The 72,089-nt window shown below is 36.8% G+C and overlaps 1 pseudogene; it reads right to left on the reverse strand.

Annotated features, from left to right (window-relative positions):
• Positions 1-31,608: 31,608 nt before the first annotated feature.
• Positions 31,609-31,971, reverse strand: LOC150021154 (small ribosomal subunit protein eS26 pseudogene; annotated as a pseudogene).
• Positions 31,972-72,089: the final 40,118 nt, after the last annotated feature.

Below are 72,089 nucleotides of genomic sequence, written 5' to 3' on the forward strand. Positions count from 1 at the left end.
TGTTTTGAACTTTACATCTGTTAGGTTGGCTATTGCCTTGTCTATTAGATTGGTTATCTCCTCACTGCTTAGTTCTATCACTAATACCTTGATCTGTTCACTCTTTTGGGCCATATTTCTGTCTTCTCATCTTGACAGGATCTTGTGTTTGCCTCTGTGTCTTAGGTAGAACTATCACACCTGTTATGTCTTAAGGGGTGGAGCCTTAGGTATTCATCAGTACAGGGCAACCAGTTTCACCATGTTGTGACACTGTGGGGGGGGGGGGTCTGAGAGAAAACAATGCTGCTTGCTCAGCACCTGCCCCTTTTCCAGGCACTTCTCCCACTTTTCATATAGTACTAGCACCTATGTAGCTGTTGCCCTGGCCATCGTTCTATAGTGGGTGGGTCTGTGGACATTCTAGGACCATGGGGGCCCTTTAAGTAAGCGGACTCTGCTGAGAGACTGGCAGTTTCTTCCTCTGCTGCAACACCCACTGGTTTTCACAGCCAGAAGCAATGAGGCTTTATTTTCCCCTGCTCTGGAATCATGAGCTGTGCAGTCTGATCTGGTGGAGGGAGCGCTCCCCAGGTGTCCCTCCCTACTTTTTAAAATATGTGACTGTGCCTAGCTGCCTGCTACAGCCACCACCGCTGCTGCCACCACCACCCTGCTTCCTCTCTGCCCCAGCTCCACCCCTCTTACCTGTCTGGCTGAGTATTTCTTCTTTATGTCTTTGTATGTTAGACTTCTGTGCACTTTGATTTTCTAGAACTTCCGGTTGTCTCTAGTTTTGAAGTAGTTGTTTTCCTTCTTAGTTGTGGAGGGAGACACAGCATGTCTATCTAAGCCTCCATCTTGGCCAGAAGTCTGTCTGTAATGAGAACTTCTTGGTAATACAGAAATAGTTACATTTGCAGGTCCATTGATGAGGTCATGGGGTATAAGTAAAATTTGGGAAAGAACCGGGTGAGCAATACTTCATAATATCATTTCATTATAACTTTTTTCATCTGCCTCAGACAATTTGTAGAGTTATTCTGATGAATAAATATGAATAGAAGATGATACATGTAATTCAGATGGCAAAGTGCTGTCTAACTGTCAAAAATTATCATAAAAGTCTGATAATACAGGGTGCAGTAGAAGACTGAAGTATGCATTAAAGAGATGAATAAAGTATAAATTCTTATAGCAACCTAATTAATTTCATTCTGACAACTATTTTGAAATTATTACAATAATGCCAGTCATGTGCTTTTTCTTTTATAAGAAAGTCTCTCGTGTACTTAATGGCTCTCCCACAAAAATGTGTTCTATGAATTGTGCAACATATTGAACTCTCACTTAGTTTATACTTTACCAAGTTTTTATTATATTCTGTCTGTTTTTTTTCTTCATCTAGAAATTAAAGAATATTTTCCACATGTTACTTATTAACAGAAACATTCTACATGTTTGGAAAATTTAGAGGCAAAATTTCTCTTAAATTTATGCTCCACTAAATATTACAAGCATTAAAGAAATCCATATGCTTTGTAAGAGAAGAATTTCTATGAAATTAGCCTACAAAGCTTAAAATGGACTAATTTAGGAAAGTATAATTGGAATCTTCTAAATATATAACAGTGTTATTGCATAGTGAAAGAATGAGGGTATACTCCAAAGATGAAGTCTACATTTTTCAGAAGGTATAAATAATTGCATTTAGGGAAAAAAAGGAAAAGAAAGACTACCTTGGCCTTAAATGGTAAAGGTAAATTGGAAACATTGAACTTTGTGGGTTGTGTGGGGAGAGACAAATAAAAATTTAAAAAGGGGGGTTTTCTAGTCTCTAATAGTATACATGGAGGTGTGGGTGGTGGGAAAGGAAGAGAATGAGTTTTCTTTAGAGCATGTTGTGTTTGTAATATCTGGGGGGAGCCAGGTCCATGTCTACTGACCTGGAGTTCTTGAGAAAAACCTTAACTAGAAAAAAAAATTTAGGGATTATTGTTTCAGAGGTGACTGAATATTGTTAAAGGTATAAATTATAAAAATCTGAAAAAACAAATATTTAGAGACTTCTATGTCAAAATGAGATATAAGATAGAAAAGGTACCTCTAAAATACAATATTAGCTTTCCAAACTAAGTTTAAGTTAGAGGGAAACAAAAAATTAAAATTTAAAAATATGTGAATAGTTTGAAACCAACAGAACACAATAATTTATTTCCACCCACATCATTACTCTGTGGACTGTGGCAGGCCAAGTTGTGAATCAGATCACACTCTCAGCATTTCATCTGGCACTTTCTTCAATATGAAATTGCCCCCAGATGCCTTGTGTCTTCAACTTCATTCAACCTTTCTTCTGTCATGCCTCCTCCCTCAAACAGGCCCACCCCCAGGATCTCAAAGCTTTCTTTGTTAGCCCCTCTCCTCCCACTTTTTTTCCATAAAAACTTTGCAATCTTACCTACTTCTTGTCTTTACTTTTCTAAGCATAAGCTATGCCATCCAGTGCATGATGTCTTCAATATAAATGAACACTACTGTGATTATTTCAGTATATTCTCTTCTTCCCCAAGTAACACATATACACTTTTATTCTAAAGGCATGATTGCAATTTTAGTCACTGTAGAGGATGAGGAAATTGACTGTGTTCAAGCTGTATGAAAAGGCACTCTGATTATTTACTGTAGGGGAACTTAAAAAATTAGTTTTTGGTTGATTATAAAAGTCACATCATGGTGTGAGGTGCATGCTGGCAAAGTTAGGCTCCTACCAAAACAAAGAAACTAGGAAATAGGGTTACATCTTCCTTAATTCCATTTCAAAGAGATGACACCCACATCTTTGGAACACACAATCCAGGGACATAAGGCTGGCTAGAGGTTTATTTAGCTTTTTAAAAATTTCACATATATTTCAATGAGGCAGAGAAAGAACTTACAAGTTTTCTGCTCTAAGAAAAGAGAAGGCTAAATCTCTGCAAGGGAAAGAAAGGAAAGAATAAACAAATGGGACTACATCAAACTAAAGAGTTTCTGCTCAGCAAAAGAAAACATCAGCAAGATGAAAAGGGAACCAACCATATGGGAAAATATATTTGCCAATGATACCTCAGACAAGTGATTGATCTCCAAAATATATAAAGAACTTATATGACTCAACACCAAGAAGACAGACAACCCAATTAAAAAATGAGCAAAGGACCTGAACAAACACTTCTCCAAAGAGGACATACCCTGTATGTCCATAGACATATGAAAAAATGCTCAACATCACTAGCCATCAGAGAGATGCAAATAAAAACCACAATGAAATATCACCTCATACCAGTCAGAATGGCCATCACCAACAAATCAACAAACAACATGTGCTGGTGAGGATCCAGAGAAAAGGGAACCCTGGTGCACTGCTGGTGAGAATGCAGACTGGTGCAGCCATGATGGAAAACACTATGGAATTTCCTCAAAAAACTGAAAATGGAACTGCCTTTTGAACCAGTAGTTCCATTGTTAGGATTATATCTGAAAAATCCTGAAACACCAATTCAAAAGAACCTATGCACCCCAATGTTCATAGCAGCACTATTTAAAATAGCCAAGTGCTGGAAACAACCTAAATGCCCATCTGTAGATGAGTGGATCAAAAAACTGTGGTACATTTATACAATGGAGTAGTATGTGGCATAAAGAAAGAAGGAATTTCTACCATTTACAACAATATGGATGGAACTAGAGAGAATTATACTTACAAAATAAGCCAGGTAACAAAAGAAAAATACCTTATGCTATCACCTATTACAGGAGACTAATGAATAACTCAAACAAATGAGCAAAATTGAGCCAGAGGTATGTAAACAAGGAATAGACTAACAGTGACAAAGTGGGAGGGGGAAGAAGATAAGAAGGTAAGAAGGGGAAGGGTCTAGTCAAAGAACATGTATAAGTGACCCATGGACATGGACAACTGGGTGGGGACTGATTGTCGGAAAAGGAGTGGGCAAGGTGCGGGGAAGCAACAGGGGAAAAAAATGGGACAACTGTAATAGAAAAACAAACAAACAAAAACTTTTAGTGGGTAAAAAAAATTAAAGAAAAATAAATTAATGAATTAGCCAGCAAACCCCACCCCCCAAAAAACCTCACATGTAGGAAAATGAACAAAAGAAAATGTAAAGTATCTAAATGCATTTTTAGTGAATATTAGAGGGATAAGTATTTTCCTTCACAGTGTATATTTTTCTTCTACCTGATCCCTCCAGAATTTGACATTCTGAAGAAGTAAGCAATGGCATAAGGTTCTTTGCATAAAACTAATAATACAAGTTGTTAATAGAAGTTTTGTTGACCAAGACTTTGACTGGAATGTCACACCTAAAGGAGACATGCTTGGGCTCTGGTTGTTAACAAAAAGCCCTGAGGAACTGGGATTGACTTTCGAAGGTAATAAAAGCCCACAAGTAAAAACACCTAGTATGTTGGTCAGTTGTGCGGTCCATGGCAATCTTTCAAGGGAAAAAACAAAGATTGCTTTCCTGAAAGATGGCCAGAATGGACCTTAAGGTACAATGGAAAACCGGAAGGACATGGAAAAGACAGGTGTTTAGAGGCAAGGTTGAATGGCAGGTATGTAGCTCAGCTCCTATGCCCCAAAGGGCAAACTGAAAGTCACCTTAAGGGTTCCTTGTGTAAGCTCCAGCAAAGCAGATGTAAAGATCATATGTGATCATTTGATGCTCTTGTTGTTTAAGCAAACAAACAGGATAAATTAAAACTGGACTTAATACCACCCCCTTAATGACAATGTGGGTAATCTTAAGGAGAAAAGTTGCAATTCAAGGAAAACCACAATGCTCAGAGGTAGACTATAAAGTAGTGCAGCTAACTCTCTTTAAAGTTTATTTTCATTTAAAGTTTGTTTTCATTTGAAAGTTAAACTATGTCTATGGCATCATCAAAGATGCTTAATTTACAGGGAAGAAGAATATCAAATGCCTTGCAACTGGATGTCTTTCCAATAAGAGAATCTTGCAGATATAGAGACCGGTTTGTGGCTTATGTTCTGTAAGTTAACATGTGTTTTCTGTTTTCATAGGGCATAAGCCTATGACCTCATTACCTAAGTGATTGTCCATACGTATAGGTCTCACTTATTCCTGTCTGCTTTGCTGCCTCCTGAGACTCAACAGTTTGGCTTAACTAAGTGGCCAGGTTGGTGAAGAATCGGGTGGTCTGTGGGCTTCACTTTAAAACTGGTTTCTGTTTTCTATTCTAAAGGCTTGGACAGAAAGGACCCAGAGGTCTAAGAGGGGGGAAACCTAAAATATTCCCCTCAACTCAAACTAAGTATAATGGGCAAAAGGGTTTTGGACAGGTGTGATGTGCATTGCACACCTTCTTCCAAAGAGCCCTTTTTTTTTTCTCCCCTAATATGGGACCTTGAAAAATTAATCCCTGGGACTTCCGGCCAAGATGGAGGCTTAGAATGACATGCCCGGTTTCCCTCTACAAGTTGAAAGGAATACAACTACCTCAAAACAAAAGATAACATGAAATTCCAGAAAATAAAACTACATGGAAGCCCAATGAATGAAGTTATAAACCAGTGGTGCTCATCTGGAAGGGTAGGAGAGGCGAAAAACTGGAATGGAAAGGTCAGGCAGTGCTGTTTGTGATAGCAGTGGGGATAGCCACAGGGGGAGTAATCCCAGCTGCAGCCAAGTCCTGGAAGCTCGCGACCCCAACGCTGAAAAAGGCAGCCCCCCCCCCCCATTGTCTTGCACGGTGAGTCCCAGAGGGCGGGGGGATGGATTCTGGAGAATAACAGCAGGAATCCGTCTTGGACCCCTGCCCCCACACAAAGCTCCACAGTGCAGTGAAAAAGGTTGTGGATCACTGCCAGTTGCCGGGTGGTGATGAGTACACGGGGCTCTGCCCCCTACAGCCTGCCCAGAAAGCAAAGCAAAACACAAATCTGTCAAAATGAAGCAAACAGTGATTGAAATCTTGGTGATGCAGCTCACCAGGCAACAGATGAGGAACTTGACAGACGAACAAATATAAAACCTTTCAGAGGCTCAGTTCAGAGCCATAGTTATAACGTGGCTTACAGAATTAACAAAAGATTTGGAACACGACAAGGAAGAAATGAAAGCCACTCATACTGAAATGAATAAAAACACATATGAGACAAGTGGCGAGGAAATAAAATCCAGAGATCAAATCAACAAACCGGAACATAGGGAAGGAACAGTCAACCAGAGCAGAAAGAGGAAACAAGAAGTTCTTAGAAAAGTGAGGAAAGGATCAGAAATCTCTGGGACAGCTATAAGAGAACAAACATACAGATTATAGGAATGCCAGAGGGCGAAGAAGAAGAGCTAGAAATCAAAAAATTATGTGAAAAAAATAATGAAGCAGAACTTCCCGAACTTGGGGAAAGAAATAGACTTACAGGTCTGGGAAACACAGAGAGTTCCAGAGAAACTGGACCCAGGGAGAACTACTTCAAGACACATTATAATCAAATTGTCAAAAAATTAAAGATAAAGGGAGAATCTTAAAAGCAGCAAGAGAGAAGAAAAGAATAACATACAAAGGGGTCCCAATTAGACTATCAGCTGATTTCTCAAGGGAGACCATGCAGGCAAGAAGGGACTGGCAAGAATTATTCAAAGTAATGAAAATCAAAAACCTACAGCCACGAATACTCTATCTAGTAAAACTATCATTCAGAATAGAAGGGCAGAGAGAGTGCTTCCAGGACAAAATGAAACTGAAGGAGTTCATTAGATCCAAACCACTAATATATGAGATGTTAAAGGGACTGGTTTAGAAGAAGGAGGATCAAAACTATAAACATTAAAATGAAAACTGCATCACAAGAGCCAACAACAGAAGCTAGAGAATCGAAACAAAGACAAACTAAGTAGGCAATGAGAGTGGAAAAAGAATTATAGGTATGGGGAACATACTGGGGGGAGATCAGCAGGGAGGGGGAAGTGGGAGAGGGGGGGAGATGGTACAGGAATTAAGAAGCATAGTAGGAGGAAATGGAGTAGACAGGGAGAGGTTGAGAAGAACTAAATGTACAACCAATGGACATGGACTATAAGGGGGGGACAACTGGAGGGAGAGGGGCCACTAGGTGGTAGGGAGCAGAGGGAGGGGAAATTGGGGCAACTATAACAGCATAATCAATAAAACCTATTTAAAAAAAAAGAAAGAAAAATTAATCCCTGCCTTTTGTCATCTAGTGGTTATGGATTGAATGATGCCTTTTAACCCTGTTGCCAAATCTGTTGCCCCCAGAATACAACAAGGATGCCAGCCTGTTAAACCAAGCATGCCATTGTCTGGGGACAGTCAACTGAACTGGAGTCTGCAAGATCCTTCCCCATGTGGGAAGGCCATCCTCCCCTCCACACCCGCACTCTTATTAGGGATTTCTGTACCCAAGGGTAGGTAAGATGACGACCGTGTCCAGCTTGAAGCAGCTAGAGGAGCACAAGACTTTCGACCATTGTCCTTTATAAGATTATAAAGGGTCTTAAGTCTGAGAGGAGGGAATTGTTATTTTTTATTGTTATAAAAAATTAATTAAATTTTTAAAAATAGAAGAATATAGGAAACGGTGAAGCCAAAGAACTTGTATGCATGACCCATGGACATGAACTAAGGGGGATGGGATTGCCTGAGGGAAGAGGAGTACTGGGCAGAGGAAAGCAAAGGGGGAAAATAATTGGAACTATTGTAACAACATAATCAATAAAATATACAAAAAAAAAATGCCTAATCACTATATTATAGACTTGAAGCTAATATAATATTTTATGTCAACTATATTAAAAATTTGAAGAAATATTTAAAAATTCCAGATGTCTTGCCAAGATTTCCTCTCTTTCTCTGTGGACTTCAGGCAATATCATTTCTTTATAACTTAACATTCTGTATCCTTTCTTTAGTAAGAACTCTCTTCCTCAGCTGTATTCTGGCTGCCCCTCCAGTGTCACTTCAGTACTTTGCTTATTTTTACCTTCACTTTTCTCACTCCCACACCACTTGGACTCTTCCACCCCATCTTTCTCTCTCATAATTGGTTTTCACATACATTGGCTATGATTCTTCACTTTTTCAAAATATAATTAAAAGTTTCTGGCAGTTGGATAACCTCATCTTCCCTTTTCCACAGCTATTACACAATTAGATTCCTCAGAACAAACCTAAGCTGATTTGCCATATGCTTGAATTGCTAAAATAATGCAATACCAAAGATAAAAAATGAACAAATTCTGCAGTATGCAAAAAGATGGAATCAACCCACAATTCTCTGGTGACATAGATCTATGTTCTTCTGAAACAATCCAAAATAAATCAAAGATCTCTGATGATCTAAATCTAATGTCAAACTCCCCAGTTTCCAGAGTCTGGGTTACTATTTATATTCTACTGTCATAAAGCCTTTTGGTATTATTCAATTTAAATTGAAAATTATAGCACTTTGTGTTTCTCAAAAAACTTTCAAATATTGGATTCATACAGTACACTGTAAACTAGGCAAAATTTTTCCTGTGGTATAGATTGAAAAACTAGAAAAATGTTAAATAATGTTCAAGGTCAGAAAGAAGTGGTAAAACTAGGACTTAAATTTAGCTCTTCTGAGATATAATCTCTTTCAACTACAAAATAGAGCTTCAGCATGCTCATTACATCCTATTTTGCTTGCAAGATTCCTACACAGTTTGAGAAACCAACTGACATTTTTTAAAAATCTCATTAGACATTCTTATAAAACTGTAACAAATTGTCCTAGCGAGCCATTTGGCAATTATTCATGTACAAATGCACCCATTGAAGAATTATTTATAACTAGAATCAAACTACATGCTGACAATGATAGAAGGTTAAGTAAATACAGTAAATATACAAGGTGGAATTATGAACAGCTATTAAAATAAAGCCCACCATGAGTTGTATTGGCATGAAAAGCTTTTATTCTATAAATGTTAATTGAATAGGAAAGGACTCAAGTGCATGTATAAATTATGATCACAACTACCACCTAGCCTCATCCATACATCTTTTCTTCTGTGTACATTTAAAGTGGTTATTTTTATTTTGTTTTCTGAAACTGTATTTTTAAATTAATACTGCTTTTATAATCAATGACATTTTACACTCAAAGAAAACTGTTTTATAAAATGTATGAAAGAACTCAGGAATAAAAGCCAAAAATATTAAAAGTTATTCTGAGTGGTTAAATTGTGGATAATTTTCTTCTTGTAGTTTTCTATATTTCTCCAAACCAACAATTTAGTAAACAATAACAAAAACATGTCTCTCCAAGAGAAGCCTCCCTGTTATCCATTCTCACACATAAACCAAATATGTTTTCATAATATCAACCTTCATTCTTTACTAATGTAGCTATTTTGGAAACATTTTAGACCAGCAATATTTTATTTCTTTTTGTTAACTCTTTCTATTTCCTGCATTTTTTCCTCCTGTTTTTTCTATTTTACTTCTCATATTTGTTTGTTCGTTTATCTGTTTTAACATTTTTACCTTGGTTATTTGCTTCCTGAGATTGCATGAACTCATAAAAGCTTTGTTTGAAGTGCTCCTTTCTAATCATGTCATGGAAGCCATTCTCTGGTCTGGTCTTCCAGGTCTCTAAACTGATAATTTCTCTTTTATGTGAGGGGCAGAGGAAACTTGTTATCTAGAATGTTGATCTATAGTATGGTAACTAGACCAGCCTCTAATTTAATAAGTTAAACCAGCTGAGTTAGACCTGAGGCTAGGGCACAGCCTCCCATGACTATGACTGCTCGACAAAGGTAACAAATGACAAGTGCTGATCAAAACCCAGTGATGAAATTTCAAAGAATATCACCAAAACTCAAATAGCTATAGCGAATAAGATTTGAGAGTCAAAGTGGTAAAAATGGGTGGAATGCTCTGTACAGCACTGAACCAACATTCTGCTGTACTACATGAGTTTAATAATTAAGAAAATAATTAAGATGGGTGATCGGAAATTAATATTTCTTCAATCTCCACAGATACCCACTTCCTTAAGATATTGGAATTCATCTGAACACACAAAGATAGCATGGCAGGGTGGTATGCGCATTTACTATTCAGCCAGATTCGATCTTGGCTCTGCTCCTTGTGCAAACTAATTAACCTTTCTTTATTTCAATATGTAAAATAAGACTAATAAAGAAACCTACCCCAGGGCATTATAATGTTACTTAAGTAACTAGTTACAATATGCTTAGAAAATGTCTATAAAAGGTAGCCATGCCTCCTGAAAATATGTCTCTTTGGTATAAGTATTACTTTCAAGCTGATTTTCTTTTTAATCCTCACCTGAGGACATTTTTTCATTGTTTTTAGAGAGAGAAGAATGGAGAGATAGAGAATGAAAGAGGGGGGAGCAGAAAGAAAGAGAAGGAAGAGAAACATAGATATGAGACAATCGATTGGTTGCCTCTCACACGCTCTCTGACTGGGGATCGAACCCGCAACATTTTGGTCTATGGGATGACCTTCCAACCAAGTGAGCCACACTGGCCAGGGCTAAGCTGATAATTTTTAAGAAACAGCAGACTCAGGTGAAGCTTTAAAAAGAGAGTTGTGCTACAACTTTCTAAGGAAAATTTCCACTTATAAAGAAAATCTCCGTTTCTAAGTGTCTCCCTTTCTGTATGAAGAGGATACTCTAAATCACCAGAAACACTTATCTATGGAGAAGTCACAGATTTAAATTGGCAAAACAGCATACACTCATTTACTATATTTTTCTATATAACTTCCCTAAACTGTGCCCTGCCCACAATATCTTTCTCTTATCTTTAGTTGGAGATGGTACTTAAGGTGGAGGCTTGGCCATTTCTGAGAGTTTTATTCGGTTTCCCTGCATATCTCCCATGTATACATGAAGTATACATGTTATGACACTTATGTCTTTCTCTTGTTAATCTATTATTACAAGATGTTTTAGCTAAGAACTTAAAGGGTAGAAATTAGTTTTCCTTCCCTACACTGAGTACATGATAAGTACTGAAGAAGTTTTGTTAAAGAAATAAATAAACCTTTAAAGAAGGTTATGCTTTGCTCCAGATTTCTTCCACTGGTTGAGAGCCTCACCCTTAGGAGGTCTGAGCCTAGCATTGAACTTATATATTTTTTAAAATAATTTATCTATTTATTTGTTTGTTTATTAATTTTTTTGTAGGGAGAGGGGAAAGGAGAAAGAGAGGGAGAGAAACATCACTGTGTGGTTGCTTCTCACTCACGTCCCCAACTGGGGACCTGATGCACAACCTAGTCATGTGTCCTGACTGGAAATTGAACCAGTGACACTTGGCTCACAGGCCAACGTTCAATCCACTGAGCCACAGCAGCCAGGGCTGGACTTATATTATTGGTGGTGTATGTTACCAAATTTGACAAGAAGGTTGTTGTGACAATCAGTTTTGTTTTAACTTGGCTAGGCTATAGTATCTGGTTTGGAGTAGAAAAATAATTTTCCTTCTACCCTTTTAGATTCTCATCTGCAGACTCTATAACAAGAGAGAGATTAACAAACAGAAGTTTATTAACACATCTACCTCATGTATAAATGGAAGACACCCAGAGAAAAATGAGTAACTCTGAGGTGACTTAGAATTCAGGTTTAAGTACCATCTTCAGCTAAAGACAAGGGAAAGAAGGGTATGGAGGAGCTAGTTATGAGTAGGTGACTAGAAAAGTATGGTAAATAAAAATAACATTTGTTATAAAAAGTTAAGTTCAGTCTTTCTCCCTTGATAAGAGTTCCTGGTAGGGATGGGGGAAGAAATGATTGGAATTGAATCACCATTGTTGAACTTCACTACTCCAGTGAGTCACCTGAATTATACTCTTTAAGGGAAAGTAACTAGGCTGACATACTTCTGTGAACTGACAGGAGATAAATTCTGAGATGTCCTAAAATAAGTTACAGCAGGCCAGAGAGTGTGAGCAAGAGACAAGGGAAGTTAAGCAGCAGCCTCTAACTGATCCCAACAAAAGACTTCTCATAAGGTTGTCACCATTGTGGTGGAGAAGACTCCTTCGTTTTTCCCCTTAAATTTGCAACAGGTGAGACAACAATAACTCAACAAAAGATTTTTGGCTCAACACACAAACACACCTAAAAGATCTGGCCTCCCGGTGCCTATGACGGTGGGCAATGTGGAATGAGTAGGGAGGCAGGCCAGGGTGAAGGGCAAGGCAAGTGGTTGTAGATGCATTTTGACACCCACTGTGGCTCCTGCAAGAACAATAGAGGTGGGGAAGTCAGGCTGCAGCCCTCACAACAGCCTGCTGTGTGAGGCAGCAGAACCAGTGTCCCTGCAGGAAAGGCACCCCTTCCCTGTCCCCATTATCGCAGAGCCTGGTAAAGAAAGCTGAGATGCCTAAACAGTACAGCAGTGCTGACAACCATGCCTGACAGGAGGGTGGAGCCCAAAAACCTTGAACTTGCCTCCCCTGCCCCACCCACCCCAGCAGAACCTATAGGGGCAATGGAGATGCTTCCAAAAACACAGTGGAGCTAGCAGTCATCATCGCTAAAAAGAATCTCTCACTGGGAGCTCACCAGAGTGATTCCCCACCTCACCCCATTTCCCCACCCCAGTGATGGCACCCCATAACTGAGATGATGCTATCACAGTGGGTACCTGGCATTTTCCTTAACCAAAGCAATGCTATACCACTGCCATCTCACAGGTGCAAACAGTGCAGGTAAGAGACAACAAAAACTTACACTATAACACCATCTACTGGGAAACAAAATAAAACACCTTATTTATCAATCTGCTAAATTGCTGAAAACAAGACAGTATCAAAACAAGAAAAGAGTTCACTACCTCAAATGTGCAGGCAAACAATCCCTCAGATACCATGAACAGCCGAGGTAACATGGGAGTGCAGAAAGAAGATGGAAAGGCTCCAGTAACCAAACTCAAAATCATGGAAGACTGTGACTCAAATGACAGACAATTTAAGATTCCAACTGAACTATACGATTTTAAAAGGAAAAATGCAAGATCAAAGTCGTAAATAAGACAGTAGCCAAACTGTCACCTCATATAAAACTGGCCACCTGAGTTAGCCTAAATCTGAAAATAATATAAAATGAAATTTAAAAAGACAAAGATATGATGCCAGCTATAAAAAGTCTGGAACAAAGTTACATTTTTGCAGGTTTTATGGAAACCCAAATAAAGTGAATTGAATGCTTTATAAAGTATGCATCACCAAAAGTTACTTTCGCAGGTATAAAATAAACCAGGTTTCTACTAATTCAAAGCATTTGCTGCTTTAGAGTTTAAAAAAAAAAAAGGAAAAAGGAAAAAGAAAAATATATACATTTGACAAAGGTAAGGTATGGTTTATTTGTTTAGTTTTACTTTTTTTGCAATTTATAAAAGCATTATGCAAGGGATCCGACATTTTAGAATGATCACTGAATAAAATGTGAAGGCTGTATTAATAGCTAGAAGTATGCAATAATAAACTAAATTCTGATTGAATAAAGTTTGGGTTTGTTTTGATGAAGAACCAAACCTTCTACTTTTGATAGGAAATAACAGCAATTTAGCATATTTTGGATGCCAAAGGTTTAGAATTACCCTGTTGATCATAAATCACCTGTTGGAATATAAGGTGTTCAGAAATTTAAATCTTTTCAGTGACCTGATTCTCCAAGTTAGAATCCTGCATCAGGGGCCTGCATTTGACTAAGTACATTCATTTCATAACTTTCTGATTCAGTATAACTAATTTGATGCTCTGATCTATTTTTGTGTCTTTATTTTTTTAGATGCAACAAGAAGTGATGGTTAATATATCTTATGGTATTTTTAACCAAAAAAAGTGATAAAATATTATGGTTATAGAGTAACTTGTGTTTGGAACCCTTCTAAAGGCTACAGTAATGTGTATTGTTCTTTCCACAGTGCCAGTAATGCCATGTGTCTCTCCCTCTGAGAGTTCCCATGTTCACCAACATTCCTTGCCTGCCAGGAAGTGAAATTCTTTACCATCTCTAAGGCTTAGGAGCCCATAAATGCTATGACAGTGATAAAGGAAATTTGTGTATCAGGACCCACAAAATGGAGCTTTCCTCTGTGGCCTGGCCCACATCACAAATCTAAACCGAAGTCAATCCATCTTCAATGCCTAAGAAACTTGTCGCACATTAAGCACAATCTTCTACCTCAGCTTTAGCTAGCTCACCTTACCCTAGCCTTACCAGCAGATTGGCTTCCTCCCAGTCAGTCATGCCCTGTTTCTGCATTTGCTGCTTCTAATTCTCTACAAGCCTTGCTCCTGACTAAAATCCCCAGAGAAAAGTGCTCTAGTGCTTGTGAGGCACTGCACTCCCCAATCCATGGATTGTGTTCCCTTGAATAAAGGACATCAAACTTGCTACTAAATCATATTATATTTGTCATTTGACAGTAAATATCAGACCAGTTGCCTGAAAGGACTTTGAGGGACTCTTTTCAAAAGCAGGACAAAGTCCTTCCCTTTTAATAACCTTATTTCACTTAATTCAGTAACTTTTACAATATTTTTATTTTTATTTTTTTACAATATTTTTATTTTAAAATTTACATTACAAAATTTTTGCCACTTTAGCCATTTTTAAATGTATGATTCAATGACATTCATTATATTCACAATGTTATGCAACCATCAGCAAGCACAACCTATTTCCAAAATTTTTCGTCATCTAAAACCAAACTGTACCCATTAAGTAAAAATTCTCCAATCCATTAACCCTCAGGCCCTGATAACTTCTACTTTCCACATTGAATTTACTTTTTAAATGTGACATTTCTGGAATTATCTTGGATACAAATTTTAGTTTATTCAATTAAATTCTGGTGGAAAAAATTTTTTTATTAAAACATGCAAACAACTACATTGCCAAGAAGAGTATTTTTAATAATATTTGACCACTTACCTAATTAATTATGAATATAAAGCAAACTGATATATATCACTGTTTTCTATATATTAACTATTTTTAAGTTTTGATGAAGACCATTAGATTATGAAATTTATTAAGATTTTCCATAAGATTTGTTTTCCCCAAAATTTTGCAAGGTTGGTTGGGACAAGACACCATTCAAAGAGGCTTTTATTATAATTTGCACAGGTGTGACCTATTAAACTGATGATTAGAAATAAGCCAAGTAAAAAGAAAAATTTTTATAACATGCCCATCAGAAAATATAACATTGACTATAATTAAATTTCCCTTATATAAGTTACACTTACTTCTAACATAACTGAATCTTTACAGTTAGGACTTGACTTCACAATCTGCTTTCACAGAATCATCTGTTTCTAGATTAAGGTTTTCTGGATGTTTTAATCAATTTCCCAAATAGAGTCTGACAGAGTCTGTTCCTGGTAATGATGCTGGCTGATACCTAAATGTGGAAGTCAAAATCAATAAGAGTTATCAGAGGAGAGTGATCATTATATAAAAACCTAAAGATAAAATGACTTTAGAATTTTAACTAGATACAATGTTTTGAAATAAAAACAGCAGGACATCAGAGTTATTACAAGGAAGATTAGCCCTTTCAGAAGAGAAATTGTGATTTCAACTTTAAAATATTTTGCAAGCATGACAAAGTCAGTATAAAAGCATAAAATGTTAATAAGTCCTCAATGAAGATGTTTTCAAACACAACTGAGACTGGACTAAAATAATTTCCTTGATTCACCTACAAAGAAGTGGGTGCCAGCCACTGGAGAATTTCCCAGTTCTATGAACAAACAAACATACACAGAACAAGAACAGACCCAAATGTCATTCACTGGTAGATTCTACTCATAGACCATAAAACAAAATTAATCCATAACTGCAAGAAGTTAAATAAACCAACACAGACTCCAGGAAAGCAAAACCTCTGTCACCACACATTAAAAGTCACCTCAGAGACCAAGGACAGACTTGGGCACCAAATGACCAAAATGTGCATTTATTGAACAACTTATTTTGCTCAATTTCATTGAGCAAATCTTTATAGTGTCTTTATAGGTCCCCCAGAAATGATAAAATAACAAGCATAAATAAATAAGTAGCAAATAAATAAGCAATAGGGAAACTCACTAGAAGTTTAGATCAATCAATAAGTGAAGTTTTTTTTTTTTTGCAATAAAGCATTACTCAAGGCAGATCAGCTTTAAAAAGAAGTAGCTTTTTAAAATAAAGAGTAAAAGCTGTAATTACCATCCAAATTTTTATATCCCAGTAACAATTTAAATTGGATAACATTTGGTTCAATGTCAATAAAAAACAGAATTTACAGTCTTTCATAAAAAAAATAATAATGATAGCATATTTCGGGATGTAGTTTTCAAATTGTATACACTGTGATCCAATTGAGGGGGGAAAAATCAAGCAAGCAAAAAAAAGAGAAAAATATACTCACACACATGCATATATAATATGTTCCATATAACATATGAAATATATATACACATACATAATAATGTGTGAATGTATTTCATTATAAAACTCTGTATGTATGCATGTAGACAGACTTCTTTTTATAATTCAGTAAAAACTTAAAAATAAAATCTGAGCTAAAAATATTTTAGATTAAGTTTGCTGCAGTAAACAGTCTTTCTTGTCATGCTAACATGAAAATATACTCTGGGCACAAAATCTTCACCTTGATTTTGGAGACAAGTACACATTTTTTCATGTTTGTTTATAATTCTTCCACTCAGCTGTCCCACAAAATAGCTCTGGCTTTGTATGGAATCCGCATTTTAAATCCAAACTAAATTAGTCTAGCTTCCTCATCACTAAAATAAAATAACTTTTTTAAGTATATTTTATTGATTATGTTGTTATAGTATTCCAATTTTTCCCCTTTGCTCCCCTCTGACCAGTACCCCCTCCCCTCCAGCAAGACCACCCCCTTTAGTTCATATCCATGGGTCATGCATATAATTTCTTTGGCTTCACCCTTTCCTATATTATTGTTAAATTCCTCCTGCCTATTTTGTAACAATCAACTATGCTTCTTAGTCTCTGCAGCATTTCCCCAATTCCCCACCCCCCCTCCCAGATGATAACCCTCCAAATGATCCCCATACTTATGGTTCTGTTCCTATTCTGGTTTGTTTAATTGGATTTTGCTTTTATTCTTTAGATTCAGTTGTTGATAGTTGTGAGTTTGTTGTCACTTTAATGTTCATAGTTTTGATCTTCTTTTTCTTTAGTAAGTCCCTTTAACATTTCATATAATAATGGCTTGGTGATAAGGAACTCTTTTAGCTTTACCTTGTCTGGGAAGCATTTCATCTGCCCTTCCATTCTAAATGACAGCTTTGCTGGATAGAGTATTCCTGGTTTCAGGTTGCCTTTCATCACATTGAATACTTCTTGCCAGTCCCTTCTTGCCGGCAAAGTTTCTTTTGAGAAATTAGCTTATAGGAACCCCTTTATAGGCAACTCTCCACTTCTCTCTTGCTGCTTTTAGGATGCTCTCTTTATATTTCACTTTGGCATTTTAATCATGATGTGTCTTGGTGTGGTTCCCTCTGGGCCCAGCTTGCCCGGAACTCTCCGTGTTTCCTGGACTTGTATGTCTATTTCCTTCACCAAATTTCAGAAATTTTCCTCCATTATTTTTTCACATAAGTTTTCAATTTCTTGCTCTTCCTCTTCTCCTTCCGGCACCCCCATGATCTGGATGTTGGCATGTTTAAAGTTGTCACAGAGATTTCCCAAACCTCTCATTTTTTTCAATTCTTATTTCCTCATTGTGTACTGGTTGACTGTTTTTTTTCTTCCTTATGTTCCAAGTCATTGATCTGAACCCTGGTTTCCTTCCCTTCACCATTGGTTTTTTGTGGATTTTCCTTCATTTCACTTAGCATAGTCTTCATTTCTTCTCTTATGCATTTGCCATACTCGAACATATCTGTCAAGCCTGTGAGCATCTTTATTACCAGTGTTTTGAATTCTGCATCTGTTAGGTTGGCTATCTCCTTGTTGCTTAGTTCTCCCACCGGAACTTTGATCCGTTTCTCCTTTTGGGGTATACTTCTCTCTCTCCTCATTTTGACAGTCTCCTGTGTTTGTTTGCCTCTGTGTCTTAGGTAGAGCTGTCGCTCCTGTTACATTGTAAGGGGCGGAGCCTTAGGGATTTATCACTACAGGGCGACCTGTTTCACCACGTTGTGGTGCTGCATGTGGGGGAGGGTTCTTAGAGGGAACAATGCCACTTGCTCAGCACTCACCCCTTTTCCAGGCACTTCTCCCACTTCTGTATGGGACTGGCACCTCTCTAGCTGTTGGCCTGGCTGTTGTTCCCAGAGTGGGTGGGTCTGTGGATGTTCTAGGACCAAGGGGGCCCATGGGGGACCAGCAGTTTTTGCCTCCACCCCAACCCCCACTGATTCGCACAGTCAAAAGAAAAGAAGGTTGATTTTTCCCGGTGTTGGAACCATGAGCTTCGTGGTCTGGTGAGGAGCTGGGAACGCTCCTCAGGTGTCCCTCCTTGGCTTTTTAAAATGTGTGACTGCACTTTCTGCCACCGCTGCTGCCACCACCACATCGCATTCTCTCCGCCCAAGCTCCACCCCTCCTACCTGTCTGGAGGAGTATTTATTCTTTATATATATGTTTGCCCGACTTTCATGCAGTTTGATTTTCTGGAACTTCTGGTTGTTTCTAGTTTTGAGGTAGTTGTATTCCTTCTTAGTTGTGGAAGGAGATGCAACATGTCTGTCTACGCCTCCATCTTGGCTGGAAGTTCTAAAATAAAATAACTTTTAATACTCACTCTTAATTGGTGCAGCCACTGTGGAAAACAGTACAGGGTTTCCTCAAAAAATTAAAAGCAGAACTGTCTTTTGACACAGCAACTCTACTTCTGGGTATATACCATACAATGTATAAAACTGGTGTCCAATAAATGGTATTTATTATCATTATAAACACAGTTATTATTATTCACATTCCCAGCATATACTCAATGCTTACTTGAAACAAATAAAATGGCAAAAAAAAAAAAATCCTGAAACACCAACTCAAAAGAATTTATGCACCCCTATGTTCATAGTAGCACTATTTACAATAGCCCAGATTTGGAAACAGCCTAAGTGGCCATCAGTAGATGAGCAGAATACTATACAAAATAATAATAATAATAATAATAATAATAATAATAATAATAATAATAAAAGGAATTCCAACCTTTCGTGACAGCATGGATGAAACTGGAGAATAGTATGTTGAGTGAAATAAGCCAGTCGGTGAAAGACAAACACCATATATCTAACTTATAAGAGGAACCTAATGAACAAAATAAACTAATGAGCAAAATGGAACCAGAAGCATAGACTCATGGAATAGACAGCTGTGAGAGGAGAGAAAAGAGGTGGGGACTGCTTAAAAGAAAGTAAAGGGATTAATTAAAGGACATACTTGAAGGATCCATGGACATGGACAATATTGTGGGTATTGACTGTGGAAGTGGGGGGCAGACTGGGTGGAGGATAGAAAGGGGGGAAATAGAACATCTGTAATAGCATAAACAACAAAACATTAAAAATAAAAAAATGTAATTAAAGCCAAGCACATTTCTCAACATAGATCCTCAAAGCATTACTTATTTTAAATATTCTAGTTTTCCAAGAACAGATAAGCCCCATTAGCACAAACTACTCAAAGGGAAAGCAGTCGAAACAGTAAAATATTTACAAATCACAAAGAAGTTCTCATTTAGAGGACATTTACTGATCATCTATTTGGTGCTGGCCATTTTGCCTAACACCATTGATGACAGCCGTGATGCTATAAACAATGTCCTTGAACAGCTTCTTAATAGCAGAAAACATACAAATTAAGAAAGAGTAAACAAATTGCACAGAGAGTCTTATAATACAGTATAAAAATTGCTTGCACATTCACAATTTGGAACTTTCTCAACCTTTCGAATTTGGAAACGAATTTATAAGGTGTTGAAGAGTAGGAAGATATTGCCATCCAAGAATGAGGAAAACTATTCCAAGGCGAAGCATAAAAACTGAAATGACCTAACATATGTCCTCACAAAAAGTATCTCAAATATGTCCACTCCTATCCACAGCCACTGGCACAGGCTAGTCTCCACCACAGTCCTCTAACCAGGACTGCAATAATTCTAACTCCTCTCCATGATCCAATCTTGCCCCCTTCATCTGCTGCCAGGAGTCCTTCACAGAGCAGACAGAGCAATTTTTTATTTTTACTATATATTAGAGCTTGTCACTGCTACTTAAAATGTATCAAGGCTTTCCATTTTTTTTAAAATGAAATCCAAACTTAAAGCCTTGGTAATCTGACCTTTCTTCACACTTCAAGCTCCACACCACTAACTGTCTGTGATATATGTTGTCTTTAAACTCTTTCCCCAAACAGCTTGCTTGTGAAACCATTTTTAAATGCTCACATACATTTCAGAACCAGAATCTATTTTGATAGTATTTTCTGAAGTTGGTCAATTGTTCTGTACTTTTAAAAATCTTATTGGAAACACACAATTTCAGAGAAAATGGTATCTAAATTATAACTATATGGGAATACCTACTTATTTATTAGTTGTTCTTCAAGCAATTGAAAAAAAATAGTTTTCTTTAAACTTGGAATCATATTTGAATTGCAAAAAAAAATGGCTTCTGGTGCTCAGGTACCGGATAACTCAGACCTTTCCAGTGAGAATAACTAAAAGAGAATACATATTTAAATATTATGTATATAAGTTTGTAGGAACTGGAGAGCTAACAAGGTCATGCAGAATTATTGGGCCAAGACTTGAGAGACAATGGAAATCCAGAAATGTGAGCCAAGCATTTGAGAACACCTGCTCTTGGATTTTCATTATCCCAGGGGCAGTAGGGCCTTAGGGAGGCTGAAAGGCTGAGCAAGTTCATTGCGAGAGGGAGGCAAATGTGCATCCAAAGCAGCAGGGAGGTGTGTTTCTAAACTCTTGTGCATGGTAGGGGCTGACTAGGTACCTACCAGGCTTCACAGAATTGCATCCTAACTTTGAATTATTTACTCATGAAAATGGATTAAGCAGGCTCCCAAGCAGTCTATTGACTATAAATGTCAGGCAGAATCAAAAAAAGCCTTCTTTAGAGGAGGATAGCATCATCCTAGCCCTCAAGTTTTTTCTATAAATAATTTTTTCAAATACAATTATCTGGTATACAATGAAAAATAATCAGGCCTATGAAGAGACAAGAACTTTGATTGAGAACCACAGAAGTTCAAACATCAGAAATAGATTAATTTTCTGGAAAACAAAAAAAAGTTCCAAACTATATTAAACTTTAATAAGTAAATGATAAATGTTGCCATTTCTAAAGTAATAACTAAAGTAAAAGTAAAAGCATATATAACTTCCAAGCTTAATAAAGGTAAAAAAAATAAAATAAGTCTAAAGAAAAGAAATCAAAAAAGAAAACATCAAACAAGTGAAACAAACAAAACAATACTGTAACATATTTAAAATAAGATATCTGCAATTACAGTTGATGTTAATGAACTAGATAATTCACTTAAGAAACAAACTGTGTCAAAATAGGTCTCAGAAGAGAGCACAGCTGGAACAATGAAGGTGAGACAGAGGCCCAGTGTAATAAGCAAGCAATGCCTTTCAATAGCTTCAGAATCTTGAGAAACTGATTTCACCTATTGAGGTCTCTCTTTCCTTTCTGTAAAGTGGCAAGTAACACAGAATTCATGTGTCCAGGGACAGTTGGGCAGTGAGTTCATTTAGGTAAGGCCCCTGGGGTAGTGCCTGGCACACTATAGTGTTTCTCCCTCTTTACCCTGTAAGATAAATGCATTAGATAAGACCTAGTTTTCTTATAATCAGATTCACTTAAAATGAAGTGCACCTTTAATTTAAAAGTGACTTTACATGATTAGGCCTGCTTAGCTCTAAAGATGAACTGAGCACTATTATATTAATTGGGTCATTGAAGTACATGGCATGAAGCTTAATACATAATTAAAGAAACTAAATATATCCTATTATATCCCCTTAAATATTTTATTGATATTTTTGGTTGAATGTGGGTAATAAGTATGATTTTGCTATCTTTGTGGTCCAGACTTCATTATATAAACATCTAAATTTCAATCAGGCAGTTATTAGGCTAATATATTTCATTAACAGTAGATATTTATTTTCCACACCTAACCATCTACAATCTTAAAAGTTAATTTAAAAAGATCTTTTTATAGCAGATCTGTGAAAATTATATATTCATTAAATTAAGAATCACTTTGAATGCCAGCATAATCAAGCGGTATTTTGAAATGATGCAGGATAAACAGCAGGTATGTCCAGCATATATTTTTCTTCTGTTGCTAAGGCAACATTGTTCTGTCTTTAAAAGAATGAAATGATGCAGAAACAAGACAAGGTTCTGGATTCAGTGAGAACATACCCTTCATATTTGCCGTTACAGTGTGGCCAGTGTGATTCTGAAGTATTCTAATATTATATCATCTGGGCTAAATTTTATAAGTTTTATTATAAATAGAACAAGTTCTGTTAGCAATATTTTGAGCAGCTCTCCATTTATTTCCACCTCTAATGCATTGTTTATTGCTTGCCACCCCAAAAGAGACCTGACAAGGCTCTCAGCATTTCTTGAGCTGAGGGTGTAATTCTGATGATGGACAGGAGAAAATTGTAAGCTTTATGGACTAGACTTTCAAACATCAGAAAGAGCTAGGTTGGTAACAAGATACCTATTTTCTCATGTTTTTCTTATTCAGAAAACCCTTCCTTGATTACTACTCACCCTTGTTAATATGTACATATTCTTGCTCCCATTTATATAAGTTCATTTGCTCTCTCTCTCTCTCTCTCTCTCTCTCTCTCTCAACTTTCTTGAACCAAACATGGGGAAGATCTTACTGTCAGGCTGCCTTTGCTCTGAGAAATCACCCACAGGACAGTCTAGGTTTTTACACCAGCTTTATTGGTGGGATGGAGGAATAGGGGTTAGAGGTAAGAGGGAAACTCCCAGTCTACCTTGAGGACCCACAGGAGCAAGGGAAGGAGAAAAGAAGAACACGGAAAGGGGGAAGGGGAGAGAATGAAGGGGAAGGGGAAGGGGAAACTCCAAGTCATGCAGAAGGGCCCAGAGGAATTGCCTCCTGCTTATACACCTGCAGGTACTGACTCCACACTTTTTCAGACATACATTTTGTTTAGGGTGAGTTTTACCCATCAACACATTCAACAAGTTATTTACATTTCCCTGCTTTTTCCCAGTCTACATGTCACGCTAAGTCCATCAACATTTCTTCTGGAAACAAGCAAAGCCCATTTTTATTTCTTATGGGGGAAGCTGGGACCTTGGTTAATTTGCATAGGTCTCATATGCATATGTCAAAAGTCCAGGCGGGTAGTCCAACCACTGCCATGTTTTGACAATGAATGAATGGGAAGTGTAGGCCGAAGATGCCCCCAAGGGAACTGTACTGGAGAGAGGAGCCTTTGTGTGCAGAGCTTGCACAGCTGCAGTAGAAGCTGCAATCCTTCCCACCAATCGCACCGACTAGACCACCATGTTCTGACACTTACCACCACTTTTCATGATAGCATGGAAATTACCATTTAGTCATTATTTAATTTATGGTGGTTGGATCATATGGGATAGCAAGAAACATTGGACCTTCTGGGAGAGTCTAGATTGGAAAAGTTCTGACAACCAGTGTGTGGCTCCACATTCTCCAACTGAAAATACCAGTACAACCTGTGAGGACTTTGAGAACCATCTCTTTTACATAAAATCAGTTACAGGACTGAGCAATATCAATCAAAAAAAAAAAAAAAAAAGATAAACTGTGTTTCCAAAAAGTATGCTGTTAGCTAACACCTCTGGCCTTCTTTCTTGAATGTCCCTTCAGTATTTTAATGTTTAGTAAAGGACATGCTAGAACTGAATTATGGAAAGGTGGTGTAAGGAACCAATGTGCTGATACATATAAAGCAAATTTAGGTCCCAAAACATTTTTTAGAAATTATTTTACAAAAAACAAAGAGTTCTTACTAGTGTTATTTTATGTGAGATTATGTGAAACTAATAGTTCTTTTCTAAGATAGTTAAAATTTGAAATAAGCCTAGAATGTTATCTCAACCTGCACACATATTTGTATAAAGTCTACTTTGAAGATTTATTATCATATTAAATGGTCTCTTTTGCTCTAGAAAAGTAGAAAAATAAAAAAACAAGTAGAACTCAAACCACCCTTTACTAAAAAGTATATGATGCTAACAATTTAAGATAAATAGTACATTCTATTATTAAAACATTAAAAGCCTTTAAACATCAAAAACACATGACTATAATAATTTATGAACAATAAGACACATCTTATCTTTATCACACAAGTTTTAAAAGTAAAAATTGAAAATTGTGTAGCATGTTTTGAAGACTTTTCTCTTAACAACTACAATAATAGAAGAAGAAAAATTATCCATTTGTCTGTGGATTTGACTGTTTCAGATGAAGTTTAACATGTTTTAGAGGAGGATTAATTTAATCTAATATTTATTAGTTATCATAAATAAGTTATTTCATATTTGGAACAATATAGGACATCTGGAATTAATAAAAACACAAAATTATTGTGGTAATGCTAGCAACGACGGTTATAAATCCTAGTTAAACTGTTTTGTGGCGTAAGTTTCAATAGAAAAATAGTAAAGATAGTGACTAAAGTCCCAGAAATACAAGAGGCCATTTCTTTGAAACAAACGAAACTAATCTGCAAGAAGAGATAAGAGAGAAAATAATAGAAGCAGCAAGGTTTAAATATCTATTTGGAGAATAATTAACTAAAATTTCCAACTATTGTGATTCACTCAGAACAATTCAAAAAATACACAACTTAAAAAAAAAAGTTCTATAAACCATAAAGGAAATTTTACACTTCCTACTTTCAAGCTACTATAGATGGAATCTAAAGACTGCTAGAAATATTTTAAAGTGCTGCTGGGTGGATGGTGGAGGTGTGTTTTCATAGATATTGGGCCCAATTAAGTCCCATATTCTTACATAGAAAGTTTTTTTTTTTTTTTTTTTTTTTTAATGAAGAGGATAAAGGGAAGGTGAGTGGGTAAAAAGTAAATGTGGTATGGAAAGAGAGTGTAAGAGTGAGAAACAGAGAATGTGATGCTAACCTCCTGGAATACAAGCCAACTCTAGTAGTCCACTAGATAATATAGACAAACCTTCAGCAAATTTGATTAATAAAAATAAAGACATGAAACATATAAATAATTGTTGGTTTGCAAAGTGACCCTTGCATATGAAGAGCAAGGAGAGGCCAAAGATAAAGGCAGACCACTCCAGATTTGTAGGTGACAGATTCAATAATCAAGGAGACTTACTTATACAAGTATACAAGGTTTGTCTTGGGTGACTGCAAGATGAGTAGATATCCACATCCACCCACCAGAATATTAAAGTTTATATAGAGGCCTTAACTGGGTTCAGTCATATATGCCATTCAGATTGTCTCAAGAACACACTGTTCTCTCAAAGCTTAGTTCTTGAAATGGCTCCTGCTGTAGGAATCGTGGGCAGAACATATATCCCAAGAATGTAGAAGGGTGTGAGGAACCTCAATTGCTTGAGTCAGCTCATGGGTCTACTGATGGTCACCACCTCCCAATGACTTCCCTCATCAACAATTTAGGAATTATACAGAAGGCCTAACTACATTCAAAGGTCCTTCTTTTTTTTAAAGCTTAAGTACCATTTTACAACTTACTGTTTCAAATTATACCAAAAATCACCATTTTTAGAAAAATACAAAATTTGTCTCATGAAGAATAAGCAATGTTCTCACTATGAAAAATAAAGAGCACAGATAAACTCTTTTAAAATCATACATAATAATGCAAGGTGTTACTGGCAAGTTCTACCAAACCTTAAGAAACAGATACATCCTGTGTTATATAAGCTGTTCCAGAGTAGAAAAATATATGTGCTCTATGTTGAGTTTCAGAAATGCTATTAAGACTCGAAGAAGCTAAGGAAAAAGGGTACTAGATTATATTCTAAATTTGGAAATTTTTAAGGAGATAGGATGTGCAACTATGACATATGTCAATGCAATAAAACAAAAAACAAAAACTACACAGGTAAAATTACTGGAAGAAATTATCTTTTTCTATATGCTATTCTATTTAACAAATCTAAGGAAAAAGTGTGTTAAAGTAGAATTAATATATAGTCAAGTAACTAGCTTTAGTAAAGACATAAGTTTGGTGAGCTTCATATACAGTGGTAATAAAAGTCATTTAGTAAATATATTATTTTTTAAAAATCCATTTAAAATAACAATAAAATATATTTTTAAAAATTTTATAGCAATACATTTAAGAAGAAAAATTTGATGAGAATATAAAACTCAACTGAACAATATTAGAAAGTTACAAAATAATTGGAGATACAGAATATGACCTAGAGAAACATTCAATATTTTAAAAATGGAACTTCTCCATACAAACTCAATGAGAAGCAACACATTTTTTAAAACAAAATTTGACATATTAAAAACTATGAAAATTAAACATAAACCCCACTTAAAATGGAGTCAGGAGGCTAGACGAGAGAATTCTCACACACATTTCATTCCAGACACTACTGATCCCAACAAAAAAATAAAGTACCTTGACTCTTCAACAGGAAGTGATATTATCTTAGTTCCTCAGCAAGAAGAAGAAAAGATTCCTCTTTGTTCAATAACAGCTCAGCCAATGGGAAGTTGCCATAACTCAGCCAGTGAGAAGTCACTACACTTTGAACTTTCATTTTCTTCCATGGACTCTTTTGTTTACAACAGCCCCACCCAAATTCATAAAAGAGTATTCCTCTCCTTTGTTTCCTGGATTTAAACATGGTTTGCATATTCCAAGTTGAAATTCTTTGTTTTTCCTGAGTAAATCCATTTTCCTGGAGAAATATTTGGCCAATTTTTTTTTAAGTCAACATTACCAACTATAATCCAAAAACAAAAATGTTGAAGTTGAATGAAAAAGTTTTGAAGAAAAAAATGAGAAAGGATTTGCTCTACTAAAATTTAAAACAAGGGACTTCCAGTCAAGATGGAGGCCTAGACAGGCATGCTGTATCTCTCTCCACAACTAAGAAGGACTACAACTACATCAAAACTAGAAACAACCAGAAGTTCCAGAAAATCAAACTACATGGAAGTTCAGCAAACAAAGCTATAAAGAAAAAATACTCATCCAGACAGGTAGGATGGGCGGAGAGAATGCAGTGGGGTGGTGGCAGCAGTGGTGGCAGCAGCAGGCCAGTGGAAAGTGCAGTCATGTTTTTAAAAGTCAGGAGGGACACCTGGGGAGCATTCCCAGCTCCTTGCCGAACCTCACAGCTCATGGTCCCAGCACTGGGAAAAATCAAGCCTTTTTACTTCTGACTGTGTAGACCAGTGGGTATTGCGGTGGAGGCAGAAACTGCCAGTCTCTCAGCAGAGTCCGCTTGTTTAAAGGGACCCCACAGTCTTGGAACATCCCCAGACCCACTCACTCTTGGAATGATGGCCAGAGTGGCAGCTAGAGGGGCACCAGTCCAGTGTGGAAGTGGGAGAGATGCCTGTAAAGGGGGTGAGTGCTGGGAATGTGGCATTGTTCTCTCTCGGACCCCCCCCTGACATATAGCACCACAACATGGTGAAACAGGTCGCCCTATACTGACGAATCCCTAAGGCTCCACTCCTTACAATGTAACAGGAATAACAGTGGAGGCAAACAAACTCAGGACCCTGTCAGAATGAGAAGACAGAGAAGTATGGCTCAAAATGGGGAATAAATCAAGGTTCCAGTGGGAGAACTAAGCGACAAGGAGATAGCCAACCTAATAGATGAGGAGATAAACAACCTAACAGACGCAGAATTCAAAACACTGGTGATAAAGATGCTCACACGCTTGACAGATATGCTTGAGTATGGCAAACACATAAAAGAAGAAGTGAAGGCTATGCTAAGTGAAACGAAGAAAAATCCACACAAAACCAGTGGTGAAGGGAAAGAAACCGGGGTTCAAATCAATGATTTGGAACATAAGGAAGAAAAAAACAGTCAACCAGTGCAGAATGAGGAAGCAAGAATTGAAAAAAATGAAGAAAGCTTCCCAAATTTTGTGAAGGAGATGGACATACAGGTCCCGGAAGCACAGAGGGTCCCGGGAGAGCTGAACCCAGAGAGCACCACACCAGGAGGGACGCATCATGATTGAGATGCCAAAGGTGAAAGATAAAGACAGAGTACTGGAGGCAACAAGAGAGAGGGGGTGAGTTGCTTACAGGGAGGTACCTATAGGACTATCAGCTGATTTCTCAGAGGACACTTTGCAGGCAGAAAGGAACTGGCAAGAAGTATTCAATGTGATGAAAGGCAACCTGCAACCAGGATTACTCTATCCAGCAAAGCTATCATTTAGAATGGAATAGCAGATGAAGTGCTTCCAAGACAAGGTAAAGCTAAAGGAGTCCATCAGCACCAAGCCATTATTATATGAAATGTCAAAGGGACTTACTTAAGAAAAAGATCAAAACTATGAACACTAAAATGACAACAAACTCACAACTATCAACAACTGAATCCAAAGAATAAAAAGAAAATCCAACTAAGCAAACCAAAATGGGAACAGAATTATAGGTATGGGGATCATTTGGAGCGTTATCAGCTGGGAGGGGGAAGGGGGAAAAATGGGGAAATGGTGCAGGGATTTAGAAGCATAATTGGGTGGTACAAAATAGACAGGGGGAAGTTAAGAGTAATATAGGAAAGGGTGAAGCCAAAGAACTTATATGCACGACCCATGGACATGAACTAAGGGCCGTGGGATTACTGGAGTGAAGAAGGGTACTGAGTGGAGTGGAGCAAAGGGGAAATAAAATTGGAACTACTGTAACAACATAATCAATAAAATATACTTTAAAATTTTAAAACAAGTTATAAAATAATAAAATTTAAAAATATTTTTATTTTGGTGACTATAAGACAAGTGTATCAATGGAGGAGAATAAAAGATTGAGACATATACTTGTATATTCATTTGAATTTAATAAAAAATAATCACAACATTCTACATCAATAAGAATGATAAACTGTTTAATCAAATATGTTCAATAACCTGGCTATTATCCCTTTGTGGAAAATAAATTAAATCATCACACAAGTCACAAAACTAACTCTCTATGTATTAAATTTCTAAATAGGAAACTTTGAGATATGGAACAAATCCCAAAAATATTGTAGAAATTTAAGTTATAGGAAAATATAGACAAAATTTACATAAATAGAAACAAAACAGTTTTCTATATGAATTTATAGATCTCTAAATGATACAGAAAATCATACTGATAATGTGGTAATTATTAGGAAAGAGTCTGGAATTTTTAACTAGGTAGGAGACTTGGTTTATCTTCATGGTTTAGTATCTTTAAATAAAAAATACTCAATGAATTATTTTTATTTTCAAAATTTTAATGACAACTTTAAATGAACAGGGCCCAGGAAAAAATTACACAAAATTTAATCCATTTAATCAGCTTAAATATGGCAGAAATTATATCCTGTTACTTAAAGAGAAATATCAATTCACTTTTATATAGTCAGCACACAAATCTTGTTAAATCAAGGCTATATTTTCATTTGTGGAAAGCATTCATAAGTGTTTGAAGCTGTTACTTATATATCTCCATTTGTGTATATAGCACATGTTATACAAATGTTATAGCAGAGCTTTCTTCAATTAAAGAGAGTTAATGAAAATAAACTTGAACTTTAATGACTTTTATCTTTACTCTGAAAGACCCAAGACAAAAGCATATAGTTAAAAATGTTACTTCTGGAGCAAACTGACCATTGTAATATTGCTCAACAGACAAAGACACAAGTATGTCAATTATTTAAAGCAAGCAACTTTCTTGAAGGGTAATTTTATGAATAGAGTTTGTGTTCTCTGAGGAAGTATAAAGGAAGTGAAATAGTGACAGTGCCAGCATCTCTTGAAGAAATTACTTCTTTTTAAAAATTGTGCAGTATTTTTCCAAGGCATTGGCAAAAATTCCTATAACAATTTCAATTCAAACAATATTATTTAGGGCATCTCTATCAAGGTACACAAGAAGAATTCTTAAAATCTAGAATTTTTATAATCTGATTGAGAAGATGAAGCCTACAAGTACAAAACAATTAAGGAACATTAGAAGATAATATGTTCTCAAGTGTTATGTGATGTTATGAAATATATAAAACTATAATAGGTCCAAACTGAAATGGGTTATTGTTTTCTGGAAATATTAACCCATTGAATAAATTGAAATAAGATTTAAATTCTTACAGTCAAATCATGTACATAAATTTTTATCTCTACACTATACCTACCAAAGGACATCTGTCTTGAGTTGACTAATTTCAGTATGTATCAGGGAACTCCCAAATCATTATGGGCCAACTCAGAAGATTCTTATCTGAGTTGAAATCTACCTCTCTATGGCTATCAGTCATATGTCTAAGGCTACCCCATGGGGCATACAGAAAAAAGTATATATTCTTCCTTTTTATATGATAGTCTTCAAATGTTAACACTTTTCCACTCCTGAAGTCTTCTAATATCCAGGATAACAATTTTCTGTGTAATCTTCCTCATGCGATCTTGATTTGAATCCCTTCTCCATCCTAGTCACTCTCCTCTCCCAGTGTTTTGTCTTTCTGTATCTGCCCATGTTAGTTAGGATGCCCTATTCTATGATCAACTGAAACAAACCTGAATTTTATAACTCCAAAAGTATGGGGAGGGGCATAATCAAAAGAAAGAAAAGGAATCCTTTTTACACCACTGTGGAGAATTCATCTAACCCATAAAAGACGAAATGAAGGACCAGAAAGCTATCACAAGCCAAAGTTCCCCATTTCTCATGCCTCCTTCTCTCTGTACATCAACTGTCCTCCTCATTTTCGATCTCCTCCTTCTTGTTTCTTTGCTTACTTATTTGTCCTGCTGCCTAATATAAACACTGGACTAGAGTTTCTCACAGCCCTAAGCCAAGCTTCACAGAAAGTTTTCATGTAACCTTTCATTGAAAAGGATTCTGACATGACCCAGGTTGGATATGAGCGACAACCCCTTGTCTGCCCAATGCACTCTGTCTCTAAGGAGTGGGGTTGTCTTGTTCAAATGACTGCAAGAGCTTCAGCCAGGAATTGGGGTACAGATAAGACAAAAAAACAAGCTTGGCAGTTGGCTTGAAGTGTGGAACTCAGACCTAAAATATAAAACTCCAGGTCTGATATAGGCAACATCACAGTAGCATAACATAATGTCAGAGATGAAATTACTGTATTTCATCTTACAGATCAGGAAACAGGTACTGAGTAAGTGAATGTCTTAAAGTTTTGTGGTTTTGTCGATAAATAACGGTAGTAATTTAACCCCCAAAGTGGGGATTTGGAAGCCTACCATCACCATAGAGGTCAGAATGGTGGCAGGGGGAGGTGTGGCAGCAAAGAAACCTATCAGTCTAGCCTTGGGAATAGAAGGAGTTGTGGTGGGGTGGGGGTCTGCAGGTCCAAATTAGTGTGTGTGGTGGGGGGGTTGTCCTTCCAGGCATCACAGGAAGGAATCCTGACTACCTTGCTGTGAATGGTACAGTTCACACAGTAATGTAGTTTCACATACAGCTTGGGAAACACATAGGCAATGAAGAAACTAGCTTTGAAAATGTTCCTAATGCCTGTGGCCTTTTATATGTTTCTAACCATGAACTTCTTAATGGCCTTGTCCTTGAGCACTCACTGGGCACAGCTGGTGCAGGGAATAGACTGTGCATAGTCATGGCCCATCTGGCCACCGCTGTTGTTCCTTCTTTTCTGGGTCATCTTGGAAGCAAGCACCAAGCTGAAGGTATTAATTTTTATTTTTGGCAATAATTTCCTCAGTCCTTTTATCCTTACATTGTTGAGTGAAAAAAGCCATAGTTTAATCATTCTCCTTTGAGTTTTTCCCCAAGTTATTTGCTTAGAAGGCCTTCTGTTAATAGTATTTAGTTCTTCATAGAAAAATAAATTCCTAATTTTTAAGAAAACTTGTGGCCCAATAATAAACTGATTTGTTTGTTGTATGCATTGGCTAAAGCAATCTGAAAACAACCTGAATATCTATTTTTAAGTCCATACTTAAATAAATTAAGTTGTCTAAGTAATATGTTAGGGTCTTGGGGAGAGATGGCACAAGGATAAATAAGACAATTACTACTCTCAGACAATCTGGCAAAGGCAATAAAATAGACTGACATTACTACAGTTCAAGACAGGATATAAGGGCAATGAGATAGATTATAGGGTGCTTGTGGGGGAATAAAGGTATAAAAGGAAGAACCGCTTAAATATCATGGGGAAGACAATCTGATTCCATACCTAAAAAACCCAGGATAGGTCACTGAAGAGCCATTAAAACCAACAAGTATGTTTGGGAAGGTGATTGTCTAGGAGAGCATACGACAGCCAGGGGTTTTCACTGCATCAGCCATAGCCAATTACAAAATCTCAGAGGAGGAAATACCTTATTCATGTCCACAACCAAAACTATAACTCTAGGAATAAAGCTAACAAGAAGTGGGCAAAACCAGCTTAAATAAAGCCATAAAACTTTACCAAAAGCCATAAAAAGGAATTGAATAAATGGAGAGATGCCCCATATTATTACATAGAAAGATTCACTATTGCAAAGTGACAATTCTCCTCAAATTGATTTGTTATTCAATAAACCCAATAAAAAGTCCCATCAAATTCTTTTTGGAATTTGATGAATAGATTCCAAGTTTATCCTGGAAAAGACAATATGCAAAAATAACCAAGAAAAATGTCAAGAGGAAGAAAAGGAAAGGAAGGCAGAGGAGACATTCTCTGCCATATTTTATAGCATACTGTAAAGCTAAAGTACCAATAATTAGAACAGCATGATATTCATGAAGGATTAAATGAATAGATTAAATTGGGAAAAATAAAACATTCCAGAAACAGACCATATATATATATATATATATATATATATATATATATATATATATATATATGAACTTAATATGTGATAAGGTGACATTTCATTAGCAGAAAGAATGAACTGCTCCAGTGCATGATGCTGTCTTTAAACCCACTCTTTTTCCCTATAAAAAGGCACCCTGCAGAGTCGGGAAACACCTTGCCTGGGAGTCAGAGAAACCTGGATTTGAATCCCAGCTGTATCAGTTAAAGCTGTATCACATTAAATACATTTCCCCAACTCTCTGAGCTTTCTCTGAAAAATAGAGAAATCATTCCATGTCATCCAGCTCACATAATAGTAATGACAAATAAAATAATCTGTATATATAAGCAGAGCCTGTGTTGTACAGGCACACCTTGGAGATATTGTACTTTCAGTTCCAGAGCACGGTAATAAAGTGAGTGTCACAAAAATAAATAAATAAATCGCTTAGGTTGTGACAAAAAGCTATTATCCAACTGAATAAAATATGATATGTGTCATTATTTGCTATTATAGAAATATCACTATACACTCAGAAGTCTGAGCAGCATTATGGCCTCAAGCACATAAACATTACAAGTAATATGTAACTATGATATGTGTAATATATAATTACATTTTATACATATGCTGTCATATACATAAATTTCTCAAAGGGACTTTAGAAGGAGAATGATGGGAGTAGTTACATTTGTAGAAAGAAACTTGAGAGGGATAAGAATGGGAAAAAAATTATTGTGGTTTTGTTTATTTATCATTTTAAATTTCTTTGTAAAACTAATTTTTTTAAAACTCGTAATATTTTTATTTTTAATTAGATTTTTTAAAGTCTTTCTATTATGCAAACATTTTATATTTACTTCTGTTTTCATCCAGGTTATTTACAAAGCTTCATTTCTTTTTTCAAGCTAAAGTTTTACATTCATGTTTGCCAAAAAGAAAATTAAAAATTACATCACGACTTAATAAAATTTTCAAAAACATAATTTTAAAATATTTTAGTAACATTACATAATTTTAAAATATAGTAATGATATAATATATTATTATAGGAATTTAATAATATTATACTTACTATAATAATATCATAACAAATTTTAATAATATAGTGTAAAGAAAAAGTGTCAACCAAAAATCTCATAATCTGGCAAAAACTTTTTCAAAAGTGAGGGAGAAATTAAATCATTACCAGTGAACAGGATTTGAGGAAGTTTGTTGCCACTAGAACTTTCATGTGAGTAATTCTCAAGAAAATCCTGAAGGTTGAAATAGAAGAACATCTGACAATAGCTCAAAGCTTATGAAAAAGTAAGCATCTCAAAAAAAAGTAAATACAAAAGCAGTTATAAAAGCTAATATTATTACAACAGCTTGTAACTTTAATTTTTGTGTTCCATGTAATTTAAGATACTAATATATTTAAAAGAGTAGAATATATATTGTGACACACAATATACAAAGATATAGTTTTGTGACATCAACAACTGAAGGGGGGGGTGAAGTTGTAAAGGAGCAGGTTTTTTTTTTATGTAATTGAAGTTACGCTGATAAAAATTCAATTAGAGAGTTAAATTTTATGTTACTAACTGTAATACCATGGTAACCACAAAGACAATATCTATGAAATATAGACAAAAGAAATAAAAAAGAAATTTAAATGTTTCAGTAAAAGAAATGATCTAAACACAAAAGAAAGCAGTAATGCTGACAATGAGGGGCCAAAAATGCTATAAGGCATATGTAAAGCAAATAGCTGAGTGACAGAAGTAAGTACCCCCTTATCAGTAATTACTTTATATGTACATGGGTTAAACTCTTCAATGAAAACACAAGATTGGCAGAATTGATAAAAAGACATAATCCAACTAGATACAAGAGACTCATTTTATTTATTTTTGTCAGCTTCATCCATTGTACAGATATTTCCCTGTAAATTTTTCTTTATTTCATTTAGTGTATCCTTCATTTCTGACTGAATTTTTTTTAATGCTATTGAGGTCCTCATTAAGTTCCCTGAGTATCCTTATAACCAGTGTTTTTAACTCTGCATCTAGTAAATTGTGTGTCTCCATTTTGTTTAGTTTGTTTTCTGGAGTCTTGTTCTGTTCTTTCATTTGGACCATGTTTCTTTGTCTCCTCATTTTGACAGTCTTCTGTGTTTGTTTCTATGTATTAGATAGAGCTTCTACATCTCCCAGGATTAATAGAGTGGCCTGATATAGTAGGTGTCCTCTAGGGTCATGACACAGCTTCCCCTATCACCCAAGATGGGTACTCAAGGTTTGCCCACCATGTGGGCTATGTACACCCACCTGTTGTAGTTGAGCCCTGATTGCTATTGGCACAGCCAATGTCAGCCACTGCCTGTGCTCTGTCTGGGGTCACACAGCATAAACTACAGAGTGATTTGTAGATGGCTGCTACTTGTGCTGGGCTTGGAGGTGCCCAGGCAAGGCCAAGCTGTGAACTAAGACAAGCTGCTGCTAGTGTAAGATCTGCAGTAACTCAGCACGAGGTACAGGAATCACTGAAGCCAGATGTTTCTAGTTTAAGAGAATTTAGGAAAATCTCAAGCATGGGCCAGGATAAACCATTCATATGGAAAATCCACTAGAAACAGCTTTGGTAGACCCAAAAGTTGGGCAGGGCAGGGCCTCAGGGAATCACCAGAGTGGGACAAAAGTATGAGCCAAGTTAATGGAGTTTCATATATGGCATCCACCTGCTGGCTCTATGGTTCGGGGGGTGATGGGGGAGTGGGTGGTTCAGATAAGGAACAATGGCCTCTGCAAGAATTTCTGTCTGGGAGAAGGCTGCTTCTCAGCTCCTAAACTGATTCCAGACAATTTCAAAGGTGCAAATAGAATAAAAGTAAAGGGATGGAAAAAGATATTCCATGCAAATAGTAATCAAAAGAAAGCACAGGTATCTATATTAATATTAAACAAAAGATACTTTAAGTGATAATAGTTTATAAGAGACAAAGGACATTATATATCAATATGGAAAGAAGATATTACAATTACACTGGGCAACACAATTTTCGGTGAGTTAGATCTGACACTTGTTTTTGACTAACTTTTCACATCTGAATCAAAAAAGATCCAGTTTTTCTCTATCATGTCAACTTTTTAAGGTACAGGATACCCTCCCTTTGTCCCAAAAATCATACAATATGTTCATACAAACAAAAATAAAGAAAAAATTACCTAAATAGACTGTTTATTTAGAGTTATTTCATTCATATAAAGGCTATATATCATCACTGTAAGTCAAATTGTGTACAAGTAATAAAATTCTGCTACCAAACATACATATTAAAATATTTGATCTTTACAAATGACAGGCTAGGAAATGACAAAATGAGATACTTGAAACAGTCTCCTTCAGTTGGCAAAGCTTAAACAAATTGCTTCATGAGACCCAGTTTTATGTGCAGAGGTGGGAATATAATGTTCTTTCTGTCAACAAATGGCTCATAGAGAATGTTTGAATCACCAGGTTTGAAGTCAGATCTTGGAGGCCAATTCAACTCCACCCAATGCTTCTCACAAGCTTTGCTGTCCCACATACACAGAAAACAGGGATACTTGGTGTATCCATTTTGCTAACCAAGAAGGAAGCAGATCATTTTAAAGTCAACACAGATGATCCAATTGTGCCTGTGATATTGCAACAAATCAATGACTCTCTTTATGTCTTCATAATCTTCATGAAAACAAACTGAATGGCAAACTGGGACTGCACCAAATAAATACCATTGTGGAGGAGGACATACCTCAAGCTCTGCTTTGAGCTATCAATGAACAGTTGCTATTCAGTTGCATTATAGATTAGAATTCCCAATTCCTCCAATAAACCATGTATGTTATGTCAATACATAAAGACACCATCACTTCAAAAGTACTGCAGAAATGCACTTTCTTTTGATCAAAATATGATACCTTAGCTCCTTTTTCAAGCAAGTTTTTCTCATGCAGTCTTGATGGTAGGAGTTCTGAAGCCTTTTTGGACAGTCCCAAATCTCGTGCCAAATCATTCAACTCATGCTGATCAAATCCCTTATCAACTGAATCATCTTCAATTTCAAAATCTTCAACGTTGCTGTCACTTAGTTCTTCACCATACTCCTGTTTTTCAAAAGAGAGTAGTTCAATGAAAACTGGCACTTGGATTTCAGCTAAATGAGGCACTGGGTGTATAGCTGATGGTAGACTAGGATACTCTATTTTACATTTATTTTTCTTGTTATATTCTGACATTTTCACTATACAAAAGTAACAGTCACTCGAATGATCCCTGGGCTCTCGCCAAACGATAGGTGTACCAAGTGGCAATTTATCATGTACTCTCTTCATCCACATCCATAACTCTCAACACATTGCTTGCACACCTTGTGAAGGGCCCAGGACTTATCTTGATCACTAAGTTTTACTTTAAAATATGGAAAATAGTCTTTCCTGACAAATGCATTAATGTTTGTCCTTTGACTGGGAATGGTGAAACTGCCACAGATATAACAAAGTGAATCAGGGTCATTTAGGCACTTACGATGAGAAATAGCAGAGGCAGACATGATCTGAAGGAAAGGAAATAAGTACATATATACATTTAAAAAATAAATTCTGCTAACTTGTTGTATACAGACAAGAACTCAGACTACACTTAGGAATACGATTCACTGTACAGAGTGGCACACAACCTCTCACCACACTGTCTCATGTGTAACTGAATAGCCTAAACAAGTATCAACCTGTTGCTGGTCTCCAAGGTTGTCCCCCACCCCTCCCCACTTGAGGGAGGTTTGCTCTCAGCCAATAGGAGAGCACGAGTGCTTTCCGCAATTCACGCTCAATCCAGCCTAGAATGGTTGCATTAAGATAAGCTGTACAGAAAAAAACTTGACATGATAGAAGAAAACTAAGTGCAGTTTTGAAATCAGCATACCTATTTAAGTCTAAAACAGCTAACTAATTGAACTCAACAGGAATTATGTTAAAAATTGTTCCCCTGTGTTATAAATATTTCACAATAGTAAAACACCATGAAGCAAAAGTTGACAGAATTGAAGGGAAAATTAGAAAGCTTCACAGTAATAACTGAAAATTTTAATACCCCACTCTCAGTAATGAATAGAGCAGCCTAACAGTAGATAAACAAGAAACTAAAGGAGTTAAATACAACAAAGCAACTATATCCAACAGACATACACAGAACACTATCCAATAATAGCATACACATTCTTTTCAAATGCATATAGGACATTACCAGTATAGACCATATGTTAGGCCACAAATTATGTCTCATTAGATTTAAAATTATAGATGTCATCCAAAGTGTGCTCTCTGAGCACAATGTATTTTTCAGGAAAACTGGAAAATTCACAAATCTGTGGAAATTAAGCAACACGCTCTTTATTTATTTATTTATTTTTAATCCTCACCTGAGGATATGTTCATTGATTTTAGAGCAAGAGGAAGGGGGAGAGAGAGAAAGAGAGACATTGAACGGTTGCACCCCAACTGAGCCAACTGAGGATCAAACCTGCAACTTAGGCATGTGCCCTGACCAGGGATCAGACTCACATCCTGTTGATGTGTGGGATGACACTCCAACCAACTGAATTACCAGGCCAGCACTAATCAACAAACTTAAACAACCAATGAATCAAAGGGAAAATTAGAAAAGAAAAACAACACACCAAAACTCATAGAATACAGTGAAAGAAGTGCTAAGGGAGGAGTTTGTAGCTATTTATTTATTGTTTACATTACAAAACAAGAAAGATTGCAAGTCAATTAGCTTAATATTACAATTTAAGGAACTGGAAATAGAACAAACTTAACCCAAAACTAGCAGAAGGAATGAAATTTAGAGAACAGATAACTGAAGTAGAAAATAGAAAAATAATAATAATAAATCAATAAAACTAAAAGTTGCTTAAAAAGATCAGCAAAATTGATAAAATTAGCTAGATTAATAAAAGTAAAAATTCAAATTACTAAAACAGAAATAAAAATGGGGACTTTACCACAGATTCTACAGAAGTAAAAAGGATTATAAGAAAGTACTATGAAGAATTGTAGGTCAAAAAACTGGATAAACTAGATAAAATGGACAAATTTCAAGAAACACAAAACCTAGCAAGACTAAATCATGAAGAAATAAAAAAATATGAACATGCAAACAACAAATAAAATATTTAGGGATTAAATAAGGAGATGAAAGATTTGCACAATAAAAACTACAAAATATTGCTGAAAGAAAACAAATAAATGGAAACACGTCCCATGTTTATGGAGTAGAAGTCTTAAAATTAATATGTCAGTACTACACAAAGCAACATACAAATTCAGTGCAATCTCTATCAAAATCCCAATGACAATTTTTATAGAAATAGGAACCCATTCTAAAAGGCATATAGAATCTCAAGGTACCCCAAGTAGCCCAAACAATCTTTAAATATAAGGACAACCTAGTGGATTCACACTTACTGATTGTAAAGTAGAGTAAAATTCACTTAACCACAAAACTACAGTAATCAAAACAGTGCAGTAATGGACTAGAATAAAGAGTACAAAAACAAACAACAACAAAAACCTTCACATGTATAGCCAAATGATTTTGACAAGTATGTTGGACCATTCAATATAGAAAAGACAGTCTTTTTAACAAATGGCAGTTAAAAAACTGGATATCCATATGCTAAATAATTAAGTTGGACACTTACCTAACACCATATACAAAAATTAACTCAAAATGTGTCAAAGACATAAATTTAATACCTAAATCCCTAAAATTATGACATAAAAATATATGCAAAAGTTTTATGAAATTGTTTTTGGCAATGATTTCTCAGATATGGCACCAAAGACAAAGACAACCAAACAAAAAATAAACAAATTAGATTTCATAAAAATTTAAACATTTTGTGCATCAGAAACTGTTATCAACAGATTATAAAGGTAAGCCATACAATGAAATAAAATATTTTCAAATAATTTATGATAAGAGGTAAACATCCAGACTATATATAGAACTTCTAAAACTCAAAATAAAAAATATACATATATTTAAAAAGAAAACAAGAAACAATTAGAAGAAAATATACAAATGACCAATAAGCACATAAAAAGATGCTGAAGATCATTAATCACAAGGGAAATGCAAATCAAAACTACAATGAGACATCATCTCATACCCATTAGGATAGATACTATCAAAAAGTAAGAAGTATTGGTGAGGATGTGGAGTAACTGGAATTCTTATGCACTGTTGATGAGAATGATACAGCTGCTGTGGAAAACAAGGATGATTCCTAAAAAATATTTTTAATAGTATTACCATGATTTAATAATTCCACATTTGTATATACACCCAAGAGATTGTAAAGCAGAGTCTTAAAGAGATATTTGTACACCTATGCTCATAGCAGCATTATTCATAATAACTAAAACATGGAAGCAACCCAAATGTCCATTGACAGATGAATGGATAAACAAAATGTGGTATATACATACAATGGAATATTACTCAGATTTTAAAAGCAAGGAAGTTTTGACATACAACAATATGAATCAACCTTTTTGAATGGATGTTAACTGAAATAAATTAATCACAAAAAGACAAATGCTCTATTATTCCACTTATGAGTTAATTAAAATACGTGTAGTCGAAATCATAGAGACAGAAAGTAGAATGGTGGTTGCCAGAGACTGAGAGGAAGGGTGAATAGTGGGTTACTGTTTAATGGGCGTAGAGTTTCAGTTTTACAAGATGTAAAAGTTCTGGAGGTGGATGGTGCTTAGAGTTGTACAATATTATGAATATATTTAATTCCACTTAAAATAGTTAAGATGGTAAATTTTATGTTGTGTGTTTTTTACTGTGATTTTTGTTTAAATTGAAAGAAAAGGAAAAATATAAAATAAAATTTTAATAGGGTTTGGGTTGTACTAGTGTATGTATTTGTCAAAACTCAGCAACTGTACATCTAAAATTTGTATGTCATTGTTACCTAAATTTTACCCCCCAAAAAGAAACTATATGAAATACTAAACTCTAGTTAAAGATGTATGCGGTGAATTGTTTAGATAGAAACATACTAATATCTGTAATTACTTTGAAATAAATAAGAAAAATAAAGCAGATTGAAGGGTAGGTAGATAGAGGGATGCATAGATGCACAGATAAGTGAGAAAGCAAGTGCATTGTCCAGTGCTATGTGAAAAGTAGAATCTAGGCTTTGGGTGTGTGTGTGTGCAATGAAATTCTCTCAACTTTGCTGTATGTTTCAATTTTTTATAAAAAATTTAGGAAAGATGCATTTATTAAAAAGCAAGTGGAGACACTCAAACTTATTAGCAGTTTGGGGTTATTTAATTTAGGAGGAAATAGATCTTCATATTTTAATAGTTACTAGAGCTGGTTTATAACAGAGTACACTCATCAATTTTATAATCATGAGTCATTTCATAATGATGTCTAAAGTACTCTCTATTTAAGAAGTCATAAAAAATATGATATGTTTGGGAGACACTGTCATCCAAATAAAATTAAATTGTTGGCCCCCAAATAGTAAATTTTAATTATAAAAATTCTACATATCATATTTTTTATCAGTCTCCCTCAGATTGTGGACTTCCTCATTACTGCAAGATTAACTTCCCAGAACAGGTGAAGGAAGAATCCAGCATGACATCAATGTCTAGGAAAATTAAAACAAAAATAAACAAAAGAACTCCTAACATTCCAAACCCAGAGGCTCTTGGAGTCAAGCCTCTCCATTTTATAGCATGTCATTTGGCTTTCAGAGAAGGCAAGCAGCCAAGTTATACAATCCAGGTAGTGAGAGAACAGGGCATCTTGACTCTCAGTACAATGGTCTCATACTAAACTGTGATTTATCCCCCAAAAATGTATCTATGAGTTTTGTGCTGCTAAGAGACTTCCTTCATATCAACCTCTGCCATCAATAATAAAGAGAACACCAGAAGCAATTAGTTCATACACAGATTGGCATGGTGTGTGAGTAACATTTTGTTTGACTAGATGACTATTTCAGTAGTGGTATCATTCATGTCCTCCTTCTGCATTAAGTCAGCAGACTTTCACCTATCATCTCTCTATTGTCCTGGGTCAGTGGAGAACTATGTTCCTCCTGACATCTGAGGTTGCAGTGGGCATTCTCTCTTAATCTTTTCAGATCCATTCTCTACCCTCTCTCTGTCTTGCTGTGGGCCCCAAGCAGTAGACCCTCGGAGCAGGGATCCCCAACCAGGCAGGAGGTGAGTGGAGGGGGAGCACGTGAAACTTCATCTGTATTTACAGCCAAACCCCATCACTTGCATCCCCACCTGAGCACCGCCTCCTGTCAGATCAGCGAAGCATTAGTTCTCATAGAAACACAAATCCTACTGTGAACTGTGCATGCAAGTGATCTAGGTTGCGCGCTCCTTAGGAGAATCTAATGCCTGGTGATCAGCAGTGGAGCTGAGGTGGTGATGCTAAGCTGGGGAGGAGCTGCAAATACACGTTATTATTAGCAGAGAGGTTTGACTGCACAGAGACCATAATAAATCAATTGCTTGCAGACTCATATCAAAACCTTATAAGTGAGTGGCAAGTGACAATTAAGCTTTATCTGGTGGCAGGCTATAAAGCCACCCCCACCCACCATGGAAAAATTGTCTTCCATGGAACCTGTCCTCGGTGCCAAAAAGGTTGGGGATCATTGCCTTAGAGAACTTATTACCCAGGTTTCTTGTTTTCTGGTTTCCAATGGGTTTCAACAGAGAGATGCATGAGCAAGAGATCCAAGACTGGAAGGAGAAATGTTGGAGCATTGGAGTCATTTTTTCCTGTTTCCTTTCCATGTAACCACACTGCTATCACCACCACCACCACTCCCCAACACCCAAACACAGACACACATGCCAGGTCCATGTTATCTGGCATTGCCTGCATCCCCTTATGACAATGACCCTTAGGGGTGGCCTTTATCTGTGCCTCTCCCTACCTGGCTTCAGTACATTACTTTTTCCCTTGTTCCTTCATGCCTGGTGATGGTAGTAACATCCATGGTTGAATATCTTTGGGTGCCTCCATCTCACCCTTTGACTCCCTTGTTGCCCACACCTCTGTAAGTAGCCCTTTCATAAAAAAGTCTTCAATTGAACCATCTGAAAGGAATTCTGTTTCATGCTGGAATACTGACTGGTACAGTGGTCATTCAACAAAATTCAACATCTGTCAGCCTGAATTTATATATAATTTAAATACATATGCACATAATGATAAACCACTTAAAACTAGCTATTTATGGCATAAAAGGTTAAAAGACTAAATTAATGTTTTCAGATGGATTTAATCACAAAATCCCAAGGCCTCTTTCTTATTCTATTTATATATATTCTTTTGATGTTCACCACATTCTTGTTGCTTCTAAAATCTTCTTTCTTCTCTTTAGGACATCTTGATGAATCATAAATCTGACATTATTAGAGAGAACCTCAGTATAACAGGAGGTCTAATAATAGCATTTGCAGTAATATAGAATTATGCAGGACCTTGCATCTTTCAACCATGCAATCACACATACAAGTTCCTGTAAGTGGTCAGAGGACCACCCAGATTTCCAATTTGCCAAGCATTAACCATTTAGCAAACTGCCTACATATCTACAATATGCATCTCTGGAAAAAAGTATTAGGTAAAAGCAACTATAAAATATTTAGATGTGGAAAATCATTTTTCACAGCTGAAGCCTCTAATATATGAGCCCCTAAAGTCTCTTGGCAGTTACTCAGAAAATCAACAGACTTCTATTACATTTATTTGCTTTTTCTTTTAATGGAACAAGATTTCTTTCTCAATGTTAATGTGGATCTAGAGCTAAAGTTAGGAAAAACAGGCCTCATGGGGAAGTTAACAAGAAGTGTTTAAATAACAAGGAATCCCAAAACTTTTTCACTTCATGTCATTATAACTTCTCAGACAAGGGTAGAGGACATTATCCTGCAACTGGAATAAGAAACCAAAGTTTTTATTCTGACCCTCTCCTTAACTATAACAATGCATAAGGAACAGTTTTTCTGGGCTAGTATTTTATCTGAGACATTTGGATTAGAAATTCACTGGGATCCCTCTTGCTTTTGGATTCTATATTCTGTCTGTAAATTGACTTTTTTTTTTTTTTTTATCCCTCTCAGGAGAACAGCCTAAGGGATTCTGTTGCCCAGGAGGAAACCGCCCAGGAACAAGGCAGGAGGGATTGACTGACAGGAATGCTGCTTCAGTTCTCACTGCTTCAACAAACCGCCTCACTCCAGCACTTAACACCCTTCCCTGGAGTAGTTGTGGGTGGCAGACGTCACCAAAGGCAGGAGGAGATAACATGCGGCCTCCATAGCTTTAGTTTCATTGTGAAGACTTTCCTCAGATGGGTTCTATTCCCTAGGCCTTTTAATCACAAAAAGGGAAGTCTCTCTCTGTCCTCTCTGTCTGCTACCTAATGGACCTCTGGGAAAATACCTGCAGATGTCTTTAGACCAGTACCTGAATCTCTGTAATCTCCAAGGCGGTCTATGTCCACCTTTTACCTCATGAAATATATAATTACTTTACCATCCTCTAAACTTTAGTCCCTCCAACATCTGGTAAATTTTTTCTCAAAGCAGCACTTTTGTTGGGTTTTCAACAATTACTTGAGCTCATTTAGTCATCTGCTATCCTTCATTTTTATAGTCTCCAGCTGGTCCCTGCTGAGCTGACCATCTTTTCCAGTTGCTTTGGCTGCCATCAGTAGGTGGAGTGTCAGGGGCCTCCTTTTCAATCTTGCAGAGATAGATCTTGTTATTAGGAATTTCAAGGAATGCTAGCTCACAGCCTCTGGTGCCTGCTGGGGTAAGAGATCAGGGGCCATTTAGATTTGGAAGGGGAAAGGAAAATGATACACAGCCCTATCTCCACTGGTATCCTTGTAAGATAGTCTGGGTATAGGCACCATCACTTTTCCTAAGGGTGTTCTGCCTCACTAGTTTCTGTGGAAAGCAGGACTGATTATATGGCATAGGTCCGATCAAGATAGCATAAAGTTTATAAAACAAAGTGGAGTCACTCGTGTCAACTAAAATGGTTGTCAGTCAGCCATAACACTTTGGTTCAAGAAGGAAACTACTTAAGTCACTCTAGATACATCTGGCAAGGGGACGCACTTAAGATATCTACCCCCGTGGTGACAAGGAGACACAGCTAAGATACCCGCACTTGTGATCACAATAGTCATGTCTGCAGAGCAGGACCACCCACAGATAGGCTCCTGGGGAAATTCCACTCTTGCCAGCAGGGGTGTCAAGCAGAACATCCAAGTGCCACCCACAGATTCCTGGACAAATTTCACATTAGGTAGCAGGGGTGCCAAGGCATTTATCAAAAAGACCCGGAAGGGTGGAGTACACCACTTTCCAGGTATAACTGAGGCAGGTTCCAGACCACTGCTGAGACAGCTGAGCTCCACACACCAGAGCGCTGCTCCATGCCATGCTGATCTCCCTTGGCATCAGCTGCCAGAGGCTCTGCCCTGCTGGACTGAGGACTTTATCTGCCCAGCTACCCACCTGGCCCTTGAGATCTTTCCTTGCAAGATGCTGAAAACAACCCTCCCCACTGAGCTCTCTCCCAGACCTGCAGACAGAGACTCTGGGACTCAGGTTCATTATCTCTCATTGATTGCTGGGTGTGTGTGAGTGTGTGTGTGTGTTATATTTTTCTTAGATTGTTAGAGTGTGAGTAGGATATTAATGCACATTGATATTCTACCTTGAGTAAACCTATATTCAATAAAAGCAGAGTCTTCTCTTTTGTCTTACAAACTCAAACTTCTCACTCTTCACATGCCCTGGCTGGTGTGACTTCATTAGAGCACTGTCCTGGAAACCAAAAGGTCAGTGGTGCAATTCATGGTCAGGGCACATACCTAGGTTGGGGGTTCAGTCCTTTGGGGTGCATATGGAAGCAACCGATCAATGTTGCTCTCTCACATCAATGTTTCTCTCTCTCTTTCTCTCTCTCTCCCTTCCTCTCTCTCTAAAATCAATAAACAGCCTTGGCTGGTATGGCTTAGTGGATTGAGTGCCAGCTTGCAAACCAAAGGTTCACTGGTTCGATGCCCAGTCAGGGCCCATGCCTGGGTTGTGGGCCAAGTCCCCAGTTGGGGACTTGCAAGAAGCAACCACACATTGATGTGTCTCTCCTCTCCTCTCTTTCTCCCTCCTTTCCCCTCTCTCTAAAAATAAATAAATAAAATCTTTTAAAAAATTAAATCACTAAACATATCCTCAGGTGAGAATTAAAACATATATATATATATATATATATATATATATATATATATATATATATATATATATATATATAAAGAGATCTATTCAGAAAAAGTCCAGCCATCATTAATATAATGAGAACAGTTTGCGCGACATCCATGTAGCCTGGCAGCCAAGGAGGGTGGACTGGAGTGCGCATGTGTGAATATTGATGACTTCACTGTACTGGTCAGTAGAGGTGGTAGATGCTATTGAGTGAGCATGTGTACTGTGTAGTCACATTCAAAATGACTGAGTGAGTAGAGCAACAGATCTGCATCAAATTTTGTTTAAGCTTAACCATTCCTTTGTGGAACTATTTGGATGATTCAGAAGGCTTTCAGGGATGATGCAATAAGTGCAACACAAATAAAAATATGGCAAAAATGCTTCAAAGATGGTCAAGAATCTGTTGAAAGTGATGCACATTCTGGAAGGCCTAAAACAAGCAGAACACCTGACAATCTTGAAAGTGTACTGGCTGCAGTCAAAAAGGTCAGTAACTGCCTGTACAAGAACTAGAAGTTGATCTGGAGAGTCCAAAACCTACTATGCCCAAGATTTTGATGCAGGATCTTGGCATGAAACGTGTCATGGCAAAATTTGTTTCATGGTTTCTGTTACCAGAGCAGAAGGAACATCATGCAACAGTTGCTAATGACTTGATTCAAAACGCAGATGAGCCAGATTTCCTCAAGAAGGTCATAACTTTGAAGGGGACTGAGACATCATTGTCTCATGTACAATATTTCTTGTCTTGTATTTTCCTCAATAAGTGTCTCTATTTTTCATAGTATGTGGCTGGATACTTTCTGGAAAGAGTGCATATATGTGTTCCTATTAACACTCAAGCCCTAGGTAAAATGATCTGTTTTCTCAGCCACTGGGTATGAGTAGGGCAAGATCCAGTTGGGTTCTTTTTCACTACCAAATCTCATACTCTCTTACAAGCAGGTAAGGAATTTTTGGGGGGTGGGGGTGTATTTATTTTTGAGAGAGAGGGGAATGGAAGGAGAAAAAGAGGGAGACATACACTGATGTGGGAGAGAAATATCCACAGGTTGCCTCTGACATGTTCCCAACAAGGAATTAGCCTGCTTCCCAGGAATGTGCCCTGACTGAGAATTGAACCAATAATCTTTTGTTTTGCAATATGACACCCAACCCACTTAGCCACAATAGTCAGGGCTGGGTGAGGAGATTTTCAACTGATCCTGACACAGGGTGCCTATTATTACTGTTCTATGACACATGAAACATAGTGGAGACCAATATTCCAGATTCTTTGAAAACAGAGAAAAATGTATTTTCTAATGATAGTGGAATTGTTATTAAACTCACAGAAATATAATTCTCTGTAATTCAAAATGAGAGTTTTTTTTCAATCTTATAAAACCTTATATCCAGCCATTTACCTTATGAAGGTTAGTGTATAGAGGAAAAAATGCAGACTTTTTCTTATCCAATAAGAAGCACAAGAGCCTCTGGGGGAAAGAGGATTTAAGGGATCAAAGTTACATGTAAAGAGTGACTTTTATGATCACAAAATAAAAGTATTTTACAAAGTAAAATAAACAACATGTATTATATTACAGAACTCAAATTATTAATAATTAGATACTAAAATTAATTTCTTTTCACTTCCCCTTGGTTTACTAGATGATAGCTTGAGTTTTCTATCACCAAAATCTTCAGCAAGGTATTTTACTTCTAGTTGCTGAAAATACATATGCTTAAGTTTTTGTTTTTTCCAGGAACTGAGCTTTCATCCAAATGTTAATGGCTATTTGATATACAATTCAGAGATATTGAAATACTCTGTAATTTGCCAAAAGTGCTGGAAATGAATAAAGATTTGTTGGAGACAAAAATTGAGGGAATCTTTATTTAATATACTCAACTATCTTAGAAAAGTATTTTCAACATCTCATCCCCAACACATGGGGTTTAGAATCTTAGCTCAACCAAGAGTGGCTTTTGACCAATGGATTTGTTCATAGTCTGTCTTTCCACAGAATGTCCTAAGTTCTATTTTTCTAATAAGCTCAGGAGTGCAGATCTAACTAACACTCTGGTTAACCTTTATAACTGCCAGACTTTGTGCAAGATCCTCTATGCGTACTCTGTTGAATGTTTTATCTCCCTTTCTCATTTCCAGTTTCTCTCTTTTTCTAATTATCCCCCAAAAGAAATGAGTCATGATTTGGGGGAATCAAAGTGCTCTCAGCCATGGAAAAATAAATAGAAGTAAATCCTGGAAAAAAATGTTTCTGGTGAGTGGAGTTGGATAACTGTCACTCCAGTTCCAAGCACTTCTGAGTAAGGAAAGGGGGGTAAGGATTCAGCCAAGGTTGAGAGAGAAGTTTTAACACTAGTTTTTAGAACAGGACACAGGAAAGAAAGAGCTGATGGAAATGAAAACTACTGCAGGGCATCTGGCCAACCACGTGGACTAGCTCTATACCCTCTATGGAAAATGGAACAGGGCAGAAGAGAGTTGGCTCTTCCTAAAAGAATGGGCAGAAATATTGTTGTTCTGAATGGAGGTGACACAGAGCAATGCAGAGTGGTTGACATGGTGATTCCTCCTTGACTACACAGAACCCAGCACATCAACCCTACAAGGATGGATCCCCAGACAGTACCCTTGGCATGCACACTGATGTTCTTACAATGTCCTCAATATGCTGTTTGCCACGATCCACATTGGTGCTTCTAGCAGCTTCACAGAGGAGTCAGAATAGGAGGGAAAAATATTCATAGATGCCCTCTAGTATTGGGGATGCTGGCAGGTGTGTGAATTCCCACAATGCACTCCTGTAGGCCCACAGAAATACCTGAGGGGGCCATGTGGAATTTCTGCATGTACACTTTGAAATAAGACTAGGAATCTGAGTTATTAAGATTAATATGATTTCTTTCATGTGCATTTTTGGTTAGAATTGGTGATAACTAGGTAATAACTACCTACTAACAAAGGGGGTTACAAACTGGGTCAGGGTTACTCTATCTAGGATGTTTCTAGGTAGGTGTTAGTTGAAGCCTTTTAACTTCTTATAAATGTAGTTATCACTAATTCCAATTTAAGTAGTTTATTGCAGATATTGACAAAATTCAGGATTTTAGTTTATAAAAAAGGCAGTCAGAAAAAAATTTTGAGATGTTGAATAGCCACTAAAAAAAGCAAGTAAAGGTGGAGATTTACTGCAGAGACGACTCTCTGATCAAACAGGCCTGCTCAAGGGAAAAGAATTTCAAAATGAAAGTATAGTCACATATATATATAAAATCAGAGGAACATTGCTTCAGATCGCTTATTTTGTAAACTAAGAAAGCTTTAATTATTGATAATTTCATGACCAAAAATGTCCTTGCTAAGGCATCTCTTAACAGAGTTAAATAAAGCAGTAACAAACTCAATATTATAATTTGACAGTGTTCAAAAGCCAGAAAAAATTAAAGGGATTTTGTCACAGGTTGTTAGAAGGGCATTGCCATGTTTGTAAATCTTTGCTGTTATTAATAGAGTATTAGCCCATTCTTCTGGAACCACGCTTTCTGCATTTAAATCTTATCTTTGTTCATTTCTAGTTGAGTGTCCTTGGTTTCTTTAGCTATAAACTTGAGATATAATAGCATCAACCTCACAAGTTTGTTATGCTGTATAAATCTACTAATATACAATATATAGATAACGCATGGAATGCAGACTGCACATAACTAAGTTTTAAAATATTTATTTTAAAACATCCACAATTATGGTTTTTAAAAAGTAAACATGTATTGATACTTTATATTTAAAAGATGGTTTCTCTATTGCCAGTTCTAAAACACCATCTTTACTAGAGTCTTTTCATATTAAGTAATAAGAAAGGAAGGACATAGCAAGCCCATTTTAATCAGACTTGCTTAATTCAGATGCAATGAAAAGCTTGGTGCATTCTTAACTTTTTCTGTTCCAGTGAAGAAGGCTGGTAGCTAAGATAAATCTGTAACTCATAAAAATATATCTTTGAGTGCTGTCATATCCTGAAGCACTTGCTCATGTGTCATTACTTGGGAACAGTAGCTATGGCAGGCATGAACCTGAAATCTTCATATGGCCATGGTTAGGAACCGGGAAATAGGGGATTAAGCAAAATCAGAAAAGGAGATGTTATATCTAAGTCAGGAGTCAGTAGGACCTCACAGAAAGATAGAATGACTCATGGTTCTGTGCCTCCAGGAACAATGTCTGTTATGGCTAACATGTCATCAAATCAAATGCCTGCTCCAGAGCAGTCAAAAAGATGACCTTGGACTTTATGATGGACATTTCAATAAATATAACTGAAGTAAGACCCAGAAATTCAGGAAGACTGGGACAAAGATTATCTTTAGGGGAAAAAGGTAGAAAAAAAAAGTAGGCAAAACTTTCTTCTTTACATTTACATGCCTTTTGACTCTCTACTATGCCCTGGAATATGAGTGCCAAGTAAATGAGAGTGAACTCCTGCTCTAAAAATCTATATAGTTAGCTAGCTATTTTAGATAGGTGGATGATAGATACTTATATTTATCATTTAATATTTATGAAAGTTATCAAATTAAAGTTATTAAATTCAGTATAGAATAGATCCACCTTATTGATTTTTCATATAATTGTCTCATAATTATAGGGGACTTGGGGGAAATATCACCTATGATCTTCCTTCAGTCTTTAAAATAATACTAAAGTTTATTGGGTGTTCATGACTTACCAATCACTATGCTAAGAGACATGTATCTATTGCCCAGAGATACATGCATTTTACAAATTCAGAGTTAGCTGCTCTTATCATCCCCATTGTATAAATGAGAAAAACTCAGTCTTAAGAGTAAAAGTGAGTCCCCCAGAATCACACAATTCACATGTGTGGGTTTGTGAATTCAAACCCAGGTCTGCCTGACTCCATCCTGAGTGCTGGGCTTTATCACAAATCTACCCATAAGTCAAGCCCTGAATTTTTGCAGTGGGTGCCACCTGCGAAGCTTTCATACATCCTGATGGCCAGGCCACCCCTGGCACCAATTTAGTGAAAATCTTTGAAACGAGACTCAGGCATTTGTAAATTTAAGTTCTGCATATGTGAGTCCAATGTGTAGCCAAGGTTGAAACAATATAATCATATATTACACACACACACAAATTTAGCTTTGAACTTTGTTCTTTATATAAAATTGTCACAAAAGATCTCACATGATTTTCTATTTTCATAAATTAAAAAATATTTTTATTGAAAATTTATGTCCAAATTTATGTCTAACCATTCTCAAATTTTTAGAATGCTTCTAAAAAGACTTATTCCAAATGCCTGTTTTCTACCGGCATTTTTTAGTTCATTAGTTTTTACTTTATGGATTAAAGTATTTTAATAACAAACTTACAATTCTCTATAGTATGATGGTTAAGAATTGGGGATATGGAGGTGGCATGTCTGGGTTTGAATCCTGGCTCCATCACTAATTTTGGGCAAATTAACCTCCTTGTGCCTTAGTTTTATTATGTGTAAAATGAAATCAATAATAGTACCTGACTCATAGACCTGTGTCAAAATTCAGCTGCATGGAAACAATTCCCATGATAATGCCTGTCACATAGTAAAAAAACTCAGTAAATTTTATTGTTATTTTGTATAAAATAAGAGAATGTGTTTTCCCCTGTTATGTATATATTCATTGAGAACTAGGCAAGTCGTGACCCTCTTTTCATTGCTTGAAAACTTACTACAAGCTTCTCTTACCTTTGCTATTGAATATGAGCCTCAGATAGTTGATCTGAATAAATTCTTCTGACCCATGATTACTACTGTCCACTTATTTGTTGTATTTGAGCAGTACTAGAGCAATTCTTCTCTCCTGAATGGCTACTCCAGTAATTAAGAAAATTTCATGGTCTGGTGTAGCATAGGGAACTTAAGTCTGTTTCTACCTATGTCACTCTGTCTGCATCCTCCCACCAGAATTGGAAACTAGAGAGTAACATTAGCAAGTTCCCTACAGCTTGAACATAATGAGGGACCATGCTGGGGACACAGTGGTGAGGCTTTCGGCTTTCTACAGAACCCATTCACCAGAAACTCAGCTATCACCAACATTTATATCACAGCCATGCAAGGTTTTGCAGTTTGGTGTTGAACAGCAAAACATAGTTGGCTGCTAGACTCTCTTTTTTCTTTACCTTTTCTCCCTATAGATCTCAGCCTGAAATATTTTTAATAAATGACAGACTGTTCACATCTTTTTTAAATCTGTAGTGCAATACATTTTGCTTACACCATTTCTTCTTTTCTCTATTTCTATTAACGTATGCTATTCCATTTCCCCTCTGAGAGTTGCATCATTAAAAATAGCTAAATTTCTTTTGCTCTGGCCCAGTAGTTCAGTATGGGGCATCATCCTGTACATCAAAAGGTTGCAGGCTTGATCCCCATACAGGGCCCTTACCTAGGTTGTGGGTTCAATCCCTGGTCACAGGAGGCAACCAATCCATATTTCTCTATCACATTGATATTTCTCTTTCCCCTTTCTTCTTTCTCTAAAAATCAATAAACATATCCTCAGGTGAGATTTATTTAAAAATTGGCTAAAGATTTTTAAAAAGATGATGCAAATTGATTCTCAGATACAGACAGTGTTCGTTGGCTTCATATTTAAATTTCAGAACTGTAGTCAAAATTCCCACGGAGTTTCCTCTGTGGAAATTTAGGGATATTCACAGAGGGCTTGGTCAAGTTCTAGAGGCCATAGATACATTCTTGAACAGAAGTGTGTGGATGAATCACGAAAGTCCAGAGTTTATCTAGAGAGAAACAGTGCAGCATGATAGTGATAGAGACTGTTTAATAGCCAAATGTGCTACATTCCTGGAAGTTCAGATGAACCTAATAGCTGAGAGATAGCTGAGGAGGTAACTTCTGTCATGAAGGGCAAGGCCACGAGCAAGATGGCCTTCTCAGAGCCATGGCAGAAGCAGGCTCATATACTGTCATTCTGCACCCCGCCAGAAGTTTCTCAAAGCAAGATAGAGGAAAAGCAACCTATTATTGGGAAATAAACCACCGGGCATTTGGGAAAATGGCCACACCCATAAAAACAGTAACATAAAGTAAATTGTGCATCTTTGGAAAAGGCATCAAGCTTTAATGTTACCTCAGTGCATCAGCATGTCCTGGTAACCTTGAACATTTCACAGCACTTCCAAATTGCCCACCTCATACACAGTGAGTAGCTCTAACAGATGAGATGTTTAGACAAGACACACTCATTCCACTTACATATGAGATGTCATCGCCATTGGGATATGTGCAGTAGCAGTCTTGCAGTTTTATAAAACCCTATTCTACTGTGTATTCTCTGTAAGTATACATTTTTATAAGAGAAAAGCCTTAAATTTTTATTATTTTGGTTCTCACAGCCAAAATTTCTAATGGATGCTATCAGACACTGACCTCCTTATACTGAACTATAACCTATATATGTTTATAATATAATAGGGACCCAATACTTTTATATTTAAGATTATAAAAGAATACAATGGAGCCCTGGCCAGGTAGCTCAGCTGGTTATAGCATCATCCTTATACACCAAGATTGCAAGTTTGATCCATGGTCAGAGCACCTACAAGAATCAATGAATGAATGCATAAATAAATGAAACAACAAATCAGTGTTTCTCTCAACAAATTGTTTTAAAAAAGAATATAATGGATATTTATACCAGGACAAAGCTGAGCTATCAGCTTATTATTTTGCAATGCAAGAAACTTAGGACCATGTCAGAGCTAGACAAAAAAAGAATCTCACTATAGCAATGATATTCAAACACTTTGACTATGCAGCCTATTCAAAGAAACCACTCAGAAACCTGCTTCCCAAATTCTAAATGGAATAATATCAAATCTTTTTCTGTCAGAGAACTGTGGTCAACTAAATATAATATAACATAATTAAACGTATTTTATAAAATTTATGGAGAATATGTAATAGTAACATTATTATTTCTGGTCCTAGTAACAGAAATAGCTATCTAATGTTTCCATAATATTTTGTGTAGCTTTATGAAGGAGTTTTTAAAGCCACAATTATCTAAATAATATTACTACTAAAAATATTCTATAAAACAATTTTTATATAAAGCTTGCTTACCCTCTAGATGTCTTATTTACCAGGTGCTTTCTTTTCATGGTGTGCTCAGAAATCAGATACAAATGTTTTTCAGTCCTTCACTCCTCAATGTGAACTAAGATTGCTAACAATTTCCTACTAAGAGAACATGTTTTTCACATAGAAAGTTGACCTTAACAACTAGGACTTTATAACTTCCGGTATCTTCATCTGCAGGTATTATCACACCCAACTTACAGATGCTGGGACTCAAGAATAGAGAGGGCAGACCAGCATACAATCCCTCCAGTTTCTATTTCAGCTGTTTTCTGCAGCCCCTTGGGGTCGATGAGATGCATTGCTCCTTTCTCCTTTAGTTTGTAGTATTGCATATATATTATTTCATGTTATCAATTAGCCCAGTCAAAATTCCTCCTTCATCACAGGATAAATGGATAAAAAAGTCTTTCATTATTAACAGAGGCTAGTAAAACATTGTTAATTTTCAACTATTTAAAATACTGAGAAACCTTTCTCTAGCAATATCTAATTCCCACTCTCTCCTTCTCGGCACTGTGATTCTCTGTGCCAAGAGGTAAGAATAATGAACAGTAGATCAGGAAGAGTAAGCCACAGTGAGGGCTGTGAGGTGATTTTACCAACTGCGTGAACAGCTAATATAAGTCCTCCTCTGAGTCACTGACTTTGTCATGTGCAAGTCCATGTCACCATCCTGTGTCCTTTCATGAATATTTTCTGGAAGAATTCCTCAAAAAACAGTTCTAAAGACATTCCAAATCCAAAGTGACCTTAATTCTCCTTAATCATACTGAATAAATTTGACAACTTGCCAAACAAAAATTGTTTCTCTTCATAAAATTCACTGATTGGTCAAACTATAGAAAAAAAAGGCAGAGATTTCAGATTTCTATTAATTAATTTTAATTTCATTCATTCGGACAGCAGCTGTAACACATAATTTGATTTTCACTTCTCATTCCTTGGCCTTTTATTCTTATTGGTCTGTGCATGGCTAGCTGTTCATGTTTAACTTTCTTTTCATTATCTCATCAGCTTATATTTCATATACTGTTCCTCTTCCCTCTAGGAACCCACACTGACATATTTAATGTATGTCCTTCTAAGCCATCTTTCATAAATTAATATGCCTGAGTGTATATATGTGATATTTATGTAATTTTGGATTTATAATTTACAAGAAATGATTGTTGCCTTTTTCAATACAGTATTTTGAAGATCAATTTAATATTGTGTAAAATGAAGATTTATATCATGCCTTCTGAACACTGAACAGTATGACAATTATCTCATAGTCATCCACATTTTATCACCTAGTACTCTTGATGTACCTGATGCTTTAGGGAGAGTTAGGCTGTGCCACAATACAACAGGCATAGTGAATATGCCTGCCTTCCAGGTGGGGGTGAGGAATTGGGCAGCAGTTGATGAAACCTAAGAGTAGAGAAACTACTCTTTTTCCCAGAGGAAGAAAGAGAAAGGTAAGTATCATTCATCAGGGTTACTCCAGTTGAAATGAAGATGGGGGACAAGAACATTCCCTAATAGTAACCATCCCTCTGTAATTTAATGTCAGTCTTGCCTGGCTTTGCCCATTCGTCTCGTCTCGGCAGCCGTCCGTCTCGAGAGACGATGGTGTAGCTTCTTAAGAGTCTATCTGCACCGCCGAGAATGGCTGTGCAGTCCGACTCGGGAGTGACACGGTATCTGTCTCCTCCCGTGTTGAATCGACATCTTGAGATGACGCTGGAGTGTCCTCTCCAGTGAAGCTGAAGCTACAGAGCCTGGGCAGAGTGATATGGAGGGTCTGCTGTTGCCCATGCAGCAGACCCCCCCTCTCTTCGCAGCTGAAGGGTCCAAGGGAAAGACGGAGTCAATACAGCTTGGCTTCAGGTGCGCCGCAGGAGTTGCTGGTGTTGACTACAACGTCAAACCGCCTTAGGGACTCTCAGACCAAGATGTTAACATTTAAGGGGACTGAAACCTCTTGACTTTATCACTAAATGCTTCATTCTCAAACATCTTCATTTTTATTTTCCAACCTGTTTGATATTTCATGCTCCATATTTATGATCTTGTCTTCTATCTACAACTTCAGACAATGCATTTTGAATCTGATACCCGATAAAACTCTGGCAAGGCTCAGGCAACCTCCTTTACCATCCATTGCATTAAGCAGCTCCAGAAACAACGCAGAGTCTCAGATTCAAGTTTAAAAGCCATCTCTAGTAATCAATATTGCAGTTCAGTTTGCTTCATTAAAAACAATAGAAAAACATAGATCAGATGAACAAAATTGATAGTAATTAGCTGTCAGGGTTTGGGAGATATGAATAGTGAGATGCCATTCCTCTAGCACAGTGGTTCTCAACTTCCTAATGCGGCGACCCTTTAATACAGTTCCTCATGTTGTGGAGACTCCCAACCATAAAATTATTTTCATTGCTACTTCATAACTGTAATTTTGCTACTGTTATGAATCGTAATGTAAATATCTGATATGCAGGATGTATTTTCATTGTTACAAATTGAACATAAAGCATAGCGATTAATCACAAAAACAATATGTAATTATATATGTGTTTTCCGATGGTCTTAGGCGACCCCTGTGAAAGGGTCATTCAACCCCCAAAGGGGTTGCAACCCACAGGTTGAGAATCACTGCTCTAGCAAACAAATCAATGGGTTGTACATTATCTTCCAAATATCTTGTCTTCTCTAATTGAACTATAATAAATCCACCAGAGATTTATTATAATACCCTATATTTCATCTTTAGTGCCTACATTAGATGTTTTAATTATGTGTCCTACATTTTTAATAATCCTTAAAATTTTTCAGAAAATGAACTGATTTCATTGTGGTATTTAACCAAGGATATTTCTTCCCTGGGTTGTTTTTTGTTTTTGTTTTTTTGCTTTTTTTTGTAATGAGGTGTGAACAACAACAGGAACAAAAAGCCTGTATGAAAATAACCTCAAAGGCTGTCTGATTAAAAATTGCTAACTGGGCAGGTCTTGGTGGGGAGTCACACCTGAGGCATATAACTTCCTTAGTATTTTTATAAAAGATTTATCTTTGCCTTAAGCAAGCCCCTCCATTGTTTCTATGCTTCCAGGTTAATGCCTCATTGAAATGTTTCTTTTCTGACCTCTCCTACTGAAGCATGGATTCCTGCAAGAGGCACAAACTCTCTTTAACCACCCTGTAACTTGATCCCTGCCTTCCTTTTTCCCACCTTCCTGTAATCTTCCTCACATTCCCTCTTTAATTCCAACTGCTTAAAAGAAGCTTCAAACTGCCATTACTTGGATGCCTTATTCTCAGTCTGTTTAGATCCTGCTTCAGGTGTATCCTCTGTTTGACTCAAATAAGCTCAAAGAAATTCTCTACAGGTTTGGAGGTGTCTTCTGTCAACAAAGGAAAAGAATGGGTTCCTGCTTTCGGTTTTGGCTTTTAGTCGAATTGCTTACTGAGAGTCTAATATAAAATGTTTGCTGGTTAAATGAGAGACTGAACTCCCTTCAGCTCCAATAGAAAAAGGGCGCTTACTTTCCAACCGGAATGGACAATGGGGCAATGGTAGTTGTTCAGGTCCCCAAGTCTGGCGTATACTGAAAGAAAAGACTGTGACAATCATTTATCTTTAGTCCTAATAAGAAACAGAATGCAAGCTTCCAAGTGGAGAATATATGTGCTTTCTCGAATTGTTGAGAAAATCTCCTTATCACTTTTACCACTGTAGGTACAGGAAATACCCCAAGACTACAACTAAATGGCACAGTTTTTAATACCCCTGAATTTGCTTCAAAATGTTCTCACCACAAGACAACATAGGTCTGGGCATTGCATATTTCAAAGATAGCCTAACTCCCCTCAATATGGGAGATTATGTTTTGAAAATTCTAGCTACTCTCCATCTTTTATCAAAACTCATGTACCAAAATCCATGTCGATTTACAAGCAAATTAGCAAATTGGGTTTTGGTTAATTTGCTTCCTCAAGAACATTGGCCACCTGAGTTGGACATACAGGTCACAGTTATAGCAATATATAAAACCCATACCGAGAAAGCCTAAAATACTACTTAATGTCAAAATTTCCCCTACACTGCTGAGAGAACTGTGGCAGAAAATGTTAAGTCCTTTAAAGACTAGGGAACCTCAAGGGTTATAGTGGGTGAGCCAGCTTGAACCTGGGAACTAGCAACCTAAGGGAGAGTTTTATTTAGCATGGAGGAAGAGGGATGCTGTTCTCTTCTTCCTTTATCTCTTTCTTCTTCTCTCCTCTTCCTCCTCCTTCTTCTTAATAATCTTTATCAGCTCATCACTCTTGTTCAGAAATACCAGCATAGAAACTCATCTGGAAATAATAACAATGATGGCTATTACTGTGCTTTCCAAAACCTTAGCTATTCTATCCACCTGTGTGCGTGTGCACGCATCACCTTATATAGAATGCCTTTGATATCTGGGAATTTGTACCTATGAAGAGAGAGAAGGCCACTAGGGCAATTGGCAGCTCTTGATATCATTTTTCAAGAGGCTTCTAGGACACCAACCTTTTCACAGTTGCTATAAGAGTGGAAAGGTTAAGCTTTACCAACTTAGAGTTGGGAAAGAAATTGGTGCACTTTACTTTCCTTGCCATAATAGGCATCCTACTAGAGGGTAGAAAAAACTGTGATCTGAATGAAGACATTTGTACCTAAAAATTTCAGTGCTGCAGTAAGCTTGACAGGACATAAATGCCCCTCTGTCCTACACCCACATCTACACACTGAGAGAGAAACATCACCCAAATATAGCTCCTTAGTATGACAGCATTAGCTACTACTTCTTAACAAAACACACAAAACATGGCTTAAAACAACCACTGTCCATTGAGTCACAATTCCCTAGTTCAGTGATTTAGGCTGTTCAACTGGCAATTCTTGGCTTGGCTGGACTCCTTCTCATGTGTCATCTGTCATCTGGGGTCATGGCTTTGATGTTGTGTGTGCTTTTCCACATGTCTCTGCCCTTTACTGGGGAAACTGGACTGGCATTACTCTGGGTGAGGCAGTCTCTCATCCATAGCAGTCTGCCTGCTCTTGACAGCAAGGCAGTGGTGGGATCCCAGGGAGTCGTGGAAGGATGCAAGACTTCTTAAGGCTTAATCTGATACTGGCACAGCATCATTTCCATTGAATGTTGTTGGCCAAAACAAGTCATCCTGCCAGCCCAAATTCAAGGGGAAGGGAAAATGACTTCACCTTTTGATGAGAAATGGGGTAAAATGATATTGTAAAGGGGCATGAACTCAGAAAGGAGTGAAGGATTGTGCTCATTTTTACTTTGTACCACTCTGTGGTAGATAAGGTGCATGGTTTCTTATCCCTGGGAAATTACTTACATCCTGAAGGTAGTTAACCTGTGGTGTAATGTAGCCCATCCTTACTGAAGTAGTATAGGTGTGATAACAGTCCTTGGTAGCATCATCATGCCACCTGTTTATGGAATGCTAGTGAACTCTGGCCTTAGCTCTCAGCTTCTGTTGACATAGAAGTATTAAGAGAAAAATGCATTTAACCTTCTATTATGCCAGTAAATAGTTTGCTATTGTTTTGGAAATGAAGTATGTGGAGAATTTCTCCATTATTCTTCAGAATTTATTTTACTATTATAGAATGAAGATGTTTTCTGTGTAGCAAAACAGTTTATAACATGCCATTTTGTCACATAAATTCTCTACAGATTCTCTTGTTCTTCTGTAACTGAGTCCTTCTTTACCAGTATCTGAGTATATCAATCACTCATTCTGAAACTACTTATGTGACAAGAAATGCAGAGGAGGCATCCAGAATATAACGTGTTGTATCTAATATGACGTGAGCAGAGGTGACTCATTTTACTTCTTGATTTGATTTGCCTAAGTGCCTTTAGTCTACCAGGATCAAAATATACTACCAAAGCTTGTCACTTTTATTTTAAATATTAAGTATCCTAAAAAGCATATTTTCTACAGAGTGATCCAGGCATATTCAATCTCTAAAATAAAATATGGATTCTCTTCTTTAAAAAAATTTTTACTTCCTGTTATCTACACAGAAGACAAATTTTATCCTACACATCAGGAGCTGAATGTTTATATAAATGTCTGCTGGTTTTTCAAACACAAATATTGAAACTTAAATGATAATATAGCTTCAGTAGTTTCAGAAAAAAGATGGGTTATGATGCTGCTTATGCTGACCTTCAGGAAACCTAGGCAGAGATATTGATCAGCACCATGCACTTTTCAGAAAATAATCTGTGGCCATTCACATTTAACTGACCAGGTTCTAGTAGTGAAATATTATCAAGGTTCCCAGAATGTCAAGGCAAAAGTATGCTAAATATTATGGAACAGGCCCTATATTACAACTCTTGGGACAGATTGGGCTTTGATAGGGCTGCAGAGCACTGAGGATCTGTTCAAGAGTGTAGTGATCAAGGGTATGGATAATGCTTTTTTTTTTTTTTTCCGGTCCAGATGCACCATGGAGAGTGCTTCTTAAGGATGCTGTTGTTCAAATAAGAAATTTGATCCAAATATATGCAAGCTACTAATTTTGGAAATAACTTGTGATTCAAAATAAGATTATTAGTTGTGCAAAGCACAATCTGAAAATATGAAGATGATTCTTAAACCCACACCTAGGTCTGAGTATGTCTGGGAACTGTCAATTCCCGCAGTTCCTCTACAAGTAGTCTTGAGCACAATGTCATTGTTGATGCACTTGGGGAAACACTGTAAATTGACCAAGAATGAATGGAAGCATTGGCCACCTTTCTGAGCTTAGAAGCAAAGATTCTGTTATTAAGTGGTCATCTTTTATTTATTTATTTTGAGTGCTTTAAAATATACTGAAACCTGTGTCCCATCCCTAGAGACTCTAAATCAATCTGAAGGAAGATGTACATGCATAGATTTTAAATCCTGCTGAGGTTATTCTAATATGGGTTGGTTCCTCACTTGATATGTAGGAAATGAACTTTCTTGGTAAGGGCCCCGTGCTAGTAAAAGCCAGCCTTAGTGTGCAGCCTGGTTCTTTCTTCACACGCTGAGGCACAGCAGAGTGAGTCACTAGCTGTGGATTGCTGATAGTTCCAAACAGGTTACCCAGGGCCAGTCACAGGCAGTGTCATACATAGAAACAAATACAAAGAGGCAGCCAAAATGGGGAGACAAAGAAACAGGCCCTGAATGAAAGAGTAAGAGAATTCTCCACAAGGAAAACTAAGTGAAATGGAGGCAAGCAATGTATTAGATATACAGTTTAAAATAATGATTATAAGGATACTCAACAGCATGAAAAAAGACATGGAAACCATAAAAAGGACCAATCAGAAACAAAGAATGCAATACCTGAAATAAATAATACACTGGAAGGAATAAAGAGGAGGTTATATAAAGCAAAGGATTGAATCGGTGATTTAGGAGACAAAGTAGAAAAAAACACCCAAGCAGAGCAGCAAAAAGAAATAAGAATTTTTTTAAAATGAAGAGAGATTAACTTTATTAAAACTTGCTTTGCATCTTAACATCTATCTTAGAAAATGGTCCATGTGCATTTGAAAAGAATGTATATTCTGCTACTTTGGGGTGAAATGCTCTGAAGAAAGCCATCTGAGCTAGTGTTTCATTTAAGGCCACCATTTTCTTGTTGATTTTCTGTCTGGAAGATTTACCCATTGATATCAATGGATTACTATGACTGTATTACTGTCAATCTTTCCCTTTATGTCCATCAAGATTTGCTTTACATATTTAAGTGTTTCTATGTTGGGTACATAAATGTTTATAAGGGTTCTGTCCTCTTGTTGGATGGTTCTCTTTAGTATTATATAGCATCCTTCTTTGTCTCTTACTAAAGCCATGTTTTAAAGTTTATTTTGTCAGATATAAGTACAGTTATACCTCAGTACTTGTCAGCTTCAGAATTCATCAAACCCTGTACTCATCACATTTTAATGAGAAAAAAATGTTTCAGCACTCGGCACCTACTCGCCACTCAGCACCCCTTTCTCACGTTGAAACAGAAGTCGACGCATCAGTCTCATGGTAGCTCAAGAACAATTCGGTACTCATCAGCTTTGGCACTTGTCATGAGTTTCAGAATGAATTAACAGTAAGTGTGAAGGTACCACGGTGTTGCTACCCCAGCTTTTTTTCCTTCCCATTTGCATGAAATAGCTTTTATAATCCCTTTATTTTGGTCTGTGTGCATCTTTTGTTTTGATCTAGGTTTCTTGCAGGCAGCATATATATGGGTCTTCTTTTCCATTCAGCTACACTGTCTTTAGATAAGAATGTTTAACCATTTACACTTAAAGTGATTATTGATAGGCATATATGTATTGCCATTTTATTATTTTAACTATTCTCCTCTGTTACTCCTCCTCCTATCCCTCCTTCTTCTTCTTCTCCTTCTTCTAAAACAAGGCTCTATAACATTTTTGTAATACTGGTTTGGTGGTAACAAACTCCTTTAGCTTTTCCTTGTCTAGGAAGATCTTTATTTCTCCTTCAATTTTAAATGATTGCCTTGCTGGGTCGATTAGTCTTGGTTGAGCTCCTTGCTTTTTATCACTTTGACTATTTCATGTCCATCACTTCTGGCCTGAAATGTTTCTGTTGAGATATCAGGTATCAGTACAATGGGAGCTCCCATTATCATAGTTATAGCTAACTACTATCTCTTTCAGCTTTTAAATTCTCTTCTTTGTCTTTTACCTCTGCCATTTTAACTATGATGTATCTTGGTGTGGGCCTCTTTGGGTTCATCTTCTTTGGTATTCTCTGTGATTTCTGGACTCGTGGGTTTTTTTTTTTTTCCCCTTTACCATGTTAAGGAAGTTTTTAGTCATTATTTCTTCAAACAGGTTCTTGATCCCTTACTATTTTCTTTCTTCTCTTTCTGGTACTCTTTGATGTGGATATTATTATGCTTTATGTTGTTCCAAAGGTTCCTTAAACTATCATCATTTTTAAAACTTCCTTTTTTCTTTTGCTGCTCTGTTTGGTTTTTTTTTTTTTTCTACCTTGTCTTCCAAATTGCTGATTAGATTCACTGCTTTGTCCAATCTACTGTTTATTTCTTCTAGTGTACTCTTCATTTCAGATATTGTAGTCTTAATTCCTAACTGGTTCTTTTTTATGTTTTTTTTTTCATGCTCTTGTAGTTCTCACTAAGTTCCCTGAGCATCCTTATAACCATTTTTCTGAACTCTGTATCTGATAAGTTGCTTGACTCCATTTCATTTAACTCTTTTTCTGTAGATTTGTCCTGTTCTTTCATTTGGGACATGTTTTTGTATTTCCATTTTTGCTGCCTTTTTTTGTTTGTTTCCATGTATTAGGTAGGTCTGCTATGACTCCCAGTCATTGTGAATAGCATTATGTAATAGGTTGGCTGTGGGTGGGTCCCACTGGTGCAGTCTCCTTGGTCACCTGAGCTGAATGTCCCCTGTGTCAGTAATGTAGGTCTTTCTGTTTTAACTGAGTATTTATTGCTATTGGCCTATTTATTTGTGAAGTCAAATTTCAGGCTGGCTGACTGTGATGATCAACCTTGACCACAGTGTACTAGCTGCTGTGCAGGTACTGACTGTTCAAAGCAGAATTTGCCTCTACTGGGTCTGGTGCCTGCTAATGTCTCCCTTTATTTATGCCCCTTGTGAAGCTAAATAAATCCAGCTCAGACGTTGTCTGGAGCTGGCTTCTGGGTGCATTGGTTCTGAGGCATTTGGGAAGGCTCTAGTGCAGACCAGTGTTCAATGCTGCCTGTCACTTTTCCTAGTTAACATTTTTGAATCTACAAAGCAATCCACAGTTTGTGGCTACTACTTTTGGGCCTGGGTGTGCATGGGAAGGAACACACTGTGAACCACTGGCTTTTATGAGCACTGGGACTTGGGGAAGGTCAGCAAATGTCCCAAGGCACCCTGAGATCTGCCTCCACACCTCTACACCTGCTGGCTGCCTTGTAAGCTCAGTCACATAGAGAGCTTCTGGTGGTACTCGAGTTGTATGAGATAGGTTATCAGTGAGTAATGAGTAAAGGATTAGTTGTGTTCACCAGATTGATAGAGGTTTAATCTTGGTGCCAGTGCTGGGTCAGGGCTACTCAGCATATGTCCCAGAGTATACCAATCTAGCTGCCACCCACTGGGTGCCTACACATTTTGTGGTCATTTGGGGTCTTAGTGAGTTGTCAGGGCAAGGCCAGTAAAGTTTATCAGGCTCAAACAGACCAAAATTTGGCCATGTGAAGGGAGCACTCTGTCCTACTCAGGCATGCAAAGGAAAAATGTTTTCCATTTTAGAGCCACAAAAGTCAATCTGTCCCAGATTTTGCCCAGAGCCTGATCTGTGTCACTGAGCTTTGGGAGGGTGGAGAAGTGGATCTCCTGTGAGGGGAAGGTGCCAGTCATGCCTGGGGAAAGATGGGAAAAGTGGTCATCACCTCATCATCCCAGAGTCACACAACTCATAATGTCCTGAATTCTGCCCAGCCCTCAGCAGTGCAGGGTCACCAGAGTCATGAATGAAGGGCTACTGGGAGCTGAGAGAGTGGGGCCAGTGGATTTCCCATGAAGCACCAATCAAATTCACAGGAAAATGGGGGCAATGACTCCTGCCCCAAATCCACACAACTCAATCACTGACACCTCCAGAGCCTGCTCAGACCTCTACACCCCAGCCAAGGCAGCTGACTCCTCAGCAGGGCATGAACTTTGCAGGGTGGGGCAACAGGGAGGCCACAGGGTAGAGCTATTGCAATTCCTAGGCTGATGTCATACGAAGGGGAGTGCTCTATCTAAGAAAGATGGTGTCTGCAGTATAGGAGAAGAACTCAGTTCAAGGATCCTGTCCCTTTAGCTCTCTCCCCAGAGCCACAAATTCCAGTCTCCTTACACAATTTTAGTCTGCTCCCCCCTCTCTGTGCCAGAGCCCAGGGAGAGAGGCTGTGAATGAGATTTTGTGTGTTGGCCCATTAAGATGGTTCCTGTGTCTCTAGCAAACTTCTGTCTCTTCCTGGCAGACAGAATCCTTGCTAATTTTCATAGCCAGATGTTATGTGGGCAACTCTCCCTGTCTCTGGTGCTCTGGGCTGAAAAGCCAGCCTAGGGTTGAGACCCCGTACTTATCAGGGGGAATCTTTGCAGTTGAAATATGCCTCTAGAATTTCAGTTGCTGCCCATGGGAGTGGATCAGCCCCTTTTCACATCTCCACCCTTCCTACCAGTCTCAATGTGGCTTCTTCTGTAAATCCCTGGTTATAAGGTTTCCCTTCAGCTAGACTTCAGTTGGTTATTCAGGTTGATTGTTCTATAATTTAGTTGTAATTCCAGTTTGGTCCTGGGAGGATGTGAATGTAGCTTCCATCTCCTCGGCCATCATCTTGGATCCCTCAGGGTCTCACTTATTTTAAATTACCTAACTAAATGCCTCATCCCAAAATATAGACACATTGGTGGGTATCAATACATTTCAGTCCCTAACAGCACCTCTTTTAGAAAGTAAAGTGTCAGCAGATTTATTTAAAATACACTCATTTTATTTGTTACTGAATTTAAAGTTTCAAACTATCTATGTTAATTTATCCCACCCATGATAAAATGGAAGTCATAAATTCAGGATGCATTGAGAATAGCAAAAGACAGAAGGGAATAAAGCTATCAAACAGAAAAATAAATTTCTGATTAATCAAAATATTTATCTGGTTATACAAAATAGAAAAATTATTTAAAAAATCAAAACAAAAATTATATTGTTTATAATTAATCCAAGGTTTCAGGATATTAACATATAAAACTATAACTCATGTTATGGTAGTAGATATATCAAGGGAGATGTCAGAGTTAGCATGAACTAATAGTGTCCCACCTTAATCTAAGGAACAATAAGTGTGAGGCACGTTAGGTGAAAATGCCTGAATCTACATGTCCAGTCCCCCCAAAATGAAGTTTTGCACATATATGCACAAAATGTTTTTAAAACATATAAATACATTCTCCTAAAGTTAATAATATTCAATCTCACTTGAATACATTATTGAATTCATAACAAAGTTTTTCCTTTGTGATTTTTTGCAAACAAGTGATACCCAAAATACAACTAAGAAAGACTAGGAGCTTTTGAGCCTTCTAGATATGCACAAATAAACACATAATTTACAAGACTTGGAAACATTGTAAATAACAAAACCATAAAGGCATGATAAACTATTATAGACTACAATAACCAAAGAAAAAGTTTTGGAAATGGTGGAACTTAAGTATGTTATTGAGAGATGGTGGGAGGATTCATAACAATTCTATAAAAGAACAGAACATATTAGATATGAGTGCAATGGCATAATAAAAACACTCATCTAATTTATATGACTAGAGTAATTGCACCAAAGTTTCAGGAGGTAAAAATGATCGGGACCTTAAATACCCAATTACAAAAGTCAAATTTTATCCTCAAGGAATGAGCACACTGACAGAATTTTAGTAGGAAAGTGTCCACAATAAATACTTTTTTTGAGGCTTATGTATAAATCTCCTTTTCAAAGACCAATGGCTAAATTTTCTTTGGAAAACTTCCCTTTCCATATTCTTGGTCCTTGGGTCAAAGCACAGTGTGGATTTTATCTTATTCTCCAGGCTCCAGGCATGAATTAAACTCCTTGGCCATGGATGAACTTGTGAGACAAGCAAGTCCAGTATGACAGTACAGGAAAGTTTGTTTAACAGACAGTTAATTAGGTTAACAGACAGTTGAAAAGGGAAAGTCTTATGCTGAGAGGATTTCTAGACAGTGAGCATGTAACTCGAGCGGTGCTTAGAGTCACCAATAAAACGTGCTTGAGAGTGAGATGACAGAGGGAAGGGCAGAACTGAGCAATGGCAGAAGTAGCTTGCAGGTAACAGGAATTCTTCAGCACTTTCATATATTTGAGCCTAAATACAATTGTACTGATCAAATGTTCAATTATATCAGCTAATAAATTCCTTTTGGTGTAAGCTAATTTTCAGAATGGTCCTTGATTCTTGGAACAAAAACAGGTCTTATTAACTCGCTAATAGAATAAACATGTAGGGTTGCATCGAAAAAAACAAGGTCTGTAACTATGGAAAGAGAACATTTAAAGTTACACAGTGAGTATTGCTCCAATGATTTACCACAAAAGAACAAAAACGTTTCCCAAGTATGGCACTCTCCCCACAGGGAATGATGTGTAGGGAAGGAAAACCATGGACTAGGGAATTAGTTTCACAGACAGCATTGGAAAGAAAAATAACTGACCTCACAAAACTACAACAGCCATAATACAGAAAGTGGCCAGCCATAAATTTATGTTGGAATCATATAGTTTACTATCAAGAATATAGTTTTCAAATGTAGCAAATATGATTACAACCTAAAGGGGACCAAAGAAGCAAGCATCTTGAATAAACCTAAGTGCTTAGGAGGCAGTGTCGTTTTTTTGTACACAAAAAAGAAACATGTATGGTTTGGAGCATGAAAGTGGATGAAATGACTTCATAGGAACTGATTAAAATCTGAAAACTAGCATTTTAAATCAAATATTTCTTCTATATTTTCAGAAACCAAGTGTATAGAATTTACTCTAATACCACCTTTAAAAGGAAACTTTAAATGATAAATTGTAATTGAAGTATTATTTTTTAAAAATCTTTAATAATTTAATAAATTACCTTCCACTGGGCTTCTGCAAACTTGCTATTTTATCTAACACTAATCTAATATAGTAATTAAGAACAACCCAATTTGGCCAAGGAAAAAAGTTCAATAAGTTAAAAGCAAAAAGATTTAAAAAGAAAAGCAAAGTAATGGAAAGACTAGATTATAAATACCCTTAAGTCCCTACATAATTTGGCCCAGTCTCAAAACTGGACAAAAATATGCATATAGTACTTAAACTTCTGCCTTAATTTAATTAAGACAAGAGGAAAAAAAGATAAAAGAGAGTAAGAGTGAAAAGAATTTGATGGAAGGAAGGAAGGAAGGAAGGAAGGAAGGAAGGAAGGAAGGAAGGAAGGAAGGAAGGAAGGAAAGAAGAAAGGAAGGAATAAAGGAGGGAATAGAAGAAAAAGAGAGAGGAAGGGAGGGAGGAGGGAGGAAAGAAACTATAATCCTTGGCTTAAAATCTTAAAAGCCCAACATGTTTGCTCACTTGGAAAACCTCTGAGCAAGGTGCATAAGCTAGGTTGCAAGGTCATTGCCTCTTTCAGAACACTGCCTTTCCATTAAATGTAGTAGGAATGTATTTTGCTATGTGAAGTTTCCCATTGCCTTCTATAGTACTTGTTTCTCAGGCCTCATAAAGTATACAAAGGCATTAACAGAATGAGCTCTAGAAACTTCTTTAAATAAATTTAGTTCTGCTTAGAGCTCAAAAAAATTCTAACTTTATCCCACAGTGATGACATAAGATTAGATGACACATCATCTTAGTCATTCCGAAATTCCCATATTACACAGACCATTTATTTTTGAATACTGTTTCTTATTTAAAGCTCTTCATATCCTATTTCCTTTTCTTTCAGTAGAGATTACTGTAATTTTTTAATCAATAGGCATACATATACATACATAAACACATACATACATATTATACACATATATACATGCACATTATGATATGTACATACATATTATGAGTTGCTAGATACATTCCTCCCAAATATTAGTTTCATGGTAGAAAAGAAAGGAAAGAAGACTTGTACTATTGTAATGTTTCAGACATGGGTAGCAAGACTAAAATCATAGAGAGGCCATCCAAAGATATGATACAATTCCCCTTGAGTGGATATCTTTAAAATGTTAATATCTAGAAAGTGACCTAATAAAGTTGTGGGGGTTCCTGAGCCCATAAATCCCTCAGCGTGCATGAAATGTCTGACTCAGAGACTAAATGCCTGAGGAAAGAGAAGGAGAGTGCCTCTCGGAGAAAGACACTCCCAAACCGTCTTTAGGTCTGAGCTGTTATTGGGTTGGCTACATGCAGAAATGCATGATTGAGGAGGTAGCCCCCCTCTCAACTATCATTAGGAAGGACAAAGAGAAATATAAATCAACATATAGTGATAAGCAGTTCAGACTTTCAGGGCCAGAGTACATTGCAAAAGTTTAGACTACACTCCCAGAGTTAAACATTTCATTAATATAGATTAGGAGCAGAGCAGGCTTTATTAGCTTCAAAGAGAACATTGCATTCTTATTTTTCTTCCAAGACCCTCTGGAACATGGGAGCAGTAGTGTAGCAATTGGAGCATGCCAACCAGCTGTCTGTAAGACTTGTGGGCTCATATGATGGTCCTGGCTCATGTAGCAGTCAGTTTCCAATACCACACAGTCCAGTCTCACACATAAAATAATCTTTTAAGATATTTCCCCAGTTGTATAATTAATTAAACTTAAATGAGTTGTGAGAAACACTTCATTAAATAGACCTTTATGTAAAGCTTCAAGTTGGGCCACCATAATAGGAATTAACAGCATATTTTGCTTTTTTTTTCACATTCCCCCTCAAATACTCTCAATAATCAAGTCTTCATTTCCTTAGCAAGAGCAGTCCAGAATCATAGAAAGTTAAGAGCACTAACAAAGCATAGAATCATCTGGCCTAACACTCATGGTTTGCATGTAAAAAAAGAAAAAAAAGAGGCTCAAAGAGAGCAAATAATTTGATGCCTCACATAACCAATTAGTGATTGAGCTGGGTCCTGCTTACCCTCTTGACTCTCATAGTCAGTCATATTTCACACTACAAATATCTGGCCTAATATTTGGTTTCCAGAAAATAGATGGTGATTACCTATAAAGGTATAAAATTATAACTTTTTTCTCATGTAAAGATAAAGTAAATCTATAGAGAAGTTGTCAAGATTCCATACATGTTTGAATTTAAATTCAAAGTTTAGCTTCTCTGTCTATGAACTAACCCATTTTCCCAGTTCCAGGATTTTTTTTGTTTGTTTGTTTGTTTTTAATGTGTGTTTATAAACACAGGAATAGTATTCTTGCCAGGATTCAGGTTTTTATAAGGACCTGTTTGTTTGTTTTAATATTTACCTTTGTTTTTATTTTGTACCTACCTAATGGGGCAATGAGTCAGAGCTGAGAGGAGCAGATAATGAAAGAAGTGACTTCTCTAGCTCAATCCCATGGACTCAGTTTTGAGCACTAGGAAGATGGAAATCTTTTAAAAAGTTGACAAAGTGGTGTCCAGTTGTGACTTTATGAGACAGGCTGAGTGCAAGTGGAGCTACTTTAAATCAAGTCAACTGCAGAATTAGGTAGAGTGGTTTTTCCAATTTTAGCAAGGAAGATAACTTGGTTTCAACAAAGTAATGATATAAAATAATGCACTTCTATATGTGACCTCAAAGTTTTTGTTCTCAGAAGTTAAAAAAAAAAATACCTGGAACCTACATAGAGGAAGAGCATTCTGAGGAAAAAGAAGCTCCAATGACAGGGATGGGTCACACCTCACATACAAAACTGTTTCTAGACAAAAAAAAAAAGGGAGGCTGGAGTGGAAACATGAAGAGGACCTGTCAGGGCACACTCCAGGCAGGGTGTAGATGGCCAGAAATAATCTGCCAGGCCTTGAGTGTGGACTCTAAAACAATGCAGATGGGGGTGGCATAGCAACAAAACGGGATATTCGTGGGATTGCCCAAAGCCAGTAGGTCCCAGAGAAATTCTAACTAATTTGTATTGGGCTTTGTTTAACTAATCACAACTAAATGTGTAATTATAGTCTTCAAAGGAAGATAAAATTAGTGATGGAACTCAACATTTCAAACAAAGATTTTAACAGCTGACAAACAACCAGAATATACTTGAGAAAAAGCTACCATTTTGGCAATGCGTTATATTAATATACATAAACATGTTATTTACTAATTGTTAGTAACTGTAAAACAAAATCCATGTGTACCTAAATTTATTCTTTGATAGACAGAAAGTTTATTTTCCTGACAATATTGCGTAAAGGACAATTTTGATTCAAAGTGCTGACACTCTCTCAACCATCAGACATCTTTTATAGATAGTTATATCCCAGACATAAATATAACTATGGGCAAAAGTAAAATGCCAACACAGACATAAGTGGAGTTTTCCAGTGTCTTTCTCATCTCCTAATATATCCATCTTCAAAGTAAATCTCTTTTTCATATTTCAACCTTCATGGTTAAAATCATGCTTCCAAAAATATTAATCTTGTGAACAATTGACACTAAATGTGAATCATTTCTTGATAAATTTGGATTAAACTAGAAAATAAAATTCTATCATTAAAACGGAAACTTAAACCCACACATTTGGCTCTCCTCCCAAAAGAAACAGCTGGTCCAACATTTTTCTTGTGTTCTCAAGTCTGGCCAGAAGTACAGATAAGAC

Source organism: Furipterus horrens, unplaced genomic scaffold (assembly GCF_987537825.1).
Source record: "Furipterus horrens unplaced genomic scaffold, mFurHor1.1.pri manual_scaffold_1, whole genome shotgun sequence".
Lineage (NCBI taxonomy): Eukaryota > Metazoa > Chordata > Mammalia > Chiroptera > Furipteridae > Furipterus > Furipterus horrens.